The 70,019-nt window shown below is 47.2% G+C and overlaps 3 protein-coding genes across 8 annotated transcripts; 1 reads left to right on the top strand and 2 right to left on the bottom strand.

The window, feature by feature from the left end:
* Positions 1-11,164: 11,164 nt before the first annotated feature.
* LOC111161243 (protein SCO1 homolog, mitochondrial) lies at positions 11,165-26,906 on the bottom strand. Its single transcript, XM_022524840.1, has 6 exons — positions 26,620-26,906; positions 25,281-25,371; positions 22,336-22,533; positions 21,489-21,581; positions 17,048-17,163; positions 11,165-12,072 (listed from the first exon to the last, which is right to left on the bottom strand). Exons 1-6 carry the CDS (start codon positions 26,869-26,871, stop codon positions 11,938-11,940), a joined length of 885 nt encoding a protein of 294 aa, XP_022380548.1. The 5' UTR covers positions 26,872-26,906; the 3' UTR covers positions 11,165-11,937.
* Positions 26,907-27,032: 126 nt separating this feature from the next.
* LOC111161136 (ADP-ribose/CDP-alcohol diphosphatase, manganese dependent) lies at positions 27,033-36,886 on the top strand. Of its 6 annotated transcripts, none has more exons than XM_022524647.1 (5): positions 27,335-27,549; positions 27,722-27,997; positions 31,257-31,874; positions 32,760-32,876; positions 36,207-36,879. In XM_022524647.1, the coding sequence occupies exons 2-5, from the start codon at positions 27,886-27,888 to the stop codon at positions 36,509-36,511; spliced, it is 1,152 nt and encodes a 383-aa protein (XP_022380355.1). In that variant the 5' UTR covers positions 27,335-27,549; positions 27,722-27,885; the 3' UTR covers positions 36,512-36,879. The 6 variants fall into 6 exon arrangements, with proteins under 6 accessions (XP_022380360.1, XP_022380355.1, XP_022380356.1 ...); XM_022524648.1 differs by having other exon boundaries at positions 27,335-27,536; XM_022524652.1 differs by lacking the exons at positions 27,335-27,549; positions 27,722-27,997 and adding an exon at positions 27,033-27,079.
* Positions 36,887-39,696: 2,810 nt separating this feature from the next.
* On the bottom strand, positions 39,697-50,334 carry LOC111161138 (transmembrane protein 220). Its single transcript, XM_022524653.1, has 6 exons — positions 50,230-50,334; positions 49,571-49,600; positions 45,651-45,711; positions 43,627-43,750; positions 42,236-42,295; positions 39,697-40,472 (listed from the first exon to the last, which is right to left on the bottom strand). The coding sequence occupies exons 1-6, from the start codon at positions 50,320-50,322 to the stop codon at positions 40,337-40,339; spliced, it is 504 nt and encodes a 167-aa protein (XP_022380361.1). The 5' UTR covers positions 50,323-50,334; the 3' UTR covers positions 39,697-40,336.
* Positions 50,335-70,019: the final 19,685 nt, after the last annotated feature.

A 70,019-nucleotide genomic window follows, 5' to 3' on the forward strand; every position in this document is an offset into this window, starting at 1 on the left:
GATTGGACAGGAAATAATCCATGAGTGCTAAAGTAAGACAGGATGAAGGGTGGGCATATGGAAGAAGGGAAGCCTTTCCTCTTCTTCACAGAAGAATGCCACTAACAGACTGGACGGAATGAGGAGAAATAGCATCATTTTGCCACCTCCCTTAGAGCTGGTCCAAGCCAGGATCATTAATGCTGCTAAAACCACTGGGTGAAGGCGGGAGGGAGGGGGATCGTCACCACCCTAACCAGGCAATGAAACCTAGCACCACACACCACATCCTGTGGTAACGACCTGGCGTCCTAACGAGGGGACCCAGGACGCACTATAAATACCCTCCAGCACCCGAATCTAATCAAGCCTCTGGCCCCCACGTCATGCCTTCAGAAAGCAGAGGAGCAGATGAGTGAGGCCAGGAAGGAGAAACCATCGGTCCAATCCAGAATGAGGGGCATTACACAAGAAAAACAAAAACAAAAACTGGCCAAGATAGTTCAAAATGAGTCAATGTTATTTTCTTTCAAATCTGCTTTCGGTTAAAAGAGACTACAGAGACAGAACCAAGTGCAGTACCTGAACCTTGGTGAGATCTTAGATTGAAAGAAAGGAGAGGAGGTTTGGGAGAGAGGGAAGAAAGAACAATCTGGAGCCATCTGGAAAGGCATTTTGGGGACAAACTGAGGAAATCTGAGCATAACCTGGATATTTGATATTGGATACAAAATCTTTGTGAATTTCCTTAGGTGTGAAAATGCAACTGTCAGTACACAGGAGGGTCCAGCCAGAAACATGAGTCCTCTAGGCTGGGGACCATCTCTCTAGCAGAATAATTTGTTCTAGAAAAGCAGGTTCTAGGGTCCTCCGGAAACCTGGGAGTGACAATGACTGAAGAGTTCGTTTAGAAATGCGGTAGCAGCCAGACCTTGTGGGGAAAGCTCCCTTTGCCAAGACGGTTTTCTGAAAATAAAGTCAAGAGTCATAAACATTTAAATTTTAGAGGAGAAGATAATGAAGGTGAATTGTAGCTGAGACTAACAACCGCTAGGACGATATATTATTTCCAAATATTGTTATATGCCTGTGCACATTTGTCCTTTCAAAATAAACAGGGGAGACGTGTACCTATTTTTTTTTATTAAAGCAGCATACACTCCCTGTAAACGTCAAACAATACCATGCAACAATGTATTGGTAATCCACTTCAGTTTTACACGATGTTATTGTGGACATCCTTCTATATCAGGAACTTGAGATTTATGATTTATGTCCATTTGTAATGATGCCGTACAATTCCATTATGTAGACGTCCCATAATTAATTTATAAATCCCACTTTTGAAAATACTGTAGTGACGAACATCCTTGATCCCAAAGGATCAAATCTACTTACTCCCCACCCCCCACCCCACCTCCCCCACCGTGTCAAAGTTATTTCCCCACATCTTCACCGACCCTGGGTATCATGGCTCTAATTTGTGCCAGTTTTATAGGCGAAAAATATTACTTCCTGATGTCTTGGTGTGATTCTCTTTTATGCGTGAGGTTGGACCTCATAAGCTTCTGGTCATTTGTCGTTCTTCTGTAAATAGTCTTCACGTCCTTTGCCTTTTTCCTCTTGAGGGGTTACTATTCTTCTATTTTAAGAACTTTCATATGTCAAAGATTTTGGTAATCTCTTGTGTCTATCGCACATGTTTCCCCTCATTTGTTCCTGATCTCATCCGAGCCTCACAGCAGTGCCGGGGTTGGGGTTAGACGGAGCAGGTGGAGTTATCCTCACTTAATTGATGTGGAAACTATGACTCATTGGGGAATATTTGGCTTTCCTTGCTTGGAGTCTGGCGTGCCAAGCTATCCTACTGCTCCAGCAGGGTCCTAATGGCAGCCTTCACGGTTCTGGGAGGAATAACTTATCTCCTATACTAATCAGAACTTCTTAACTGTTTGCTCCTCGGTTTCCTCTTCTGTAGAAAGAAAAAAAAAAAATGGAGTCGGGTCAAATGAGCCTAACATTCTCTTTAGCTTCACTATCTTTTGCTTCTGTGATTTCAGGTGCCAGAGAGCTCCACATGGAAGAGGACATTGTCTGTATCCTCGGAGCACGTCCTGGCAGGAGGCCCCTGGGTTGTCTTTCGCCATGTAGGAAGTGCAGGGTGAGTGTCCCTGTGTGTTACCAAGAGCGTTTCCTTCCTAGACCTCCCTGGGCTGGAACTGGGAGCTCGACTCTGGCCCTGTCTCTCTCCAGTCAAGAGCAATCCAAGACACAAGGCCACATCGATGAACTCCAACATTTCTGTGTCACGGCTGGAGGGTCCTAGGTCAAGGTAGCTTACTTCCTCTTCCCACAGTCCCTGCAGACATCATTAGTGGATCGTAGCTCGCACCATCTGAGCCTGGCCACAGCTTCAGATCCTTGGAATTGTCTTCCAGGAGGCAATAACTGATCAAAACTGACACGGGGATAAGCTGTTTATCTTCTCGACACTAGGATACTTTACCTAAAGATCACTTTCTTATTACAAAATTAAAATACATTTGTTTGGGGGGGGTTGGAAATAGATCGTCAAAATTAAGAAAATGAAAATAATCTGTAAGACCATCATTGTTAATATCACTTTGGTATGTATTTTTGGGTTTATACAAAAAATGAGATCAAGGGGCGCCTGGATGGTCAGTGGGGTAAGCCTCTGCCTCTGGCTCAGGTCATGATCTCAGGGTCCTGGGATTGAGCCCTGCATTGGGCTCCCTGCTCAGCAGTGAGCCTGCTTCAACACCTCCCTCCCTTGCCGCCTGCCTCTCTGCCTACTTGTGAGCTCTGAATAAAATCTTAAAAAAAAAAAAAAAATGAGATCAAGCTTTTGCAACTTACTTATTCACTTACAGTACATATTGGATGTCTTTCCTGATCATTAAACATGAACCAGCTGCTCCCTCTTAATGGTCCGTGGTGCTTCCCTTCAGAATGGACCATGGTTTATTTATCCCCTGGAGCTGGGCACCTTCCAGATCCCCTAGAGTTGGTCACCTAGGCTGCTTTCTGTTACACCTTTCATCATCTACCATTACAAAAACGTTGCAGTGACCAAATCTCTGTGCGTCATCTACGGTTCTTTCCGTGGATCAATGCATATGTACGGACTAGCAGGCTTGCTGTACTACAACGACAAGTTCAGAGGACGTGTCACACTTTATATTCCCCCAGCTCTGTGGCAGGGTCCCTTTCTCCATACCCTCACACTCAGCGAGTAATGTTCTTCTCGGCGTTTTGTCATCCCGAGAGACAGAAATTCCACTCCTTAAATTTGCATCGTTTGATCACTAATGATGGTTTTTGTTTTTGTTTTCATTTTGGTATGGCGAGTCACTCTTTGATATTCCCCTTTCCTGAGCTACCCGTTTATATCCCTTGCTCAGCTTTCCCTTGGGGTGTTCCCTTCTATTTCCTTAGGGATCCGTAAACATTCTTTATACATCAGCGATGGTAACTCTTTGTTCCAGATGTTTCTGATGAGGTCTAACAGTGACTTACTCCGTGCTTGCTGCCCTTAGTTTACAAAAGCTTTTTCTACTATCTTAGTCAGCATCTTTATGCCTGCAAAAAAAACGGGCTCATTCAGAACCTCCGGAGAAAGGAGGTAGGATGTGGAGGGTGGGCATTGTAAGGACAGGTGGAGGTTTGACCTAAGACAGGAAGCCCCAGCCATTCTAAAGCGTTGGTCTCCAGGTCAGGAACACGGGCAGCGGCGGCACATGGGAAGATATTAGCCCCTCTACTTAGATACATAGATATACATTTTAAATTTTTATAGGAAAATAGAGCAAACATACATAAGATATACAGACGTGCACACGTGCAGTTTATAGACTAATAAATACTGATGTATAGATCACCAGGTCTAAAAATATCACTTATTTGCTATTTCAGCCTTTTTTTTTTTCTTTTTAATGTGCTACATCTGGCAACCACTTGTGAGGTGTACTTGTGCAATAGTATGTGTATATAATTTATAAATAATAAGTGTATATATTGGGAGGATGCCTGTCACCTTTTTTATCTTAAAAAAATGTTACTTGAAAAGGTTGGAGAATGCCACTCAAGGAAATCTTTCTTTTGGGGTTCCTGCCTGTCTTCCCCTGCCTGCCGGGAGGCTCCCTTTGCTCACCGCTGTGCACGCGTTACTTCCGTGTGCGCGTGGCTCAGCGGCTCAGGGCCCCCCACTTCTGGCCTGGCTGGAGGCCGGCTTCACCACAGCCATGTGGCAGCTCCTGAGGCCGACCAGCTCAGCCTTCCTCTGCTCTTGCTCCTGAGGGGAGGAGCTGAGTGGTCTGGCCCGTGAACTGGCCACTGACTCTGGGCCGCACGGGTGTGACCGTGTGGTACAGGACCTGGGCCACTGCTGCCATTAGGCACGTGTGGGCAGGACGCGTGCCGTGACACCTGGGACAACCCATGCCCAGTAGGGTAACCCTTCACACGTATTTCCTGCTAGTGCCTATACTATTTTTTATACCTAAATCCTTAATCTGCCTATGCCCATTTGAATGGAGGATACAGAACAGCCAGCTCCCTTTTCTCCTTTCATTAAGTTCACTGAGTCCCAGTACTAACTGGAAGCGACCTTCACCAATCCAATGTACCACCCTCGTTAGAGAGTTGTGCAAAACATGTCTGTTTCCATACTTCTGTCTGTGATTTGATCTGGTGAGGGCTGTACGTGCACTAACTACACTTCTTCAAAAATGACGGCTCAGTGATAATTTGACAGTAGTAAGGCAAGTCCTTGCCCTTATTTTCACTCCCTACTTGCATTTTTCCAGACTGATTGCTGAATCTTTCTGTTGAGCTCCCCAAAAAGGCCACTGCAATTTTTTAAAGTAAGGTTTATTGAGATACGTAGGTGAGATGCAGGTCACGTGTACACCCAAGTTACACACCAAACGCTAGACCCTGTTGAGACTGAAAGCCGCAGGCTCCGCGGCTGGCGGTCTTCTATAACTAAGAGTCCTACGGAGCCTGAGCTGGCCAGGACACGGGCACGTTCAGCTTCTCCCAGTCCCACTTAATTGCATTAGCCATTCTCATCAGCCCTGGGGCGGACTGCAGGGCAAACGGCCCTCAGTATTTTTCAATCCAGCTCCAAAAGGCCCAAATGGAAATAATGCATTTAACCCTCATACAGCCTCAGGTTAACCAAACAGCCCATCTCTCTGCTTTTTGCTGTAATTCTCTCCCCTGAGAAACCCTTGGCATCCCGCGCTGCAGAAGTTCTGACGGAGTGATCGATGTCTTTGATTAAATTTTGAAAAATGGAGCGATCAAACCATTACCAGGAAATGGAATCTGTTTGCTTGAGAGACAAACTTTCACGTTATGTGTTCCACGGAAGGAAAATTAATTAAAGAAAGAGCTTCCTGGCAGCGGCGGGGTGGGGGGGGTGAATTACTTTATTTTTTTACTTTCTCTCTTCCCTGTTGGGGAAAAGTTAGCCAGCTCTGAAGTCAATGTGCCACAGAGCGGTGGTTTTCATACCTTAACGTGTGTAGGAGTCACTTGGGGAGCTGGTTAAAATGCAGCTTCTGATTCGGGAAGGCTGAGACCCCGCGTTTCTAGAAAGCCCCAGGTGATGCGATGGTGCCGGCCCCCGGGGCCGTGGGAAGTGGGCTGGAGAGGAGGTTCCGGTATTGGTCTTGCTACAGACTGGCAGAGGGGTTCCAGTTGGGCCCTTCCTCCCCTCCATGACGGCGCGGGGGCAGAACAGCCTGAGACCTCGCCGCCCAAGCGGATCAGAGCCCAAGGCTCTTGGTGCGACTCCTGGAGACAGCAAGGCCCTCCCGGCGCACAGAGCTCAGCCTGGCCCCCCGCCCTGGCGCCATATTCAGTGGAAAACAGATAACGGGTGCCAACTGCAGACCTGCCCAAGAATACTTCAGATGGCTCAAGTATAAGGGCAGTGTCGCCGGGTTAGTCCCTAAAAAGGGATTTGACCGGCATGGGCATCATCAGAGTGGCCTCCAGGCTTGACTGACACGGGCCAGCTGCCGCTCCTGGAGACAGCCAGCGAGGAGCACGCCTGCTCCCTCCTTCTGCTTGCTCCCCCTGCATCCTGGGCCCAGAGAGCCTCCAGAAGGGTCTGAGTGGGATTCTCTGCCTCTCTGCCAGCTGGGGGGCGGGGAAGGGGCAGTCACCGGGCTCCTTCTGGTACCTTTGGTGGCAAGGAGAGGAGGGACACTGTGAGCGTGCGCAGCGCGGGGGCCCGGCCCTGCTGACGTCGCTCCTCTGGGTTTGCTGAAGCTCTGGGGGGCTTCGCCTTCCATACGGTCTCTGTGCAGTCCACCGCCCACCCGGCCGCCTGGCGCTGGCTGTCAGCTTGTGCCACCACTCCTGGGACCACGAGCTGCTTCTCCACATCACGGTTTTCTCTGGAGGCTGCCTTCATGGAAACTCGCTTTCCCTCCCTCCAATTAACCACTTACACCTTCAGTTTACAGCCTAATACATTTTAGATGCGAATGTCATCACCTGGACCGAGCTGTCCCCTCGAGCTTTGCAATCCATAACCGCCCAGCTCCCGGCGATGACTGCCCGCCAGTCTGCCCGGCTCTCCCAGCGCCTCCCCTCGTGCCCAGTTATTCCTGTCATACTAATAAAACTACTAAGATGGGGGGCAGGGGTCATTCTAATCCGGTCCAACCCAAATACTGCCGCTGCTAGGTGGGAACGGCGGGGAGGCTCGCAGGGGCCATGGCGTCAAAACCCCGTGTCCTCCTGACGCTGAGCGCAGGCATGGACGTGGAGTCCCACGTGCCACAGGGACAGAACACGCCTCCAGGACGAACAGTGTGGCTTCTTGCGACAGAGGATCCAGCGTGGACTTGAGCTTTCACCGACCGGTCCTGGCTGATAAAGCAAGAAACAAGACGCACAAGTTTGTTTCGGAGGTGACGATGGGACGGTGACTGTTTTGAGAAGACAGAGCTGGTACCTTTCAGAGGCGTACGCACGCACGTGGGATCGGGGTGGGTGGAGATGAAAGGTCGGCCACGCGGATCATTGGTGAAGCCTGGCGGTCAAGTTCACTGAACTAGTCTACGCTGTGATCATGTTTTAGCATTTCCACAATAAAAAGAGAAAACTCATTTTCTTTCGATTAAATAGCCAGCCATTTCTCCTGAAATAGTACTCAGGGTGTGTGACTTTTAAGACCCCCGTGAGGGGAGACATTAGCACCCCGACTCCTCCATGAACCAAAGCAGCAATCCCAGCGGGGCCCTGTGTGGGTGGGTCAGGCCAGGTTCTTGTTCTCGACCCTTCCAGAGCTCCCCGGGGCTCCCAGGCTCCCAGTAGAGCCAGAGTCCTGGCTGTGCACCAGGTGTGACCCCCAGCCCCTCCTCCAGCCTCTACCTCTCGTCCTCCCTGACTCAGCGAGCTGCTGTGGCTCCAGGTTCCTTGCCGCTCTTGCCTCCCAAGCACATTCTGGGGTCAGGGCCCTGGTCCTGGGAGCCCTCCCCACCCCCAAGATACTCACGTGGCTCACTGCCGGGTTTCAGATGGCCACCCCGCCCACCCCCCCAAAGATCCTCCCAGGACCAATTAATGCCCATCCTCCGCGTCAATCCCCAAACCTTTAGTTTCTGAGTTCACAACACTTACTACCACCTGACATCATTGATCATATTTGTTTATAGTCTGTCTGCCTCACTAAAGATAAGGGGGCTTCGTGGGCCTCTGTGCCTACCGGCCTTAGAGCAAGAACCCCATCGGGCTGCCTCCTCTTACATGATCGCACCCTGGTGTTCCTGTGTCAAGACCAAATGCCCCAGGTTTCTGGTTCGAACCTCACCATTGTTTCAAGAAACTGGTCTCTAAATTCAAATGCCATTTAAGGGGCGCCTGGGTGGCTCAGTGGGTTAAAGCCTCTGCCTTCGGCTCAGGTCATGATCTCAGGGTCCTGGGATCGAGCCCCACATCGGGCTCTCTGCTGGGCGGGGAGCCTGTTTCCTCCTCTCTCTCTCTCTCTCTGCCTGCCTCTCTGCCTGCTTGTGATTTCTCTCTCTGTGTGTCAAATAAATAAAAATCTTTAAAAAAAAAACAAACAAACAAAAAAAAAACAAATGCCATTTAAGCAAGCAGGTGTGAACGGATCATGAAAGTGCAGTGACCACAGTTCCAGGCTCAGGTGTGGGCTGGCGTGGGCGTGGGGGGCAGAACGGGCGGGCGCCTGTCAGAAACCAGCACCCCCACCCCAGGCAGGCTGAAGCGGAGCCGTGACCAAGGGAGGGCAGGAAGCACTTATAACCGAACCCACTTATCGACACCATCTGTCAAGCAAGTCCCCAAATTGGCACTGGCACCGGGACCAAAATTACCGCAGCCCTCACCGGCCAGGCATGTGCTGGTGTACTGCACGGCTTCGAGGATTTTATTTATGTGACAGAGAGAGAAAGCGTGCACACAAGCAAGGGGAACGGCAGGCAGAGGGGGAAGCAGGCCTCCCACTGAGCAGGGACCCGACGCGGGGCTCGATCCCAACACCCTGAGATCACGACCTGAGCTGAAGGCAGACGCTTTGCTGACTGAGACCCCCAGATGCCCCCTGCACCGTCAGTGTTGAAACCAGGTTTGGCTTCAGTGCAACGTGTTCCTGAGCAACAGGGCCGTGACTGAGCGCGCAGGCTGTGAGCACACCGCCCACCTGTGTGTGTGCACGTGTGTGTGTGCGTGTGAGTGAGAGAGAGATAGAGCGAGAGAGAGGGTCAGGGGAGCACTGAGAGGACAAGTGAAGATCACCCTGAAACTATTTTTCCTCTAGCTAATCCACCCCCTAACCTTGGCAGGCGTTCTGGGCTAATTTCAATATTTACCAAACTCAGTAATACAACAAATAGGCAATAACAGAACAAAAATATAACCATTATCAGTTATATAAAAACCGGGAACATCTGTGCCAGTCATGGTAGTAACACGTTTAGCTTCAGGCTCGCAACTTGAGCCCAAATGGAGCCCCGGGGCTCTGGGAAGACACCCGCCCAACGATAAGCCACAGGTGCCGGGATGGGGGGGTGGGGGGACACAGGGGGACAGGAAGTGGTGGGCAAGAGGGGCTCGAGCCTGCCACGTCCTGCCTCACTTTATAAAGGGATCCACTTGCGAATTTTTGGTCTAAGAAGAGATTCTAAAATGTTGATGATTCAAGGGAAATGGGGCCCAATACTGTTAGTTCCATTTTTCTGTATATTCCAAATTTTCTTTACTGAGGATGTAGTGAAACTGTGGAAGAACCAACGATGACCTCCTAAGTTCTAGAGGTGTTAAGAAATAGAGAGGTTTCTGCGGGTGACCGCTCTTGCAAAGGCAGCTCTCACACACAGAGATTTAAACTGAACTATACGGAAAAAATAGATGTTATCTGAGGGATCATGGATGATGTGAGACGTTTCAGTTTTTACTCATTTAAACACAATAAGAACTATTTTTAAATATTTCAGTGCAGGTGCGTTTGTGACTTTGAATCACTTTACTGGGTCCACACCAGCCTCCCAACTTGGGGGTGTTTTCCTGTGGACCAGATGGGTGGTTCGGTGCACCTCAGCCCCGGATCTCGGAGCCTCGTGGACAGGCGGGTCCATTAAATGCTTCCCAGCTTCCCAGCAGCCCCAGGTGTGGTTGGATTCCCGGGGTCACTGTAAGCCCCCCCATGGCAGGGGAACAGGCTGGGGCTTGACTGGACACCGGGACCTGAGTTCTAATCTAGCTTCAGAAGGGCTGCGACTGTCCCCTCACGAGTAAAAACTGATTTGGATGTCATCCCTGAGGCCCCTTTCCTTGCTGCTAATATCCGGATGCTAAGCCCTTAAACTTGACAATGGAATGAGGAGCAAATACGTTTCTTCAAAAGCTGCTGTTCCCTTTTGGGATCATGACAGCAGCTCCAACCTGCGACAGCTGAGAACGAGGGCTGTTTTATCCGGGAGCCAGCCTGTGGCAATGTGATCCACACAGATGCTCTGGGGCTTAAAACTGACCCTTTTCTGAGGTCCGGCATTTTAGATATTTAGTATCTTTTTTTTTTCTTTATAAAGTAAGCTCCACACCCAGGGTGGAGCCCAGCGCTGGGCTTGAACTCCCAATCCTGAGATCAAGAGTCACAGCACTGGATGGACAGAGCCCCCCATGCATCCCTATTTAGTATCTTTTTTGTCACATGAAACCAGTCCTTCTGAAGTCCCTCGCCTTCTTGACAAGGTTCCCAGCAAAGGCCTCCCAGCCTGGAGTTCCATAAACTCCATCTTGTGGCTGTTTCTTAGGGAGCCCACCCTGAGGGGTGAGAACAGCCGTGGGGGCAAAGCCCCACATGCGGAGGGCTTCAACAGACCCCCGTCTCCCCACGGCTGGGGCCTCTGAGCAGGAGAGCAAGGCGTCGGCGGAGGCAGAGGCGGCTTCTCATGGAGCTGGTGTCTCTTCTTCTCCAGGGACACCTGTCAAGACCAGGCGAGGGCCCACCCTCCCAGACTCATTTTCACTCAGTGACCCCTGTAAAGACCCTCTGTCCCAGCACCCTCACACTCTGAGGTACTGGGGGGCCGCACCTCACCAGACGGATCCTGGGGGGGGGGGGGGGGGACACAGTGCAGCCCACAGAGCTGCCGCAGGGCTCACGGCTTTTCTTTTCCACAGACAGACCAGCCTGTATTGTGTGCATGTGAAACCCAAGCGCCGTTTAAGAAAACTGTCGTCTGACTAGAAATGATACCTGCTGTTAGGATTTACGGAACCTTCCAGAGCTGCCCTGGGGAGCAGCTCCAGGTGGAAGAGAGGGACGGTCAGGCCCAGACACCCAGGGAAGCTGACTTCACAAACAGAAGATTCATCCCATGACTTGGCGGTCACTTTCCTGGATGGCTGTGTGCCCCGCACTCTGATGGTCCCACCAAAAGCTGGTCAGGTTTTCACCCGCCCAGATCAAACCCCTGCTTCCCCACACGTCTCTCCAGGCTTGGGCACCAGGCCGATGGCACCTGAGGCTCCTACAGGTGGCTTCCAAGTGCAGGGGTCTGCATCCCACTCCGGACCCTGCAGATTTAGCCCTGGCCAGGAACCTGGGCTTTAGCAAGCACCCAGGAGGCCCCCCGAGTCTGAGGGCTGTGCGCACCCAAGATAAAGGTCAGGCTTGCAAAACCGCACACACCTTTATTTCACACCCACTGCAACCCGGTGTCGGCAGACAAGTGCCCTGAGTCACAGTCGTGATCGAGATCCTCTTCTATCCACTTGGTAGGTCACTGAAAACCCAGCACGTTTCAATAAAAATCACATAAAAGATCCCTAGAGAAACTGATCTAGTGGTTTTCCCCCAAACAACAGATTTCCTCTTCATCAGTAAACTCAGCAGCTGACAGGGGAACACAATGCGGACATGACCGTGAGATCTGCCAGCACGCAGGACTGCACACACGTGCGCTTTCATGTCTGAAGACTCACTACGAATGTATTGAGTCAGAGCCTGATCTGACTGTTACCCGCCACCAAGAACTCGAAGAGGAAAAGCAAGGGCACTAAGGAAACGTCACCCTTTTTGGAATTCAGCCCTAGACCCCGGACGAGAAGGGCCCAGGGCACCGGAGAGGCAGCGACGCTGATCCGAGGGCCCTGCTGCCGCGGGGAAACGTACCTGCCCGGCCTCCCCCACTTCCCAGGGTCTGTTCCTCCAGCTTCACGCTGACCTGGTCCCCTGCGCTCAAGTGCCTGCCTGGCAGGAATCTTCACGGTTCCAAGAACTCTCCTGGCTGAACCCAAAGTGACATGCCCTGTCCCAGGGACAGGTGTTCTTGCAGTGCGAAGGCCGTTCTGTGGGTTGCAAATATGAGTGCGTGTGCATACACATGTGGCTCCTAAGGCAGACAAAGCTCTTCTCCTCTTTCGCAAGAGAACATGCAGCGGGCTGCGGCCGGGCTACCTCCTCTTCCTGTGTTCCCGCATGTGCGCGGCGACGGAACCGGCAATTTCCGCATTCTTCTTGTTCTGGCCGAAATAGTCTAGGAACTGACCATCTGGTCCAATCAAGTACATGATTATTGTATGATCCACCTGCAGAGAAAGGGGGAGAGAGCGGACACAAACATTACCAAAATACGCTTATTTTCCTGAGTGCTGCAGTAGAGAATTTCACGCCCATGCTTCAGTAGCCTATCTGTCCTCTGTAGAATGGCTCGAAGCCTGCTGTAATGAACTCGCGGTGACAAGTAACTAAAATCTTGTGGGTTCCAGAACTCCGCACTGACTACTGCTGTGAACAGCAGGGAGGGTTTGGAATTCTGCTTCTATCTGTACCATGCGTACGCACACAATCCCTGAGAATCTCCTTCCACGAGCCGGCTGGGGCTTTCGGAAGCACTGGTTAGGGCACTGCACCTCAATGCTGCCTACCACATTTTAGGAGAAGAATCCCCAGAAAACTCACCCCTACTGTGAGTTTATAATTTATAAATTCCAGCACAATATTTAGTGCTGATATTAGCGATGCAAATGGAAACGTGAAAACAAGGGTTTCCTCCCCTAGGAAATTTGTCTATACCATGCAGAATGATCCTATCAGAAGCAGATGACCTGGAAACTTCTCAGGAGCCATAAATGCTACGTCTCCGAGGGGTCATCTTCAATTTATTATCTCTTTCTCAGGCAAAGCTCTGAAAACATTCCCAGCTCTAAGTTAGTCTTAGACTAGTCCTCAGTGTTTTTATTTATAGGGTTCCACCAAATCCAAGTTTAAATGAGCAGAAGACGTGGTGCCTGGCGTCCTTGGAATTCACTGCAGGCTTGACTTGCTATTTGGCAAGACAAAAAGGAAGACCAAAATGTGATCACACGTACCATATGGGGGCCACCCCCAGAATGCACCCGCCGCGCAACACAGGTCTGCGAAATTATTACTTCTTTATACACACATGTTCGTAAAGACAGAGCGAATGGAAAGAGCCACCTGCCTGAGCACATAAGGAAGGAATGTAGGCCAAGGGCTCCAACAGCTGGTGATTCCACGCGTCTCGGAATAACCCGCTGCAGGAGCAGGACGGGGAGCAGGACGGGGAGCTGCGCCTCTCTGCACGTCAGCCAGAGGGCCAGCGGAGGCCCTGCTGGGCAAGTGTGACTCTGTGGCCTACATCCTTCTCCTGACTTCTTCCTTTTCCCCACTCTATGCTCCCCCTTCCCTAGAAGACTAGAACTCCAGTGGATTTCTTTGACGAGCGTTCTTAATGTGCTACTTTCTAATACACGACGGAAATATTGTTCTATCTGCATCTGCCAAACTCGTCGGTGGTTGTTAGCCTCGACGTCCAGTGACTCGTGGGCACAGCATATCGCTGTGTGTCTCTAACACAGAGGGTTTTAAGGTGGGAGTAAGTAGCTCCGAGGAGAGAAGGAAGCTGTGCTGAAGGACATACTCATTCTCACGTCGCCCTTGTCCCGGGAGTCTGGTACCCTACTCCTCTACAGACAACCCGAAGGGCTCGAGAGTAAGCCAAGTCATTAGTCAGCGCCAGAGCTAAGCTTAGGACCCGGGTCCGTCCGCTTTCACAGTCCACCCTCCTACCAACCAGCTCATGCTGGCGTCCTACTGAGGACCAGCAATGCGAATTTTCTAATGGGTGAGTCTTCTGGACACGTATACGTTCCCTATGTTTTGAAAAGGTAACGTGAGCACATAAAAATGAGCACAACAGTGAACTCACGCACTGGAGATCTGCCACTCGTTCCAGATGCCCAGAGGCCCTCCATTGTTCCCAGTGCCTTCTGGATGCTTCCAGAGAAACTGCCCGCGCCTGCCTCCTTCTTTCACCACCAGCACCATCCGTGCAGAAGTACCAGCACCGGGCAGGGCTTCCTCATTCTACGAGGAACCGCACACACTTCCTGGAGTGTGTACGCGGTGGCTTCCGGTTTTCAGTCTTCTCCAAGAACAGTGCTGTAGGGTACAGGTGTAGACAAATCCCCCAAAGTGGAATCTCTAAAGTAAAAGGTATTCCGCCTCCAATATGACGGACTGCCGCCTGAACAGGGTGTATCGCTTAAATTCCTACCATCCACGCAGGGTCCTGCCTGTTCTTCCAAATTCACTCTGACAGTGTATTCCCTTTTCCCACACTAGATTTCAACAGTACTTCAAACCTCTGACCTCTGCTGATCTAACAGGTGGAAAGTGGCATTACATCGTATAGTTCCCACTCTTTCATTTTGAGTGGAACGGAACATCTTTTCTGGGGTTCAAAAGCCAGTTGTAGTGTTTTTCTTTTTCTTTCTCTCTCTTTTTTTTAACAGAGAGAGTAAGGGGGAGGCGAGGGGCAGAGGCTTGCTCTCACGACCCTGAGATGATGACCTGAGCGAAATTCAAGAGTTGGATGCCTAACGGACTGAGCCACCCAGGCACCCCAAGTAGCAGTGTTTTTCAGAAACACTTGGTACGTAACGCAGACGGAGGGAACATCATATACATAACACGGCGACATATACGCTCAGCCTCCGAGGGCATCCTCAGTGTCTGGCATGCCCACCTGACACGTCCTATCTGTCCGAAGACTCCACGGGCCAGAAAGCTTCCCTTCTGCAGCTCCTGAGATTGAGAAAACCTCACTCGGTTACATCCCAGCTCTTAAGACACTCCCTCACTCCCCGCAGGCCCTTCATTAGGTCTTGACGGAAGCTTCCCATACTGTTTTGTGGAGCAAGATCCGTGACTTCAAGGCACAGAAGGCACAGCAGTGAGAAACCCAACAAGATGGAGAGCGCCTCCCCCTACTGGTTGGCTTAGCGAATGTGTACAATGACCTCACTGGTTCTTGCCGCCGTTACTGTAATTCCAGCGCAGTTAGTAACACGCAGGTTTCCATTAGCTTCAGGCGTCTAACTCACTGCGTCTGAGCAAAAGGTCAAATTCTTAGGGCAGTGGACTAGCAGGTCTCAGACAGGGTCCAGCATGTATTCCAGGGGCTTCAGCAACTCTCTATAAGACTCAAGTGTCTACAGGGGCGCCTGGGGGACTCAGTCCGTTAGGCCTTCAGCTTTGGTCACCATCTCCTGGGTCCTGGGATCCAGCCCCACATCAGGCTTTCTTGCTTCTCTCTCTCTCTCTCTCTCTCTGCCTCTCCCCAGTGCTCACATTCTCTCTCAAATAAAAAAAAAAAAAGACTTAAATATCTGCATTCTAATCTTTAAAATGCAAAAAGTGACCACTACCACTCTGGTTTCTGTGCTGCACCACCTTCCGACTGAGTACAAGCCTCAGCGCCCAAAGGCACGTTTACGACCCGCAGGGCACTAGGTGTCGCTGCTGGTTAAGGCAGACACCACGGAAATGTCGTGTTCCTGCTGAGCCAAGACCAACCAGTCAACGCAGACCACACAGCCCAACGTGCCCAGGAGTTTTGCAGGACACGCGAACAGCTTGGAACAGTTGGGCACCCGTCTGAGAGCAGGCCGACCCAAACCATGGTTTGTAGACAGACTCATGACTAGTCGCTTTGCCCAACCAACGTGACAGAGAAGCCAGAGCATGAGGGGAAAAACGGAACCACTCCTACAAGGTCAACTATTCCCCGGGCAGGAAGAAATGTCCAGTTTGAGAAGAAACTTGGGTAGGCGGGGCAGTGCTGACCAGCAGCAACAAGGAACACGCGCCATCCTCCCCGGGGCCCCTGGGGCGGCGCTGCTGAACACTGGCTCTGTCTGTCCTTCCTCGGCAGAAGGCAAATATAAACACAGAACAGTACAAGGCATACCAATCCTAGAAAAGCACACATTACAGGAAGTCTACCTTTTCACAGCTTTCAATCTTTTCTCTTGCTTTTCAGAACTCCGAGGCTTTCCAAAAATGCAGTTCGCAGGGCCCTCACACCGCTGCTTACGCCTCTTCCCTGGGGACACAGGGAGAACCTACACCACGGTTTTTTTGTTTTTGTTTTTTTTTTTTTTCCCTTAACATATAATGTATTATTAGCCCCAGAGGTACAAGTCTATGAATCGCCAGATTTACACACTTCACAGCACTCACCATAGCACATACCCTCCCCAATGTCCATCACCCAGCCACCCTCTCCCTACCAACCCCCCACCCCGGCAACCCTCAGTTTATTTTGTTAGATTACGAGTCTCTTATGGTTTGTCTCCCTCCTGATCCCATCTTGTTTCATTTGTTCTTTTCCTACCCCCCAAACCTCCCACGTTGCCTCTCCACTTCCTCATATCAGGGAGATCATATGATAATCGTCTTTCTCTGATTGACTTATTTTGCTCAGCATAATACTCTCTAGTTCCAACCACGTCGTCGCAAATGGCAAGATTTCATTTCTTTTGATGGCTGGATAGTATTCCATTGTAGATATGTACCACATCTTCTTTATCCATTCGTCTGTTGATGGACATCTAGGTTCTTTCCATAGTTTGGCTATTGTAGACATTGCTGCTATAAACATTCGGGTGCACGTGCCTTCGGATAAGTACATTTGTATCTTTAGGGTAAATACCCAGTAGTGCGATTGCTGGGTTGTAGGGTAGCTCTATTTTCAACTTTTTGAGGAACTGCATACTGTGTACCAGAGTGGCTGCACCAGCTTGCGTTCCCACCAGCAGTGTAGGAGGTTCCCCTTTCTCCGCACCCTCGCCAGCATCTGTCATTTCCTGACTTGTTAATTTTAGTCATTCTGACTGGCCTACACTATGTTTTGAACTCAAAGAACCATTGTCCCCAAACGATGGCTTCTCTTTATTTCCAACGTGGTATCCAAGCAGCAGGTTCTACTGAATCTAAAATATCACTTGCTGTGTACTTTCCCGTAATTTTATGGGCCACTAAGGAAGGTAATGGGCAATGAAGTTATGTGAACAGTGACTCTACATTAAACAAGCAGCTTTAAAAAGGCGCTACTTCTATTGTCCTTTCAAATATCCCCAATTCCTGAGGAATTCGTGCAGATCTCAGCCTCTTTTTCATTTCTGAAGCCAGTCACTTGAGCTGTACGACCGTGTGGGGCCTGAGAGCTGGCCGTGGACGACCCGAGCATTTACTTACTATGTAGTCCTCGTCCTCGTCCTTGGGGCCAGGGCTGTAATATACCCGGTATGCTCGGGCCACTTGATCAATCTCTTCTTTGCTGCCAGTCAGGCCAACCAGTTTGGGAGAAAATTCTGGGGCGGGGGGATGAGAAACACAGTGAAAGATGAGAAGCAAGCAAAATCCGCCTCCCCACCTCAACTTTAAAAACCAGTCTCAGTTCTAAAGCCACTTTCTTCTGTGGGTCCCTGACCACCTGCCCTCGCGAGTCACAGGAAAACAACAGATGCAAATTCTCCTCTGTGATAAAGATGTCACGTCTCCAAGACAGGCCACCTTCTGGGCCATCAAGTGCACCCCAGCAGATTTAAAAGAACAGAAACCGTATGACATGTGCTCGCAGACCCCAGTGGAGATAACAGAGAAGTCAGTAACAGAAAAGTAAGTGGAAAATCCCAAACCACACGGGGATGAAATGCTCTTCTGAATAATAATACAGATCAGAGAAGAGATCTCAAGAGAAACTGGAAAGTATTATGAACTAAGTGAAAATGAGAACCCGCGAGCAGAAATCAATGAAAACACAACTTATCAAAATGTGTGGGGCAGAGTCAGAGCAGGGCTCCAAGAGACACTTGTGACACTGAACTGGTACGCTGGAGAAGATGAGAGACCTAAAACCAGGGCTCTAAATATCCCCCACAGGAAGCCAGAAAAAGAAGAGCAAATTAGATCCGAAGCGAACAGAAGAAAAAATCAATGAAACTGAAAAGAGGAAATCAGTAGAGATAAAGCAACGAAACCCAAAGCTGGTTTTTTGTAACATGTAAGTCAAGATCCTTTCAAAACGATCTTGTAGAGACCGGGAGGGAATGGGTTTTAATTATTTAAATCACATTTTTAATGAACTTGGTTGTTTTTAAATACATAGATACACTTCCGAGACATGTGACGTTTACGGATATTGTCAAGAATCCCGCAGGACAGGTTTTCATCATATTCTGAAAAAAAGGTTTGCTCCACGACTCAGTCATCCCACGCCAACGGCTGTATCTCATTTTCCAGCCAACAATCTCATGGCATGCGCCTGTTGTTCGGTTTTTGGGATTCAGGGAGGTGAGCTGGCGGAAGTCACTTAAATACCTGGGTTCAATGGACTACAGAGATGACAGTCCAACACCTAACAGCGGGACCTTCTTCCAGAAGTGGAGGAAAGAAGCCTACTGTTATTTTTTAACTCATCCCGATTTGAAAAACTGCTCAGATACTGAAAATGCAAGATGGTTTGTTTTTCCTTCTCATTCTGAGTAGAGAGAAAAGTGAATGGTGTCTAAATTAGTTGCACGTTCAGACATTTTTAAGGAAAAATTGTTGAAACTGCAATAATTTTCTACATTTCCCCCTGGTTCCAACATACCTAGTAACGAATTTTTTTTTTTTTTAAGATTTTGTTTATTTATTTGACAGATAGACCACAAGTAGGCAGAGAGGTAGGCAGAGAGAGAGGGAGAAGCAGGCTCCCTGCCGAGCAGAGAGCCCGATGCGGGGCTCCATCCCAGGACCCTGAGATCATGACCTGAGCCAAAGGCAGAGGCTTAACCCACTGAGCCACCCAGGCGCCCCTACCTAGGAAAGAATTTTGAAAGAATGGAACTTTCAAAAACTCTAAGAGCTTAAACAGGCGTATGTTTGCACCGGTGAAGATTACTGTAAGGGTTTTGCAATTCCGTTACAAGAACGCAGCTCTCTCATCTGGGGACATTTAGGATTCGGGTAACCTGCAGTAACAAACCACTGCCACCATAACACACTTACAGTAGAGATCGTCTGTCACCCAAGAGCCAGACCTACTTCTTACTTATTTAGGAAATAATTACTGTCCTTGTTCACATTCCTGCTAAGCCTGCACACTGTGAATATGTATTTGCCTTAAATATCTAATAGAAACTCTAAACTTCAAGGGAAAATAAACCTAATCTCTGGCTGGGCAAAGATTTCTTGCAAATGAAACCAGAAGAATTATGTACAAAAGAATATACTAATAGACTGGACTTCATCAAAACTGAAAACCACTCTTCGAAGCACGTTGAGAGACTGAGATGACAAGCCACGGGCTGGGAGAAAATGACTGTGAATCACACACCCGGTAAAAGACCCGTAACGGGAACATGCGCGATAAATGCAAGTAAAACGAACAGCCCCAAAGAAACGAGTGAGAGCTGTGAAGACGCTTCACCAAAGACGACATACAGATCATAAATAAGAACATGAAAAGATGCTTAGTATTTTTTTCTGAACATTTATTTATTCGAGAGAGAGAATGAGCGAGTGGGGGGAGGGACGGGGCAGAGGGAGAGAGAATCCTAAGCAGACTCCCCGCTGAGTGTAGAGCCTGACAAGGGGTTCGATCTCATGACCCCAAGATCAGGCCTGGCGGAAACCAAGAGGCAGATACTCCAATCAACTGTGCAGCCATGCCACCCCGGTGCCCCAGGCACCCACTCCCAAGGGTCATTAGGGCAAAGCATATCAAATCCACGATGAGCAACCACCGAACTCCTAGTGAAATGGCTAAAATTAAAGGCTGACCGCATCAGGTGTGGGTGAGTGGGCAGGAGCTGGAGCTCTCACACACGGCTGGCGGGAGTGTGAAAATGCACAACCACTCTGGAACAGTGTTCATCAGTTTCTAAAAAAGATGAACGTGCACCCAGCATACGCTCCCACAACCTACTCGGATGCTTTTACTCCAGAGAAACGGAAAGTCTGTCTCCGTACAAAGACTTGGACTTGACTGCTCTGCAGCAGCCCCGAACTAGAAGTAACCCGTGTCCACCAACAGAACAAGGCTCAGCAACAGAAGGGTGAACACGGACACAGGCGAAAACGTGGACGAGTCCCAAAAGCCTCTTTATGGGGAAAGAACCCATTAAAAAAGAAAAAAAAAAAGAGTACAAAGTGTACAATTCTTTCACATAAACTTCTAGAAAATGCAAAGTAACCTACGTTGACAGAGAGCAGACCAGTGGGTGCCGGAGACTGGAGTGGGGGCAACAGGGAGGGAGGAGCAAGGGTGCAAGGAAACTGCTGGGGTGGACGGAAACGTCCAGTTTTCCACTGCGGTGATGGTCTCACAAGCACGGACACACGATGAAAGCTAACAGACCGCACACTTCATACATGTATGTGTTAGCATGTGTTTGTTGTAGCTCAATAAATATGTTACACGACAGAAAACACAGCAGGTCCTCCATGAAACACACTAAAATAACTTCAAAGCTTTAGACAGTATGTGTGATAATGTGTCATATGTAACATTAAATGTAAAACTATTCATTAGTCCTTTTGACCAGTAGCTTAACCAATTTCGCCATAATTAAAATTCCAATTCCTGGGCGCCTGGGTGGCTCAGTTGGTTAAGCAACTGCCTTCGGCTCAGGTCATGATCCTGGAGTTCGGGATCGAGTCCCGCATTGGGCTCCCAGCTCCATGGGGAGTCTGCTTCTCCCTCTGACCCTCTCCTCTCTCATGCTCTCACTGTCTCTTTCTCAAATAAATAAAGTAACATAACATAAAATAAAATTCCAATTCCTGATTTTTTAGCACCCATGTTGTCACTCCTATAACAAGACAGATTTACTGTCATTTTTAAGCTAAAGAAATTTGAATCCCAAGAAATTACGCAATTTGCCCAAGCTCAGAAGAACCTAGGTATTCATCCTTAATTCTGTCGTAACTTAGTCTGTAAAAGTGCCTTCTCATAGGTTTTGACCTACATGTGGAGACGTTTCAACTTTTCCATGGAAAGTTACATGTGTCTCTGTCATAATAAACATTCTGGATTTACAAACTACGTGTTAGGAACTCTAACTGTGTATAGCCTCTCATCTCCCAATCTGCATGCCCCCAGGACATACGTCTGTCCTAATTTTACAGAGAGAGAGATGCAGAGCTGGAACTAGATGCCATGTGTCCTCACTCTTTACTCAACACTGTCAGCTTTGTTGATATGTGAAGGCCAAGTTCAGTCTTTCCTGGGACGAAATAAAAAGAGCCGTGCATTAGGAATCGAGAAACTTCTTTATTTGCTTATCAGCCAAAGTCACAACGGAGCCTCATCTTTTCATCTGAATCTGTCATTTGCCCTCCCTATTCCACGAAGCATGTAAGATCAAATGAGGTGATCTTTCAGAAACTGTAAGAGCTTAAACAGATGTAAAGTCTTATTATTCTTTTAATATTTTTATTTTATTTACTTGAGAGAGAGAGAGAAAGCACATGTATGAGTAGGGTGGGGGAGCAGAGGGAGACTCTCCAGAAAATTCCTCACTGAGCAGACAGCCTGACGCTCAATCCCACGACCCTGATATCATGACCTGAGCTGAACTCAAGGGTTGGATGTTTAACTCATTTACCCACCCAGACGCCCCAAGATGTAAATATTATTAACAAGACATACCTTTCACATAATTTGCGATGGCTTCTTTTGTGTCCCTTTCTGGGTCAATAGTGATGAAAAGTGGAGTTAAATTTGGCAGAGTTGGAATATTATCTGAAAGAAAGTTCTGGTCGGTCAGTATTCACACTCTAGGGGAAAAGAGGACAGCAGCATGAACAGTGGAGAGAAGTGCTACAGCAAGGCGTTCAGGAAACAGACGGACACTGGACGTTCCAGTGGAGAGGCTGGGGCAGGGGATGGGACGGCCTGCGGGTGGAGGAGATGTCCACAGCCTCTGCAGCGGAACTAGGTCCTTATCCCACCTAACGCCTGCACCAGCGCGTGCACGTTACCCAGATCACATCGTGTGGCTATCTCGTGTCCTGATCCAATCTGATGTTCGCAGTCTGCTCCCCACACCGTATCTCAAGGGCAAAGTAGCCATCAACGAGGCCCAAATCCCCTGGCACAATCTATTTTAAGAAGGACGAAGACTGCGTCCTCACTGGTAATAACTACCACTGACTGCACATGACAGACCGTACCGGTGATTTCCGGGTCTGTGTGTCACGGGGACGAAGGCAGGGTCAGTGGCGGGAGTCCACAATCAGGGAAGGGACACACGCAGAGCTATGGGAAACCAGACCTCCCCGGCATCTTTAAGCAATCTGACGTTCAGTGTCAGAACAAGCTCCCTCTGGTAGAGAGTACGGCCACAGGATCAAAGCAGCGACCAACGCGATGCGGAGATTTTATGTTCTCACAAGGAGCCTGAATGGTCACGACACCCGACCCGACAGGAATGTAAGAGCATGAAAAGCGTGGTAACATTAAGCAAACGTACTCTTTACAGTTGGCGAGTGCTCACCTATCTCATCCACGACTTGAATCATTTTTTCTAGTTCTTCTGGGCAGACATCAGGGCAATGAGTGAAACCAAAATAAATCAACACCCACTGACCCACGTAGTCTTTGTCGGTTTTGGGCTCTCCAGTATGTGTCGTGAGGGAAAACGGGCCCCCGAGCAGAGGCTTTCCCAGGCTTCGCTGCCGTTCCTTCTCCAGCTCTGGAAGAGATACAGACACGCAGGTTACAGAAGTCAGTCTAGCCACAGGCACCGACATGCCTGAGGTACAGTCAGTTCTATACTCGTGACTGTGGCGGCACAGACGGTTTCCAAGCAGCTTAAAAAGTCTCTTTAGAAAATAAGATCCAGCAATGAACAAAATCAAATCAAATGCTATGGTGTGTAGTAAGGGCGGTAAGAAAACCAAGTGGTAAAGATATTGCTTCCTCTTCTGGAACAATTCAATCCAGTCGTTAGGGCCAGGCGGGGTCGGGGCTGCTATGGCCCAGAGCGGACTGTCTGAGCCCAAGTGTGGCAGGCTGGGTGGCCTCGCATCTGCAGTGTTAGCCTGAGTGTCCTGAGGAGGACATGTGAGTGGGGTGGGGACAGTGGCAATGGGACCTGAATTACACGCAGGGATGAGTCATAAATAAGCATATTAAAGGTAAGAGTCACAATGGCAGAAGAGGTAGAAAGATGGACAGAGACAATCAGAACGTGCCCCATAGCATGGAGCAGAGACTGCGGGTGCCGGTGTGAACTCAGGGCTGAGACACATACAGTTAGAGAAGGAAACAGACATGTAAGTACATACGTCTAGTTTCTAGCTCAGTCCCCAGAGAGGACCCTGGAGCAGACACAGCCCAGCAGCGATGAGCCCATCCTGACTTCTATCATCCTCCACCAAAAGGAAACAGGGTTTTGTGGAGAAATGGCTGGTATCGGGGCCACAGCAGAGGACGAACAAAATGAGCCAGATTTTAGGAATAACTCAACGTTGGAGGCAGGTGAAAAGGGACAGGAAATTGCTCAGACTCCCAAGGACCAATATGGGACAATCTGAGCATCAAAATAAAGAGAATACGGATTATAATTCTCGGGATATGTAGGAAAGCAGGCGTCTGGGCACACGTACACAGAGTTTGGTGCGGGCTACAGTATTTACGTGTGTAAACACACCAGAAAATCCACGTTAACTGGATTTTCGGTAGAGAAGCCTGACAGACACACGATCAACCTGAGCAGTATCAGTAATGGGACAGAATGAAATTGCATGGCGCCGGACTAGAAGCAGTGGGAACACAGCATCACTTTGGGGACATTCCTGCTGAAAAGATATGACCCAATCTAAATTGTGAGGAAATCAGACAAACCCAAACTAGGGAACATTTTACAAAATATCTCAAGGTCATGGAAGTCACATGAAGACTGAGAGACTGTGACAGGTGGAAGGGGACTGCAGAGACATGCAGGAGCGGGAATGGTTCTGACCCCACCCTTCTGTGACACAGAACATCAGGGAGCAGCACTTGAATGAGGTCTGAAGGCTGAACGGCAGTTAACACGTCAATGTTAATTTTCTGATCGTATGGCGGCATTATGACTATGTCGGGAGAATGTACTCGTTTGTTAAAAGTACACAATGAGGTATTTGATGAGGCATCACGTCGGCAAATACTCTCAGATAATTTAAAAATACTTTCAATAGTTTTTTTTTTTTTTTTTTAAATAAAACAACTACTATTGCAGGTGAAATTCCAAACTAAAGCCAAGGGCTTGCATATCCTAGAACTGTCTCTGCCACTACTTCCCCAGCTTCTCAGATTTGTTTCTTTGTGAAACTAAAGGAACTTAACTTCTCATTAGACCATGACGATCACATACATATATGATACAAATGAAACACATCTACGTGTTGATACGGATCTTATATTGCTAAGATGTAAAGCCTATGAATGCTTGCAGATTTAAGCACATCCTTTCTATCATGGCATCAAAAGAGACTCTAAAGAACCAAAACAGATTTAAGTGATATTTTAAAGGTTTACTGGAAACTTCTAACCCCAAACTTAAAAGCCTGGAACATGGGGCACCTGGGTGGCTCAATGGGTAAAGCCTCTGCCTTCAGCTCAGGTCATGATCCCGGGGTTCTGGGATCGAGCCCCGCATCGGGCTCTCTGCTCAGCAAGGAGCCTGCTTCCTCCCACTCTCTCTGCCTACTTTTCTGCCTACTTGTGATCTCTGTCAAATAAATAAATAAAATCTTAAAAAAAAAAAAAACAGAAACCCTGGAACATTCACTAAAATATAAAGTTCTTGCAAACAATTTCTAAGCATTTCCTGTGCTAATCCAGACCCGTTCCTGGCACTAGCTGAACAGGTTCTCCCAATCTCTGTCCATCATCTGTGGTCAGCATCTGTCCGGCCTCTCCCTCTGCTGATACTCAAAGTGGTTAGGGGTTGGCCCTTCTTTGGCCCTCAGAGCGCCCTGGCCTTCCCCCTGGCCTAGCAGAACCTCAGCTAGTGAAATACTTTACTTCCGTGTCTGCTTCCCTGTCCTGTGCACCCCAATGGCTGGACTACATCTTAGTCCTCTCTGTACCCTCTGGGCTTCATACCACCCTCCTCCAATTCAGTCCACATTAAGTCTTTTTAGATTGTTAGACACTGGTACCTTGGACTGGATCCTGGACCAGATAAGAGACAATGAAAAAACTGGTGAATTCCAATTCAAGCGAATAGTACTGCACCAACTTTAATTTCTTAGTTCTGATAAATGAGCCATGGTTATATAATTTGTTAACACAGCGGAAACCAGGTGAAAGGTACATAGATAGGAACTCTCTATGCCAACTTTGTAACTATTCTGTTCATCTAAAATTATTTCAAGAGAAGCAGTTTAAAAAGAAAAGAAAAGATGTTAGAAAAGGATTTTACTTTGAGCTGCCCAGAGAAGACCTACTTACTCTGTGTCTTTTCTTTCTTGAAGTACTTCATTCCAGCCAATAAAGCTCCACCGATTGCAAATGTGAATGCCAAAGACTTCCAGGAAACAGGCTACTGGGGCAGAGGTTTCAGATAAAAATACTAGTAAGATGCAAACATTTTACCATACTAAATTTACTATCATGGCGTTTAATGTACATAAATACAGGTCTTGATCCCGTTAAATATGTAGAACATTCCTGTGACTCTGGGGTGAGAAATTACTGACAGTGGGTGGTTATATCTGGGCTGTGATAACGACAGAGCCATTCATTTCCAAAGGGAAAGTGATTAAGTGCAGGACGCCTGAGTGGCTCAGTTGGTTAAGTGTCTGCCTTCAGCTCAGATCAGGATCCTGGGGTCCTGGGATCGACCCCACATCGGGCTACCTGCTCAGCAGGGAGCCTGGTTCTCCCCCTGCCTGCTGCTCCCCCTGCCTGTGCCCTCTCCCTCTGACAAATAAACAAAATCTTAAAAAAAAAAAAAAAAAAAAAAGTCGTTAAGTGCATTTCATGTGAAAGACGACCCAAAGCTCAAGTCCCATTACTGTTACTAAGGGTCACCCTGACACCAAATGCTGATTTCAAAACCGGTTAATGATGTGATTGTGCTGATACTGGGAACATAAATGAACCAAAAGAAATTCGGGACGTTGACCTAACTCTGGCTTCCAAAGTAACTAAGCGAAAGCAGAAATGAGCTTCTTGCAAATTATTTCTTTGCGATCTTCTTCAAGTCCCAAGGTAAGATGTCGAGTACCTCGGCCTCATTCATTAACCTACCTCCCCCAGCTTCTAGACCCCATTTCTCTTACCCAACACTAGTGGGTAGTGGCTCTCAGGTTCTCCTGGGGTCAGAACTAGAACCTAAGAGAAACCAAGGAAAAAGGCATACCCTGCACGCAACTACGACTCCCATTTTGCTCAATTTCAACACATACGCCAAACCTCTAAAGGGGGTTCAAGTGACGGAAGCAAACATGCTCTGGATCCTCAATCCTGGCCAACGTAAGGCTGATACCCCCCCCCCCCCGCCGCGAGGAGAACCCGAGCCCTATTTCGGGATTATTTTGGGAGGAGGGGGCGCAAAAATAAAACCAAGCCCGAGAATCCAGCCGCGTGGGGAAGACGTCGGTTCTCACGTTCTCCCTTTCTGGCTGGACTTCGAGGCGAAGCAAAGGAAAGGCGGGAGGGGAGTCTGTGACCCGGGTAAGGCTGAGCCGGAGGCCACTTCCGAGGTCACCACCAAACGGGGCGGGGAGGCCGCGGGGCAAGTGTGCAGGCGCGACGAGTAAAGGGAGGGCTGCGGGTCTGCACTCACCCCGGGCTTGGAGGGGCGCGTGGGGTCTCTGCCGCCCTTGGGCTCCGGGCCGGACGACCCCGGCGGTGGCGGCACCCCGGTGCTCCAGGACCGGCTTCCCCAGCCGTAGCGGGCGAGTTGCGAGGTCAGCCTCGCCTCCTCTCGCCGCGCGCCGAGTTGCCTCAGCCACACTCCGGCGGCCCCCTCCGCCGACCCCCAGACCCTGAGCCCGTAAGGCAGGAGCCGCCAAAGCCGGCCCCCCGGAAGCAGCATGCTGGGGCCGGGGACCACCCAAAACTCTGCCAAGCACTCGGACAAACCGCGCCTCCTGGGCCCGCCCCCCCGGGCCCGCCCCCCGACTTCCGGCGCCGTTCCCACTTCCTCCGGAAGTCGCCGGGGACCGCTCTCTGCACTCCACTCGTTGGTGGAGAGGTCGCCCAGCCGGTAGCCAGCGAGCCCAGGGCTGTGGAGCCGACGCGCGGTAGGTGGTTCCTCGCGGCTGGAGGCGGGCCCAGTCAGGGCTGGGCGGGGGCTTCGCGGCGCCGGCTGGCAGGCGGGCGGCGCGGGTGGGCGCGGGAGGCACCCGCGGGAGAGCCGCCCTCCCCCACCCCGCTCCCAGTCCCCACCCGCGTCGCCCCGCGGTCCGCCCGGAGCCGCAGGGCGCGAACCCCGCTGCCTCCCTCCCGGGGTGCAGACGGGCCCGTTGCAATTGACGCAGTCTCGGGCCGTTCGGGACTCGCTCGCCGGGTTCATTAGAGGGGCTGGGGCGGTGAGCGCCGGGCCCTTCCAGCCGTTCCCGCGTCGCGCTGTCACCTCGCCGGGAGCAGCAGCGCCCACGAACTTGCCGGTCCTGCGCCGTGTCCCCTCCCCAAGTCTCTCGGCTGGGCTGCCGCGTCCTAGGACGCTCTTGCTGGCTCCCCTCCGCGCTGCGGTTTCAGGTGTGGGGATGAGGTACAGTTTGCACGCGCATCCTCTATGCCTGTGTTTTCCTCCCCGTCTCTGCACCCTAAACGTCTCCCCTGCCCACCTCCGCGCTGTACTGGCAAGCAGCAGAAAAAGGGCGATGGCGGGGCGGGGGGGGTGGGGAGGAGAAGAGCCTTCAAATTCTCTTCCTTAACTTCAGATTCCGCTCCTGCGTGGCTCGGTAGGATCAGGGAGCTTCCCGTGAGCAGAAGCAGCTCGCGTCCCGGTGCTTGTGGGACTGGATCCCGTTGTGCTGTGACTTGACATAACTGGCCAGGGAAGTGTGCCCCTGCCCAACAGTCGAGCTGGACTCTGCTGATACCCATGTTTCTTCCTTCTCGAGTTGAGCTGGAATTTTCTGGAAGTTCTGCTCCAAGTACATGGTGCACTTCACATCGTTCTCAAACGAATTTTTCTGTCCTGAGGTTACCCGTGGGTGAGATTTTTTTTTTTTTTTTAATAGTATCTGTGTATTTCTTTGCCCTGGGAGAAGATTTCCCTCAAATTGCCAGAAAGACGCAAAAAATGCCTTACCCGTTCAGGCAATGGGCATATGCAGTTTTTGACCACCTTTGTCAGTGCTCCGCTGGATGTTAATGATGCCAGTCATATAAATTAAATACGGTGTTGTTTTTAGCTGGTCTGTTAAGTTTCATTTGCCAAAGTGATTCTTTTACCGGCTTTTACCAGCTTTATCCTTCATTTGTTTACCTCATCCTTGCTTCCTATCTTTCTCTTAACAGTTGGCAGTATCAGTTTGCACTTCTATATTAAAAAATAATTTCTTTATTTCATAAAACTGTATATTCCCTGTCCTTAGCCTTATTTTTAAAAGCCATATGTCTTTGACATTACAGATCTATTTTCTACCCCAAAACACATTACTGTTTTGAAGTGTACGGCCTTTGCTGCTTCTCGGCACATTGCTTAATTTTCTTTAAAAGGTCGGCATGTCTTCATTTACCCCTGAGTTTCTCTAAATTGAACAGTGTTCCAGTGGAAAGTGTATCTGATGAGACTTCTTGCATAACACAACAGGAATCTTAGAGCCAATTCAGTTTGGCTTGACTCAGAAGAGAGTGAGTTTATTTATTGATTGATTTATGATTTTACTTATTTGAGAGAGGGAGAGCGTGTAGGAGCACGAGGTGGGGTGGTCAGGGAGAGAGGGAGAGAGAATCCCAAGCAGACTCTGCTGAGCGCTGAGCCCAATTCGAGGCTCGATCTCATGACCCTGAGATGATGAGTTGAACAGAAACCAAGAGTGGGATGCCTAACCGACTGAGCCACCCGGCGCCCCAGAGGAGAATTTAATGGCCGATAGAACCGAATGACTGAGAGCAGTTCTAGCAGAGACAGATGGATGGATCCAGGTGTTCAAGTCATGTTTCCAGGACCTGACTTCTTTGCATCATTCAAATATGCTTCCTTCCAGGTTGGGTTTCTTCTCAGGTGACCTTCCCCAGCGGCTCTGGCCTTTGTCTTCAGCATCGCACGAGTCGTTGCAGCAAAAGTCCCTGAGCTGTTGCTCACTGTCTCCGGTGTGGGTCCTATGCTTACCCCCAACTGACCAGAGAGAAACTGGGTGCTTATGGGCCCGGCTTGGCTCACATGTGTGCCCTTTTGGCAGCCAGGGGGTGAAGGTCACAGCAGATACACTGAGATGTGCAGATGCCTGGAGAGGCCAGAGGTGCTGTTACCAGAAGAACAGGAAATGAATACTGGCTAGGCAGGCACAAATAATAGCTTCTCCTAGAAGATTAAATTAATTGGGACTAAAAGCTCCCCTTAGGAGATCCACAGTATGGATTATCACCTTAAAGCCATGAGTTCACAGACGAAAGCAAGCTCATTTGGCAAAGGATAAAAGCCTCCCCAGAAACTGTTTTCTCTTAAGCTTGGTAATAATGTTCCAGTGATACATGTACCCGATTATCTTCTGGTTGGACTCTCCTATTAATTGTACTTTGAATCACAAACTTTTGAAACCTAGTAAGACTACAAGTTTTCATCTAACTTAGATGAGTCTTAGGTTTACTGAATCTTGAGTTCTCCACGTTTCGGATCAGATGATCTCAGCCACTCTGCAGACATATTAGCTGGCATGATAGATACTGGGTTTTCAGACGGGCACTGCAGGATGAAACGAGCAAATGGGGAAAAAAAAAGTGTCAGAACACCAAGCCATTTTTCAGGATTTCCAGCCTTTTTCTAATGCTGCTTTATTCCTGTGCTAGGGCTAGTAATACCCAACCTGGTTAAGGAAGAAAGGAAAGTCGCCGAAGCTCCTAGTTGGGTGGATCCCTGGTGACAACCGTTTCGGAATGAAAAGAAGCCTCTCGTTCTCAAGGAGGTCATACTGCCATCTGGCCCTCTTGCCGGCTGTGGAGTTGTCACCTCTGCCTAGGACAGTGATGCTCTGTCAGCAGGCATTTCACGTATCTGTGGATGATTGAAGAGAACTCGGGAGCTGTAGTGGGCTACTGGAGACCAGGAGTTCAGGAAGTAATTTTAGAAATGCCACATGAAGCTGTTTCAGAAACAGCAAGGGTTTAATATGCTTCCATCCCACAACACAGTGTAGTACTCTAGATTTTGTAAGAATAGTTGATCGTTTAGGATCATGGTTTTTAGTTTATTTTTAAATATTTTATTTGAGAGAGAGAACAAGCAGGGGAAGGGGCAGAGGGAGAGGGAGAAGCAGACTCCCTGCTGAGCAGGGAGCCTGGCATGGGACTTGATCCCAGGACCCTGGGATCATGATGTGAGCGAAAGGCAGACGCTTAACCAACTGAGCCACCCAGGCGCCCCGGTTTTTATTTTTAGTCTTTAGTGTTCTTAGCTCTTTTGAGGCATTAGAAATGATTATAAATTTAGATTGTAAACAGTCTAGTAAAATAATAGCTTTTCAGGTCCAAATCCCTTGTTCTTGGCTAGTGTGGCAGATCACGGGGGAGAAGAAAAGATGATGTATTTTCCATTTTGGTTGTGGGGACAGGGTAGTTAACATTCAGGTTAAAAAATGCTGGTTCAGGTGGGAATCTAACAACCGAAGAGCCAGGAACTATTTGTCAGAAATGAAGATAGTCATGTCAATATTTTAGTTTTTGTTTGTTTAAAATTATTCCCCTCCTTTTTCATTTCCTCCCCCTGTTATCCCAGATATAAAATATAAGCAAGTTCTTTCAAGTGACCTACTTACCAAAGAAAACAAAAGATCCAGCCTGAAATAATCTGTAGCAGGAATCTAATGTATAAAGTACAGTGAATGAGTATAATACATAACTTTCTATAAAAAGAATCCTGAAGTTTTGATAGAATTGTTTTGGTATTTGTGGAAGAAAGTACTCTGTGTGTGTGTGTATGTGTAAAAAACTCGTGCATATTTTTTGAATATTACAAGTTCTACCAGATGTGAATTTGGCTTCCCTGGATTTAGAATGCCTGTTCATTAACAGGATAATACCCTTTTGTAAATTAGTCTTCTGAAGAATAGAGGTTATTTCACAGAAGAGAAAATGAACGTTTTCAAAGACTTGGGACTTTGGCCATAGGGCAATTAGATTTTAAGGCCCATGTGCTCTTCTCTCAACCACGCTACCTGGTGGATTAACTGTTAATACTTTACCATCCTCTTCAGCCCATTTAGAAAAGTAAGATGTTTATAGTGTAATTATGTTCTCTATTTTGTTTAGAAACCCGTTTGGAGGTTATGGACGATAAGCCCAAGCCTGGAACCCTGAGTGAGAATTCGGAAGTTCTCTTCTCCTTTGGAGTGATAGCAGATATCCAATACGCTGATTTAGAAGATGGCTATAACTTCCAAGGAAACAGACGGAGATACTACAGACACAGTCTGCTTCACCTACGGGGTGCTATCGAACACTGGAATACGGAGGGCCGCCCGCCCCGCTGTGTGCTTCAGCTGGGAGATATCATTGACGGATATAACGCGCAATACAAAGTGTCCGAAAAGTCGCTCGAACTTGTTATGAACACCTTCCAGATGCTCAAAGTCCCCGTTCATCACACGTGGGGGAACCACGAATTCTATAACTTCAGCAGAAACTACCTAACAAATTCTAAACTTAACACAAAGTTTCTGGAAGACCAGATTGTGCATGATCCCAAGACTGTGCCTTCGGAGGATTACTATGCTTATCACTTCGTCCCGTTCCCCCAGTTCCGGTTCATTTTACTGGATGCTTACGACCTGAGCGTCTTAGGCGTGGATCAGTCCTCTCCAAAATACCAGCAGTGTCTGAAGATACTGAGGGAGCACAATCCAAACTCGGAGTTGAATAGTCCGCAAGGTGAATTATTCCTTTGAGCTGAGAGTCTAATACATTGTCTTTCCATTCTTCAGCTACTTTTTATTCAGCAGGAAGATGGATGATTAAGGTAAAAGCATATTGTCGCTGTTGTTCAGGGTCAGGATTTCTCACAGGCCTCATGGCACATGGATTGGTTGCCGTCAGTTCAAGATCCATTTATTTAACGGGCATCTGAATGCCTCTTTTGGGCAGGCCCTTTACAAAGGGGCTGGCTCTCCAGAGCCAGAGCAAGGCTGACAGCGTCACCTTTGTTTTTCTTTTAATGGAAGGAGCAGGGAAAGCAAGAGAAGTAGGCAGGCAAGACAGACCGTAAATGAAACCAATAGAATTACGTCCACAGTAATCAATGCTACCAGGAAAATGATGTGTAACGTTAAAGTAAAAGACTCAGGGTAGTGTTTTAGCTTAGCTGGTCAGAGGTGGCCTCCCCCAGGGAGAAAAACATTTAAGCAGAAACCTAAATGATTAGGAGGAGTCATCCTTGGGATGTACGGGGCGGATGGAATGTTCAGGACAGAGGTGGGGCAGATGGAAAGGTGCTGAGTAGAGTGACACGTCAGCATCATGAAAGGGCTCAGGAAAAGGCCAGCGAGGCGCAGGGTGACTTGTGAGGCCCTGTGGACACAGCCAGGAAGCCTGCGTTTTGTTCTCAGTGTAACGCGGAGCTAGTGGGGTAAGCAGGGGAGTGGGATAGGGCCATTTATCTGTCTGTTGCTCTGAATTCTTGTGGTTTCCTATTTTAAGTCAAGTGCTGCCACACATTCCTACAGGAAAGTGCAGGTGTGCCCCTGTTAGCCAAGTGTGCGTGCCCAGAGGAGGAAAAAGTGGACATCTGCTGGGTCTGACGTGCTGCATTCATTTCAGGACTTTCTGAGCCCCAGTTTGTCCAGTTTAATGGAGGATTCAGCCAAGACCAGCTGAACTGGTTGAATGAAGTTCTCACATTCTCTGACACAAACCAGGAAAAGGTGGTGATTGTGAGTAAGTATTTGAATTACTTGATCATGCCAGCCTTTTAGAGAACGGAAAAGTGAGGTCCGAAAGTTTACTAATGATACTTATGTCGTGATGTCCTTCTGCTGTCAAATGAATGCTTACCTTTCTTTACTGAGAACCTGAGTATAAGAGTGACATTTACAGCTGAGTCAGGAAAGAACCGTAAAATAGAAAAAAAGCATCTTGCCATGTATTAGTGCCTGTGCATTGGCCTTTTAGGTTTCTGAGTAGAATTTCAGCATATGGAATCGTTTCATGTCATACAGTTGACCCTGGAACAGTGGGGGAGGTTAGGGGTGCTCCCCCCCCGACCCCCACACAGTCGAAAATCCACGTACAACTTTTGACTCTCTAGTAACTTAACTCCAAATGGTATACTGCTACCTTACGGATAACAGTTGATTGATGCATATTTTGATGTTATGTGTATTATATGCTGTCTTCTTACAATAAATAAGCTCAAGCAAAGAAAATGTCTTAAGAAAATCATAAGGAAGAGAAAACACATTCACCGTATTTTCTGTGTTTTCTATAAAAATGTGTGGATAAGTGGACCCACATGACTCCAACCTCGTTCATGGGTCAGGTGTGATACATGAGTGAGCAGTTCAGGCCAGACCCCATACCCGGCCTCAGCCTCAGGAGACATGCTGTTCAGTGTGGTGGCCGCCAGCTGGGGGCCTCTGCTGTCTAGTTAGAAGCGACGCTGGTCACGGGACCCGTGTTAGAGACTCACCTGGCAGTGAGAACTTCAGTTCTAGACTCTCTGCCACGTGTTTGCGAGGAAATGAGATTGCTGTTATTTCCACCTAGAATCGTCTTTTGCAGATGCGCCGTCATCACAGGTCGTTAGGACTCTGGAGGTGCTTAACATTCACTCAGCTGCAGGTGTGCATGCACACGTGTGTGCGTGTGTGCACGCACATGGGGCACTGAATTTGGATTTGCAGCGTAGCTGGTGTACTCACTTTGGGCACTGAGTGTAGAGCCTTGCTTTAGAACTGATGTGGCTGAACAGCACAGAAGACCGTGCTCAGGGTCCCGAGGATGGGAGGCCCTCCTGTGCACACTTGTTTCTGTGAGCTGGGTGAGCCTGGGCAAATGTGGAGCCTACAAACCGTGGTTTTTCTCTGGATGGCTCAAATGGAATTACGAACGTGAAAATCCCTTGAAAATGACAAGCTCTTCTGATAGTTGATCTAAAAGTATGCTTCCATAAATCCTTGTGAGTCTTTCCCTGACGTGAGGCAAACAGGTAGATGGGAGTAGGAGTGTGTGTGCTGCCGTGGGACTTTGAAGTGTCCTCCCAGGCTTGGAGAGTACGGGACGCCCAGCAGGTGTTGGTGCGATGTGACCCTCTTGCAGTCTACCGTAGGTGGTCTGAAACCAGGACACTTCTCGACCTGTCTCTGCTGTTTGGCTTCCCGCTGCCAGGCTGTGCCTGTCACCTCAGAGGATGCTAGAGCTGAGAGGGACTACAGGTCATACCATCAACCCATTCAGTTCAGAGATCGGGAGACTGAGAAATTAAACGACCTAGTAGTGTCACAGCGCATGGTTTTGGCTGAGACTTGAGTCCCTCCCATCTCATTTCCTACCCTGTCCTATATTCCCCCGTCTCCTCTTCCATCTGCGCCCCTGTCTACATTAGCCACCACTTAAATTCCTCTTTCACTATAAGCTCAGAACCTGGATGAACAAATCTTTGACAACTGGGTGCGTCATGTTATCTGTAGCAAAGTTTTAAATGTCTGATAGCAATTTTCTTTCATTTTACTTTGCTCTTTGACTTTGCATTTTGGCGACTGAGAGGTCATTTTGCCCTCACCTCTGGGGTTTTGGCCATGCAGTTGGAAGGCTTGCACGCTCTTCGCTGACATACGGGGTGCTGCCTCAGGAGCGGGTGCGCGGTGGGGAGTTCAGGGGTTTGGCCATGGAAAGGTTAAGTTTCAGACGCCTGTCAGGCATCCGTGCAGATGCTGAGAAAGCAGTTTGGATGTTGGGTCTGAAATTGAGTGGGAGTCTGGGCTGGGTATAAACATGTGGGAGTGGGAAGAATCCTGGAGACATTCGAGACTTCACTAGATCACCAATCACTTTACTAGATTTGAGAAATTACTAGATCACCAGGCCTTTAGGGGTTAGTAGGGAAGCGGAGCCCAAGGTCCAAGCATTCAGGCACTTCCAGTAGGAAGTGGAGAGACATAGAGACCATGGAGGGGAATGAGAACTCATGGCCATTGAGGCTGGAGGAAGACGTGGGCGACTAGTGGTGTCCCGGCAGCCCAGTGTTTCAAGGAGTGGGGGCGGGAGGGAGCAGTCACTGTGTCAGAGGAGTCCAGTGTGACCTTTTGATCTGGAGAGTCACGGGCCCTTTTGAACTCTGAGCCATCATCACGGCTTCAAGAGTGGTCGTGGTGTGCGTGTGTGTGTGCGTGCGTGCTTGTGCATACTAGTAAGTTCTTCTGATGCCTTTGACTCTTTAGGGATCTGCTAACACCCTCCTTTGTAACTTGTATTACAAACTGATACAAAACAGTAAAAATACTCATAAGTAAAATTCAGAATAAACTTCGGTAACAAATAAATAGTACCAAAATAGGAAAGTGATTTCAGGGCAAGAAGCAAAGCTGAGGGAGGGAGCTTTGTGCCTGCGCTCCACAGTGAGACGTGATGTGACCTCCTGTGTGTCTTGGCGTCAGGAATTCGAAATCCTCTTCGTTCTACTTCCACATATGTCCTGTGGGACTGAGTATAAAACCTCCCTGCTCTACCTCGTTGTTCTCATCGTTCTCATCTGTAAAATGGCTCCGGCTCCTGAGACCTCATGGAGGTGTTTGAATCCGTTTTAAAGCACTGAGGGTCTAAATGACCTATAACCCATGACCCACCTCCAAACTGTTCTTAAATTTAGGGGTATCTCTTTCTGCGTACCTAGCACTCATGTTTAAGAGACTCATGTTAAGAGACTCCAGCATGGTATCTGCCTGGCTCCTGGCCGCCCTTGCTCGCCATTGTGCACAGGATGCCCTCAGTTTTTCTCGATGTTTGTGACTCTTCGGATGTTTTAGGCCGTAGGGATCTCAGGGATTCTGCCTGGACAGTGGCCTCTCCCCATGGACGTGGACTGCCTCCCTCTTCCGTTTGCTGCAGAGATGTGGCTGGAGATGATCTAGTTCTTCTCTCTGATCTATTTGAAATAAGTAGCAATATCCCCCTTTTTTTTTTTCCCTAAGTACTAGTTTTTAGCCATTGATTTTGATGAAAGAGACATTTCCTCATTGGCTCATAACTCTTCTTCTCTTTAACTAACAGGCCATCTTCCCATTTACCCAGAGGCCTCCGACAGTGTGTGCCTGGCCTGGAATTACAGAGACGCCCTGGCGGTCATTTGGTCTCACAAGTGTGTGGTGTGTTTCTTCGCCGGTCACACTCACGACGGTGGCTACTCTGAGGACCCCTTCGGTGTGCACCACATCAATCTAGAAGGGGTTATTGAAACGGCTCCGGACAGCCAGGCTTTCGGCACTGTTTATGTCTATCCTGACAAAATGGTGCTGAAAGGTAGAGGCAGAGTTCCAGACAGAATTATGAATTATAAGCGGGAAATCCAGCTTTAGTCTGATTTATCTTGTTCACGGCTGTAGAGGGAGAGTGGTGGCTGAGCGCTGTGTTTTTGTCTCTCCTTCCCCTCCCGAGGTCCTCAGGCTGATTGTGTAGTGTTCTATTTGCATAACAAAATGTATTTATGGCCTCAGTGTGTGCTAGCTCCTGAGATATTCTGAAATGTCACTTCTGGGTAATCTATCCAGCACCGAGGATTGGAAACAGAATGAATGAAAGCCGCCTGAGTCATCCAGGGAGGAGAGGGGGGTGGCGTACTTCTCAAAACTGACTTCATTTAGCCTTATCTGAAATTTTTTTACTTTTTACAAGGAGGATGTATCCATGTATTAACATGTAACTTAAAATTCGTAATAAAAAAATAAAACCAGCTCAGGTAAGCTTTCTCTATGTATCCTGCCGTGTGAATGAACTTTGGACGTTTTTTGCTCCGAATACCTGTCATGTTTGTTTGTACATTTGTCGGCTTATATCCTGTTGTGTAAACCACAGAGAAGTTCTTTCACAGGTGAACGTGTGGTCTCCCGCGTGAGGCCATGAGAAGGGCCTCCCGAGAAGTCACGTGGTGGCCTTGTGATTCTAAGCAAAGCAGGACCAAGGGCCGGTGCGGCTGTGTGCCTGCCGGTGTGTGGTCCGTTTGGGCAGCAGCTAGAGACAACAGGGGTAAATGAATTTACTCTTGACTCCCTTTTTAAACAAATGGGGCACGTTAACTGGGTAGTCCTATGTGCTAAGGCTTATCTGTGGCAACACTTACTAGATAGCAAAGGGACTTTTGGAATGTAGAGAAGGTTTGATTCAGGGCCTAAAAACATCAGGAGAGGTGAAAGCAGTACTAGTCAGCGTCCGGTGCCTGCCGAGTGCCCAGGCCCTGGGGGAACAGAGGTGTGTTCGTGTTCTCTGGCTGCTGTGGCAAATGACCACCACTTTGGTATTTTCAGACAGCCCGTACATGCTCTCTTACAATTCTGGAAGCCAGAAGTCTGAACGGTTTTCCCTGGGCTGAGCTCAAGGTGTGGTCCCCCCTTCAGGGCCTCCATGGCAGAATCTGCTTCCTAGCCGGCTTCCTGCATTCCATTCCTGGCCCAAGGGCCCTTCCTCCATCTTCAGACCAGCAAGGCAGCCTCTTTAAACTTCCGTCTGTGTCCGCCTGCGTTTTATCAGAACAGTTGTGATTACCTCCAGGCTCATCTCCCCATCTCAAGATCTTTAACTTTATTGTATCTGCAAAGTCTGTTTTGTGATGCAAGTAACGGTCCTGGTTCTGGGGACCAGGGCCTGGATATCCTTGAGGGTCGTGATTCCGCCCACCAGAGAGGCGACTGTCACGTGCTCCCTGCAGTCACCGACCTTACTATCCATAGATCCCAAATGTGTAAAGAAGGGTCTGGAATGTGGAGGGGGTGGTGGGGGAGTTTAAGTTTAACGGGATTGATCATGACTTGAAGGAGGAGGAAAATGGTTTCGTCAGGTGGGCAGAATAGTGTGAGCGGAGGTTAAAGGGCATGTGAATTTAGGGGTGACAGCTAACTCTGAAGAATCACGGAAAGGGGCCTGCGGTTGTGGCGAGAAGCAGGCCTGTGTGGTAAAGAGCCTTGAATGATGAGCCCACAGTTAGGACTGGGCTTGTCAGACAGCAAGGAGCCATCGTTTCTGCGGGCGAAGCTGTGATTAGATCTGTGTCGCAGGCCCAGCAGCCGATAAGGAGAGGCTGACGGAGAGGAGTGCCAGAGGGAAGAAGAGAGACTGGTGGCAAGGCAGAGGCGTGGATAAATAACAGAGACCTCGAGGTTACCAGAATTCAGTTGGGAGCTGGAGTGTGCAACAATCTGTGCAACAGAGACCCCTTTCAGGAGGCAGTGCTTGCGACGTAGCAAAGGGATTGTGTAGAATAGAATCACAGAATTCATAGTGTGATTCCAGAGGTGCAGATGAAAGTATATTTTGAACATCCCTTTTTTCCTTTTTTTAAAATTGGAACATTTCTGTCTTTTAAGCACAGAATCACGCATTCCTTGGAGGATAGGTAGATCCTAGTAGAATTTGCAAGTGAATCCGTTTTTTTTCACGGGTGATTTTAGTAGTTACATTAAAATAGATGTACAAACCGTATCATGGAAGCTAAATGTTCCCTGGAACACAGGGTCTTTTATCTGTACTTGACTGACCCTTAAAATAAATTTCACATTACTTGCTTTAATATCCACTAAATTTTTCTTTCCTTTTCCCTCATCTAAACCTTAATAGAGAACTTTGCCTGTCCAGTGGCTATTGTGTAAAACAAATAAAAACCATACATACCTCCTTTAGCAAATGTTTATAGAATACTTAATATCGTATTAAAGGCTATAAAAATAGACAAATGGCCTAACTTATTTCCACTCTCCCGATATATGGTTGGTAGTCATAGTTTTTGAGTGAAATATTTCCTAAATCTCATGGGATGGAATCTTGACTCCAGACGTGGATGCTAGCAGACATAAAACAATCACCGTCCAACAAAAATATGACATGAGCCGCAGAAGTAATTTAAAAGCAGTCACATTTTATAAAGTAAATAGAAACATAATAATTTTAATGATATATTTTATATTAAAGTCAAATATATGAAAATACCATTTCAGCATATAATCAACATCAGAATATTTTACATTATTTTTGTACAATGTTGTTAAAATGCAGGATCTATTTTATACTTAATAAGCCATCCACTGATACTACATTCTCATTGGAAATACTTGATCTATACTGAGGTATAAAACTTGCAGTTAAAGAAGTAGATTCGCATGTCCAGTTCCAAACACACTTCAGTGTTCCAAACACATTTATAAGTTTTCTAATAATTGAATTGACATGTTTTAAAATTAAAATGAAAAAAGGAAGATTTTACTTCCTTAATCTGGCCACATTTCAGGTGCTCAGTGCAACATGTTACGGTGATGTTATCACGTAATGTTCTCATGTCATATGTAAGCACCATAGTGATGTTCCCATGTTGTGTGTGTGTGTGTGTGTGTGTGTGTGTGTGCGCGTGCATCATGGTTGTGGTCCTGCCGTTTACGACTTTGGAGAGTACAGCTCCAACATGGTCTTCTCCCCTGGGTTACCTTTGGCACTCATTTCAAAAAAAATGTATAGATTTCGGTCTTATTTTTCATTTACAATGTAGTTTATATTCCCTCTTTCCTTTTGGTCCCAAATTCCTTTATTCTACCTACCCCCTCCTTTCTTTCTAAGACACGCTCGTTCATTTCACATCCTCATTTAGTTTGTGGCATGGCGCTGGTCCCATATAGTGAGTTCAGTGCAGGGGTATAGCCCTTTCTTGAACCTCTGTGTCTATCCTATCACCTAAACCCCACTTTGCTCTGTTTTAATCAGTGGTTGCCCCTTATAAGCACTTGGTATTTTGGGAGTGCTCTCATATTCTCCAGTTTAATCCTTGCAACTGCACAAGTGAGTAGGAGATCTGGCATTAATCCTGTCTTACAGACAAAGACATCCACCAGGAGGTTCCCATATTTGCCCAGGTCATTTAGATAGTGATAAGCTGAGTTAGAATTTTTATTTCTGAAACTTTGTTCTGCCTTTTCTGCTATACTGACATGACTGAATGTCAGACCCCGTCTCTTCCCAGTCCCATGCAATCCCCGTGCTGTGTCGCAGGCATCCTTGAAAAGTTCTTGGGAATTTTTTTTAATCCCTTCTAATATTCACTCAAATTACCTGAAATAAACTCCTAGGAAATTGGTCCTTTACAACCATGTCTATAAACAATTGATTAACAATACTCATTTGAAGAGGAGAATTCTTGACTTCATTTAAATTACTGTCTTGCAGTGAACTGGCCAGGAGGACCTCATCTCCTTGTTTATGTAGATGTAGATCCAAGAGATGAATGGGAGGAGAGCGATTACCATGGCAGTAGCTAACTGAATTCTTCCACCAACCGGATTCCTATAAAGACACACAGGAATTATTATCAATAAAAATCCATCGACGGAGCCACCCAGGCACCCTCAGGAGATCTTCATTCTTAGTGCAAATCTTTGTTGTTTGGAGGTGTTGTAAATAGCTTTTCCCACTCGCATAATGATGTCTTTTGAGGAACTGAAGTCACTGATTGATTGGCCAGTGTTAAAATTGATCTTTTCCTCGGGGCGCCTGGGTGGCTCAGTGGGTTGGGCCGCTGCCTTCGGCTCGGGTCGTGATCCCGGGGTCCTGGGATCGAGCCCCGCGTTGGGCTCTCTGCTCGGCGGGGAGCCTGCTTCCTCCTCTCTCTCCGCCTGCCTCTCTGCCTGCTTGTGATCTCTGTCTGTCAAATAAATAACTGGAATCTTTAAAAAAAAAAAAAAAATTGATCTTTTCCTAATGATTTCTGTTTCGTGTTTAAGAAAGCTTTTCCTGCCCAAGGTCTTGGAGATTTGGGGTTATCTTCTCTAAAAGCCTTCCCATTCTGCATCTCACTTTAGAGTTCCTGGAACTGACGTTTATGAAAGTGAGCTAGGGAAGTTCGTCTGTGTGGGCTTCCATCGATCCAGCACGGTGTTCGGAGGTCTGCCTTTCTTTGCTGTACCTGCCCTGTTTCCTCTGTCCTGAGTCAAGGGTCTGCTTGTGTGTGGACCTGTTCCTAGAGTCTAGTCTTTTATTAGTTTATCCTTTTACCGGTTTATTTTTAAACCTTTTACAGGTTTATCCTTTCACTTACTCAGATCTTCTTTAATTTCTCCCACAATGTCTTGCAGTCTTATTTATAGAGATTTTACCCATTGCTAAGTTTACTTCTAGGGAGTTGATTTCTTGATGTTATTATTTCTGGTTAACTTTTTGTTTTTATCCTTTTGTTACTTGTTGATAAAAATGCGGCTGGTTTCGGTACATTCACCCGGTGTGTGGCAATCATGCTAAATTCACTCGCTCTGTAACTTTTTAGACCCTGTTTGATTTTTTGGCATATGCAATCATGTCAGCCGTGGATAATGAACATGTTTCTTTTCCCATTGTTGTGCCTCTTATTTCTTTTTTTTTGCCTTATTGGACTGGCTACGATCCTAGCTAGAGCACTGTTGAGCAGAAGTGGCAGTGGGGGCTAACCCTTTCCTGATCCTGATCTCAGAAGGAAAGTTTTCAGCTGCTCACCACTGAGTCTCAAGCTTTGGTGCTGACACCATGTCCCAGGTTCAGTTCCTTTCTACACCTGCTAACAGCTCTTATGAACAGATAATGAATCTTACCAAATGCTCTTTCTGAATAGATTGAGAAGATAATTTATTTTTTCCTGTTAGTTTATTCCTGATAGTTTATTATTTTCTGTTAATATGGTAGAAAACACTGGTTGGTTTTTGAATGTTAAACTGTGTTCCTAGAATAAACCCCAACTTGGTGGTTGGGTTATATATTGCTGGATTTGATTCCCTAATGCTTTGTTTAGGATTTTTCAATCTGTAGTCATAAGTGAGACTGCCTCATAATTTCTTTGCTTTCCCTCCCCCTTTTAAAATGTTCCTGTCAAGTCTTGGTATCAAGATTATTCTGTTTTTATAACATGAGTTATAAAGTGTTTCTTCTTTTTCTGTTCTCTGGAGGTGTTTGTTAAAGGCTGGCATTATTCTTCCCTTAAATATTAGGTATAATTCTCCAGTTAGGCTATCTTTGACTTGCCTGTCTGATCTGACCAACCTTGAAGACATCTGATTTTAGCTAATAAGTTGAAAGCTTACTTTGATGAACTGTGACACAGGCCCATCCATACTGTGATAATCAGCAGACCAAACAGCTCCCTGTAAAATAGCACACATTTCAGATTTTTGAAGTAGCTATGAGTGAGATGCCTATCCTCCCATTCTCTCCATGACCACTAGCTTCTGCTGATTATTGGAAGACTTCCCTCAAGATACACAGTATCTACAGAATATTCTCAAGTCTGGCTATGACTCAAAAATTACCTTTTTTTTTTCAGATACTTTAAAGGCTTATATGAAAATAAGTTTCATCTTATGAGACAGATGTGAACGCCATCCTTTTCCCCCAACTTCTAAGTGAACAACAACAAAAAACCAACAAAATGAAAACACAAATAAATCACTTATTTCAGGTCACTGGGAGGAGTATAATACAACCAAGAAAACTATCCCAGATTTATCAGGCATCAATTTTACATTGTTTTAGAGTGTTCTCTGTTGGTCAGGATGAGCTCAGATCCATAAATAATGGAACGCCTGCTGCAAAAGACGGGGTCACATCTTAGGGGAGAGGAATGATTTGTAAGATGAGTCAGGCTAATAATTTTGGGGTAGGTCTATGCTTCTAGGAGTGTGTGTTAAAAGCACACACCTTTTACACAGAGTAGAAAAGTCCTGTTTGGCCCTGGTACCATTTTAACTTGTGGGCCTCAAGGTGGTAGAGGTAATTTAGCCCATTGGGTTGACGGTCCCATGGGCAGACCCAACCTGATTTGCTCTCCAGTTTCCCAAGGATTAGGGCCTGTAACAAAGTAACACTTCACCAGGGCTGATTACCTTCCACGTCTCTAGATCTCAGTGTTAGCAGTAGGATGGGCAGGAAGGACAAGGGGCTATGCGTGAGGCCAGGGAGTCAAAGATGGCAGGGAGCAAAGGAAGAGGTGATGAAATAGAAACACATGGCCTTGACAAAGGGAGGAGATGACGTGGGACATAGCAGGGCAAGGCTGACAGAGGTGGACTTAACATACTGACCTCTGATTTGGCTGATCACACTTGTAGAGATTTTGGCCGGAACCACAACTAAATCAGAGTGCTGACAGAGCTTTCACCTCATGAGACTGGACGGAGTATTACTGTATGGTGTCCTTGCTCGTTCATTGTTAAGGGAGTGAAGGTCAATTGCCAGACAGTAATGTAACGTGCATGCTGACTGCCTCTGACTGTGGTTGCGGAATGTGGTACACGGTGCTGGGTGTGAATCCTGGTTCACTTCCTGCTTCTTCAGCTTATCAAGGAGGTAATACCTCCCCTGCTCCTCATGGTGTAGTTGGGGGAGCTGAGTCATCGTGGTGCAGATAAGGGGTTACAGAGGAATGGATTTCTCCCTTCTACCCCACCCCTTCCAAGGAGCAAAAGTCACGGCTCACCTGCCTTCTTCCTCATGCAAGATGCTCTGTTGGGAGTGAAGCCAGAGGTAGCCCGCCAAGCCGACAGCCCACGCGATACAAAAGAATATGTGTATTGTGGAGACACTCTTCCAAATAAAATTGCCTAAAAACAGAGATTCTGGAGCTGTTAATCCTGGAATCACATTCCAGAGAAAAACGATCTCTTTGTACCTGCTCTGCCATAGTCTGCTTTCAGGTAAACCTTCAGAAAAAGCTGGGGTGGCGTCTGGCTGGCTCAGCAGAGCATGTGACTCTTGATCTCTGGGTCATGAGTTCAAGCCCTATGCTGGGTGTGGAGCGTCCTTAAAAAAAAGCTAGGTTTCTTTAAGTTTTGTGTTGAGGGACATCACAGAGGTTAAAGCAGTAGCAATAAACCTAGGTGAATGTTTAGTGTTTTGGTTGCCCAACGTGTCCCCTCTCTGTGACGACTACCTTTTATTTTCTTTGGGGATCCACCCTTCCCACACACCCAGGCCACATGTCCCAGACCTTTGAACCTTAGCTTGATCAGCCAATGCATTTCATTCCTGTAGCAAGCGTGATCTGGCTCCGAATGAGCAGATGAAAATCAGGGCCCACAGCTCAGTTCTGAGACGTTTGCTTAGCCATCTAGGGAGCAGGTTCTATCTTCTGTTGGATGGAGTGTCACAAAGAAGTGAACTTGGAGCTGCCGGGCTACCATCTAGGGGCCCGGGGCTGAAGTCAGAGCGGCACATGGCGGGGCTGCGAGGTGCAGGGAAGTTCAAGTTCTGAGCCACCAGCCGCGTGTGAAGCCAGCACCGCTGACTTTCTCCCTCAAGTGTCCCAGTACATCTCCTTTGTAGCTCACAGCCCGTTTGAGTTTTTTCCTTGCCTGCAACTGACGAAGCCCGAACTAAGCTCGTGCATCCGGGGGACAGGAGTTTTCCCCACACAGCTGGGAACCACCGGTCTTTCCTCTAAGGCCCTGAGAACTCTGACAGCCCCACTGGCCAGGGTGCTCTTTTCCTGACAGCGGAGAGTAACCCGTCAGGACTGACAGTCCCTAGTAATAAGAAAATATTAGCACACAATGTAAAATGTACTTTTTTTGGTTATAAGATACCATTTTATGGTATAAAACTGTCCAACTTAAGGTTTGTTGAGAGTTTCTAGGGCTGTTAAAATCAAAGCCACTATGTTTCGCCTTGTGTTGAGGTAGGCAGCCTGTAGGTAGTACAAACCAGCTATTTTAAGCAATTTTTTTTTTTTAACCTGTATACCCACCTGGGATGGATGGATGGATGGAGATATATATATTTATTCCAAGGAGCAGGAAAATATGTGATAAAGCCTCTTATAGCCGTTCATTTACGTTCAACAAGCATTAAGTACCTACCATCTTCCTGGCTGTATTTCAGCGAGGCTTGGGCAAAGATGGGCTAGACATGGACCCCCTTTTAAGAGGCTTACAGCCTCGCAGGGGAAACACACGCAAAAGCATGCAGTAAATCACTGTATATACTATGACGGTACAGAGGGAGGTTAGGAGAGCAAAAGGGACGAATGAAAAACCTAGACATTTGTATGGACATTATAAACCGCTTCCCTAAGTAAATAGCAGGCCATATATGAACGTATTGAATGGATTCAGAATAAGAAGGTAGTCCCTGGGAGTGGTACTGGACACTGATGGCCACTGACTAGAGAGACACACGGTCTGCGCTCTGCTGCTGATTTTCCCTTAGCGTGAGAGATCAGTGTGGTGATTGGAGCCCTTCTCTCTCATGGGCTACACTGCAGAACCCCTGCTCCACTCCAGCACAAGTGATCTTGGGTTCTGAGCTGCTAAAAAGGCTGTCTTGGTGTGACAGGTCCTTGTGAAGTTTGCCTGAAGATGGGTGAGGGTGATCTAAATATAGAATTAGTCCTTATTGGTATCAGCAATGAGGAGACCTGGAGGGCCCTGTTTTTCTCCCGGGACTCTGTCCTTATTGTCAGAAATCGGATTTGCTCGGTGTCCGTGCAGAATCCAGGGTCCATACCCGTGACAAGAGGATTAAGTCCCACAAGCAGGCTCAGCAGCGCGGGTATCATGTACACCACCTATTAGCAAAGAGGGAGATGACAGGGGTTAGAAGTATGCCTGATCTGGGGGGTGTGCAGAGGGATCTAGGAAGCACAGAAAGATGGTGAGACCCCAGACTCACTGAACGACAGTGTCTGCATTAGGCTAGATTGGGCTCTTCATTCTGGAACTGCCAACAAGCTGTTTTGGAGTTGGGAAGACGGGCCCTGTGGAGGCCATTTTCAAGCCTCATGCTCGGCAGATGGGCTCCAGCCAGATCTGCTATGGCGAGCGTGTTGTGGGTCGAGAGCAAACAGAGTAGGAGACGTGGTGGGTTTCCAAGAAATGCAGCCGCTTCACTGTATCCACAGTGACACGCACATCTGACGTCTTCCCTTATTTGGGAATTGTCAGAGCTGCACACGTTAAGTGATTGGTTTTCACCCCAGCAACATGTCTGTCTGGATCCCGGGGAGAGAGGGCTTCTGGATTACAGACACTGTGTCCATCTTTCCTGCTCCAGCCCTAATGAGGGCCAGGACTGACATTTGCTAAGTCTGGTCATCTCTCACAGGAAGGCGTTCATGCTACTGAGGGGTAAGACAAGGGCTTCCCAAAGTTCAGTGTGTATATGAATCGCCTGGAAACCTTGTTAAAATGTAGATCTGCAGTCAAATGCTCTTCCACTGAGCTATACCCGCACAATGTAGATCTGATTCTAGAGGTCTGGGGTATGGCCCAAATTCTGCTTTTCTAACAAGCTCCCAGGGGGCGCTGCTGTGGTTGTTCTGAGGGCCACAGCTGGAGCAGGAAGGGGGTAGTTTTCTCCTAATGAAAACCTACATGACTAGCCACTGAGAAAGAGGAGGGAGAGAGAGAAAGAGAGAGAGAGAGAGAGAGAAGTTACACACACACCATACAACATTTAACTGTGCTCTCTATAAGAAAGGTTTGGCAGAGATTTTTAAAAGTGTGTACTCAAATGTATCAGATATCTGTCATTAACAGATTAAGGGATCTGAGACTTTCTTATATCTTTTGTTATAACCACATGAACAAAATAACCCTTTGAACTAAACAGTGGTTTCTCACGGGAGTTGTGCCATGTTAATCCCTAAATGCTTTTCTCTATCTCAAATAAGATAAATTTTTTTTGAGGACCAAGAGACTGAAAATAATGGTTTCTAGTATATAAAGTAAAATAATACACAGCATACTCAATAATGAACTCAGTAGAACCCACTTATAATGATCTTTTATTTTTATGTTGGTGTATTTTTTTTAAACCCAGAGTATCATTTTACAATATTTCATTCACTATATAGTTCTTGAGTACAATGGCATTTGTTTTGCTGTTGTTGTTTTATTTGTAAAAATTTTGTTTTAATTTTTAAGATTTTATTTGTGAGAGAGAGCGCAAGTGTGAGAGAAGGTATGCACAAGCAGGGGGAATGACAGGCAGTGTGGACAAGGGACAAGCAGGTTCCCTGCTGAGCAAGGAGCCTGATGGGGGGATCGATCCCAGGATCCTGGGTTCATGATTTGGGGGCCTAAGGCAGACGCTTAACTGACTAAGCCACCAGGCATCCCAAGACTTTATTAAGTCATCTCTACACCCAACCTGGGGCTCAGACTCACACCCTGAGATCAAGAGTCACAGGCTCTACCCACTGAGGCAGGCAGGCACCCCCGCCATGGCATTCATTCTTAATGTCTCTCTCCTTTGTCCACCTGCCATTATAAAACTGAAAAAGCCAATATTTTTTCCCAGTGTCTTCAGCTAGGGGTGATCATGCTCCAGCCATGAAATGTAATAAGTCTTACAGGGGCAAGGCTGATACTCAGAACATTTTAACAGCCAATATGCAGACACTGACCAAGCAGGATGGGTCCTAGACCATAAACCATATTGGTATGCACACACTGTCTGAAGGGCTTTTTGGGTAACATTTCCTCCCTGATAAAAGGGGGAGAAAGCTCAGGAGGAAAAACTGTTTTGCTCCTGTCTTGTTCCTTCCTACTTGGGATGCTCTTGTCTGGGCATGATGTATGGAGCTGCAGCAGCCATTCTGTAGACATGAGGGGATATATCACTCACACACTGGAGGTGGCAGAGAAGAAACCCAGGAAGCCCAAGTCTTTGATGATGTCGTCAGCATTAAGCAGCTGTCTCTGGACTTCTTGTTAAGTGAGATACTCTGTTCTAACCTGATGCTAGTCATATTTTCTGTTATTTGCTCCCATATGCATCCTGATACAGGCATCCTTCATGAGCAAGATGGAAGTAGGGGACATGAAAATGAGCCAGGCATGGCTCAAGTCCCCAAGCCCCGTTACATTCTACTGGCTCATCTGTGCATGCTTTCATTCAAGAGTCAATACAGAAGGGCTGTCCTAGGGAGGCTCAATGTTAGGTTGCCTGAGGACCACCAAGAAGAAGTGGTCCCTGTTCTCCCAGGAGCTGGTGTGTGCAGAACCAAATCGAATACACAGCAGAATGTGTTAGCATTAAAAAGTTCAAAGGAAGGACGGTTGGAACCTATGGTACAGAGGTAGAGGGATTTTTTTGAGGGACAGAGCATTTGAGACAGACTTCAAAGTGTGGGTATGACATACAGGAATTCTAGGGGCAAGACACAGTATTATAGGTAGATTGGGCTTCCAAGACCATTCTGGAAAGAGGCAGCTCCAAGAATTAGGAAGCTACTACAGGAGTCCATGTGGGAGGTGACAGAGGGTTAAACTGGCGAGGAGGGAGGATGTCTGTGGGGACACAGTGTCTATTATTATTCGTGCTGTGACACCTGAGCATGGAGTGGGAGGTCAAATACACGCAAACCTCACAGATAAGTAGCTAGACCTAGACTGGGTTTTGCTGGATTGCTTTGTTCTTCATTTTATTCTTTAAAAGGATCTCTAAGGTGGTGATAAGAAACTGAGAGATGTTAGAGATGCTTGTGGTCTGGAGTGAGGATGACCCTGGGGATGATTCTGCTGTTGACAGAAATGACTGAGTCAGGAGGAGGTGGCGGTTTAGGAGGGAAAGATGCTGTAGGACCTTGGCGTGTTCGAGAAGTCAGTGTTGGAAATTCAACATTAAGCTGGGTATTGGAGACTTGTCTGCAGTGAAATAATATTTGGAACTCAGGATATAGACCAGAGTGCTGAGGAATAGGCAATTTGATTCAGTGCAAGGGCATGTGAGTCCGGACAAGAAGCAATGTCACAATGAGTTCTACTGCACCAAAAACACTGACCAGAACTTTACATTACAGATCCAAATGCTTTCATTTGTTGCTAATCTGTATAGTCAATATTATTCCAAAGCCGAAAATCATCTCATTGGTGATACTGCAGTCTTATGTATCTGTTTTGAAAGAAACCAGACAAAATCCACACATTTCAGAAAATGTGTGGAATGATCTCCCTCTTTTCCAAATAGCTCAACCAAGAACATTGGTTAAATGTAATCTGTAGATTTTATGGGCTTTAATTACTTTTTATAAACATAACTCACTGAATTACAAGAACCGCACACCCTAAGCCTGCCATTTTTATGGTCGAACGTTTGTTGGAGTTTCTGGGTAGAAACTCATGAGGAAGGGCTCAGTTGACCTTGGGAGGTCTACTGTGTGTCTTCAGAAAAGTGTCCTTGGTTGGCCCATTTTTATTCAAAGGGAGTACTGCTGAAAGGCCCCTAATGTCTCTGGAAAGTTCTGAATGCTCACACTCCTTACCTTACCCACCACTCTGATTCCTCTCCCCTGATATTTTAGGGAAATGACCTGGTTTCTAAGTTTTTATGTACATAAGGCAGGGAGGCGGAACAAATAGAGAAAACCGTGTTTTGTGTCATTGCGCATTTCCTGGAAACGTTGGAAAGCAGCTTATACTCACCATCCACAGTTCTGCATCGGGATCATTGACCTGGAATGCCAAAACATGCGGCATTAGCAGTCATTCTGTGGTGCTCCTGCCCTCCCTTTGGCCTGCTCTGGGAACCACCGCAGTGATGTGTTTTGTGCCAGACGCTGCACTAGGCAGCGAGGGTACAAAATGGGACTAAGACCTAGTCTGGCAGGTCGCAGCGGTTGAGGGGGCTCTGGCTGAGCGCACACACGACCGTGCACAGAACCGCACAGGCTGACTGGAGTACAGTAAGGGCCTCCAGTCTTAAGGAACAAGGACAGCTCCTACGAAGGGGGTCCCAGAGCAGACCGGAGAGGGTCCGGGCGCCACAGCGGGTTCTTTCTGCTTCTTGCCTTCGCCGGGAACCACGCCGGGTCCCCATCCCAGGCTCCTCTGGCTCCCAGCACGTGGCATGGCAGAGGGGTCAGGCTGTCACGTGGACATGCCTGCCTCTCGGCGGGGGGGGGGGACTGGGTGGGGGTCCCGGGGCGTAACCCCCAATCTCCGTCCTCGGTGTACACGGCCCGCCCCGTTAGTCTACACCGCGCACCAGGCCGGGGGCGGAGCTCTTAGTCCGGCGTCCTGCAGAGCCCGCGGAGCCGCTCGCCCGCCTCCCGCCTCCCGCCTCCCGGGGCTGGGGCGCTGACCTGCACCAAGGCCGCCAGCGCAAAGAACACGGCCATGAGCCAGTTGCAGGCCCGCCACAGGACCGGGACCCAGCGGCCAGTCGTAGGCGCCATGGGCTCCGCCAGCTCGGGGTGGGACTTGGCGCAGGGTGTGGCGTCGGCGCAAAGCCGGGCGTGGGGGCGGGGACAGGGCGTGGCGATGGCTTGGAGGCGGGTGGATTGGGCGGGACAAGGCGCTGAGCGGGGCGTGGCCTAGGGGCGGGTGCCTGGGCGGGGACTGGGCCCACCCGCAGAGCTCTTTGCTTCCCCTGGGACCTACCTGTCCTGCGCCGGTTTCTCTGGTCCCTAGGTGCTGAGTGGCCGCTGGCTGCCGCTCGCCGGGTAAGGAGGTGGCACTACTAGAGCCTTACTAGTTCTACCATTAGGTTCTCCCCAAAACGTGAGGAAGGAAGGCGTGGTGTCCCCATTTCACAGATGAGGGAAGCAGGTCCCAGAGGGGTTGGATGACTTGGCCAAGATCGCAGTGCCGCAGAGGCGCAGAGCACCTGGCTCCGCGGGCCCCAAACAGACCAGATCTGGTCACTGCTCCACTGTCAAACTCTGAAGGCAGGGAGAGGAGTGGTGGGGAAACAAAAAAGGAATTTATTTCAGGGAGGTGGACACCATGGAAGACCGCAGACGGCTGCTCAAAGACTGTCTCCAGAGCGCTGAAAATACTTCCAGATTTACATGAGGAAAATGAGGGACAGGGATGCGTGTGTGAGCTCTGCTGGCGGTGCAGGTGGGCGTGCAGGTCGGGTGGGTCATTATCTTGGGGTCAGTCATGGGCGGGGTCTTGCACGCTGCGGGAAATCCTTACTGTTGGAAGTGGAGGTCCGGTTCCCATCAGGAGTGCTTTGCCCGCAGGGTCTTTTGCCCCAGTTGAGAGATAAGCTGGAAAAGAGAACACAGTCAGAAAGTTTGAGGTCGTCTTGGAGGTGGTTAGGGTCCACTTTCAGTGCAGGTCATGGGTGGCGGAAGGAGGTCATACTTGAACCCTATAGGTCCATCTCTGCTGCCTCGTCACCAAAGCTGCCTTCCTCACTTGGGAAAAAAAAAAAAAAAAGAGATGGAGAGCGGGAGCGGGGTGGAGAAAGAAAGAGGCGCTGGATCTGTGCACATTTTCTGATTAGTGTTTATGCATATCTTTCCAGAGCGGGAAGAACTTTCAGTGCCCGGTAAGCATTATGGTAATTTCTTAGCGATGACGGTTAATTCTGGCATCTTACACAGCTCACAGCTTTTCCGCAGACAGCCTCATTTATCTTCATGGGCTTTTATTATAAAAGGTATTTACATATTATACATATTTACAATTCTTTCTCACTACCAAAAGCAACAAAATTTCCACACATATTGCTCATGAATTTCTTATGAACTAAAAGACGCTGAAATATTCACTGTTCTCCCTGGTACTTGTTTTACGGTCTTTTTTTGTTTTGTTTTGTTTTGTAATTTATCCTCTGATTAGTCTTCCCCAGGCTCATTTACACATCCATAGGCCTCATCATTTTTGCTGTTCTAAGGAGTCTTTATCACTTCAAATCATGAGCACGTGCTCCTGTCCTCCTCTCCTTTTAGCTAAATCTCCTAAAATGCTTTAAGGATTTTTTTTTTTTTTCCTGTTTCAGTCCTCCTAAGGAATGCTTATTTCAAGAACATCACCTGCTGGGCGCCTGGCCCTGTGCTGAGTGCCAAGCCCAGGAGGGTGGATTTGCCCAGTGTTTTTCTGGGAGGGATCAAGCAGCCGGTGGAGGACTGGCTACATGTTGGGGAAAAAGGCCAGTCAGAAGACATGGCTCCTTAGTGAGTTCCACTGCTCAGTCAGCCCTGGAACTGGGGACAAGTCGTGACCACCCTCACTGCCCTATTCCTTACGTGGAAAAAATAATAATAAATGAAGGAGAAGGTAGCATCCCCATGCCAATTCCCATGTTGAAGTCTTGACCCTAATTGCAATTTGGGGGGCACAGGTTTGGGTAGCAGCCCAAATTGTGTCCCACGAGAGAACAGGAGTTGGGTTCCTAAAGACAAAGGGGAATGCCTGCATAGGTCATTTACAAAGAATTCGGATTGGCGTTGGTGGCGGAAAGCAAATGTTGGCGAGATGTAATTGGTTGCCAAGGCTATCACTAAGCAAAAGTCTGTTACTGTAGCCCGCTGCAGGTGTTCACGCAGAGTCCTTGGGATATCTGTGGTCTGGCCCAGTGCCAAAGTTCTACCCAGTGAGGATGAGTGTAAGGCCCACCTCCTTAATGGTCTCCTGGCTCCCTTTATAAAACCCCTTGACATAAGTGACTCCATTTTATTTGATCTTTCACTGGGAGCGAGGGTCTTCAAAGAAGTAATTAAGTTAAAATGAGGCCATTAGGGTGGGTCCTAATCTGATATGACCCGCGTCCTTCTAAGAAGTGGAGATTAGGACAGACACACAACACACACAGCAGAAGGACCACGTGAAGACACGGAGAGAAGATGGCCATCCGCAAGGCCAAGAGGGAGGCCTTGGAAGAAACCCGCCCTGTTGACACCTTGACCGTGGACTTTCCGCCTCCAGAATTATAGTCTGAAGATAGCTGTCTGTTGTTTAGGCTCACCAGTCTGTGGTGCATTGTCACGGCAGCTGTAGCAAACTCATGCAGGGAGGGATTCTAATACCTGCTCGGCCAACCAGACAGGAGTGTGCGTGGCAAGGAAGGAATGGTGTGAAAATGGTGTGCCATAAAGCCACTGTGGAGTTTTTTACTTTTCACTGTTGTCTGGGACCTTCCGGATCACTGTGTGGACATGGGTTCTTTTCACTTGTACCGGCTTCATTCCCCTTCTTCTAGGGTTGGCATCCCAGTTATTTGGGAAGGGACCCACCTCTTGCTATTGGGGCGTGGATACTCAGAGGACTGACTATGCTGCCCCCTTTCGAAAGATAAGGAGGTGACCCTGGTCTGCTGCTTGGCGTAACCCATCCTCCTGACCACAGTGACTGGGGTCTGGGATGGTATGTGGTTCCAACTGGCCAGGTGGTTCAAACAGGTCCTGGGACCTGTGCTGGACTGAGGTTGCCAGACAAAGTACAGAATTTGCATTTTGGATCAACAGGGAATACTTTTTTAGTGTAAGCCTGTTCCCAGTTTTTGCAAAGACTGGTAACCCTAGCTAGACTATTAGTGAAGGGCTTTCTTTTTCTGCTGATTATGATGGGCTAATGGCTTATGGGCTGACGCTACCAGGAGCAAGCCTTTCATGAGGGTACACTGACATAGAAGAATCTGAGCTCCGAGATGAAGGCGGCGGGTGGGTACCTGATGCCATCCCTTGAGGTTCCAGAACCATCCTCGTGGGTTGCTGCGAACGGCCTCTCCACCTTTCAGTTTTGTCAGCCAATGAAGTCCTGCTTTTACGTATAAACCTGTGTGAGTTGGGTTTTTGTCCCCCGTGACACCAAACAACGACTTGCAAAATCATGATTCAGTAGTTAAGCTGATGCTTGAAATCCTTTAGTCCAATTTTGCAAAGATAGGAAGAGAAGGCCTGGTCTGAAAAGTAATGAGAAACAAGTCTAAATGAATGCGATCTCCCAGAGAGCTCTCCCATGAGCAAGTTACTTCATCTTCCTTTTAAATTGCCATGTAACACCTCTGCAGGGGCCTATTCCGCTGGCTTCTGCGGAAGGGGCTCCAAAGGCCTTCATCTTGCTGGGCTGGCCCCCAGCTACCAGGTCAGTGACAGCATCGTGAGATCAGCGAGAGCCCCCAGTGTCTAGTGAAGGGTACTGGGCAGCAGACAGGGATCTGTCCTCAGAGGACTTGCAAATAGAGGGGCTTGCTTGTTCTCTGCAAGTGAGGTTATAAATTCACCGCTAAGGGACCAAGCAGACACTGGTAAACCCACTTCCAGGGCCACGGGAGCGAGGGAGAGCTGGGGAGGGCTAGAACAAATCTAAAAGAAGAGTATCAGCAGAGGGGAATTGGCAGCTGTGGAAATCCACAGAGTCCTGTCCGCCGGGGGGCAAGGGCAGGCACAGCCCATCCCAGCCTAGGCCAGAGAGGTGGTTTGCTCCCCTGGCCGTGGACGCTCACACTTCCCTGTCAAGCCATCCTTGTGGGGGCTGGTGTGGACTGAGAGGCGATTCACAAGCTCCGTTCCTCCCCTTGCTGTGGTTCTAGAGCTCTAGATCCAGAGAGAACGGCCTCACACCCACCCGGCCTACAGAGTAGAGAAGGAGATGACGTGCGGCGCCAACCATCGGTTGGTTTCTGAGTGCTCAGGTGTGATCCCGACAGTGCCGTTCTCTTGTCTAGACTCGCTGACCTTGTAGCCGTCCCCCTCATCAGTCCTGCCAGCGGGGTCAGCCACTCTGGAGTGGGATGGAGTGGGAGAGACAGGGTCTGCGGCCGGATCCTCATCAGTGAGGGGACCCTCGCTCTGCAGAGTGTTCTAAATGTGGGTGTTGGTGATGCTCCCTGGATGACGTGTTTGGGGACTGAGATGACAGGGAACAGGAGCCCTGTCCTGTGCCAGAGACTGTCCCATCCACCCTTCTCTATCCACCACGCTGGATGTCCACCCTTGCCTCCAGTCTGCCGAGTCTGTGTCAGGAATCTGCTGTTGTTGGCAGGGGGTGGGGTTAGAATAGGACAAGGGAAGGATCCTATTCCCAGCTATAAAGACTGCTCCCTCCCAGGCTCTCTGAAATCAGACATGCATCTCACTGTGATGAGGACTGATTTGCTTTTGCAAAACCCATCTGGTCTCCATAAAGGACTTGGTTTCTAGTGCTAGCAAAACTCAGACCATGTTGTGAAAGCCTTAAGGCTTATTCGTCCTGATTGACAATGAAAGATGCTAGGCTCAAATAGTGTTCCTCGAAATCCTGGATGTCTCCTTATACCTCCAGAGGGGAAATACGTACAGCTCAGTGTACCCTCCACATGTATTTCTGTGCATCACTCTGCTCCCCATCCCAGTCACTAAATATTTATTCAAGACTTCCTACGTGTCAGACACTGCTGATAACCAAGGTTGTGACTATGCACAGGACAGACATGGTCCTTGCCCTGTGGCATGGGAAGACCTAACAGTAATCACATACACAGGCATGTGACCCCAGCAGGGAACTGTGGGTAAATGTGGACCACCATGGGGATGTCTGCAACAAGGGGGATCAGGTTTTATCCAAGGGCTTCGAGAAACTTCCTGGAGGGGGAAGGGTGAGTGCCGGTGGAGAAGGCATGGGACAGTGCCTCTTCAGGTGGAACCCGGCTTCTCCTGCTTCTCCTTACACTTTACTCTTGTTGCTTTAAAGCATGACTTAGTTTTGACCTTGTAGCCATCATCCAGGAAGTTGCCGGAAGATTGGGTTTGGGGTGTGTGTGTGTGTGTGTGTGTGGACGGTGATAGTTAACATGTACTGAGCCTGCAGGGTTAGGCAATATTCTAAGCACGTGTGTAGTAGAGGAACTCATTTCACACCAACAACACATCAATCAGGCAAGTATGTTATGATCCCCATTTAATGGATGAAGACAGTGAGACACGCGCTAGCTCTTAAGTACAGTCCTTGAGAAAGACCCCAGCTTGTCTGACCTGTGACTCAGAATCGGACTTCTCCAGGGCCATAAGGAGGCCTCCTGTAGGTTTGTGAAAGCGGAGAGGTGAGTAGGCCCATCACTTTCTCTCTACCACCAAACAGCCGCTACTGCCCCATTAACTGGAGAGCCGGGGGCCTAAAGGAGAGCCTGCAGACCCACCAGATGCCAAAGGGACAGTCCTTCATGGCTTGCTTCGATGCCGTTGTGCTTGCATCTTAGCTCTTTTAAAGACCAGAAAGATGGTTCCACCCAAACCCTTGGCCTTTGGAGCCTGGTTCCATGAAGCTGTACTTGGAGGTGAGAAAAGTGTAGGGACTTTGGAGCCCCCTTCTCTCTCATCCTGACCTGATTTAGGACCAGGCTGTTAGGACGGTGGGTGTCCACAAGATGGCGGACTCCTGCTACCAATGGAGTCCACAGGGCTTGGCGGCTGCTCTGTGGGAGGAAGAAGGGGAGGAGGGCTGGGCAGGCCGGCTGTTTCCATTGGCTCCGCCTGCCTGGTTGTGCCCTAGACTTTCTTGGGGGGTGCGGAGCTGGGCTCAGCCCAAGGCAAAGAGGTACAAACAGAACTTTATACCCGGAAATATTGGTGTCCAAAGGGGAGTGTTGCGGGGGAAGACCCGAGCTCCGCCGTGTCCTGGCAGAAACTCAGATTGTTTGCCACTCCGAGATTCCGGGCAGATCAGATATGTCCAAGGGGAGAAATCACTTCTTCGAACACCAGGGCACAGTGAAAGTAGATAATAATGATACTAGCGGTGAGATGTTGAGAATTCACAATGAGCCCGGCTCCTGCCCTTGGATGTCCTTCACACCCTATAGTCACCACAGAGCAACCGTTTCCACATCTAAACCCTTCCTCCCATCCTATAGGCCCCACTCTCCCAGGTGATCTCTTCACCCGAGACTCAGTTACTCTTTAGGATTAGCTGCCAAGGGTTGCCTTAGTGGTTAACACCAAACTGGAGAATACAGAAATGTATTCTCCCACCGTCTGGAGACCAGAAGTCCAAAATTAAGGTGACAGCAGGGATGCACTCCCCTCTGAAGGCTCTGGGGAGACTCCTTTCTTGCCTCTTTCAGCTTTTGGGGGGGGGGGGGGGCTCCTTGTGGTCACATGACTGTCTGTCCCTTCACAGCGCCTTCTTTGGTCCCTGTCTTCATTCTTCTTTCCCTTATATAGAGACAGATGGACTGGCTTGTTGGATGTATGGCCCCCCCCTGGGTAATCTGGGATGATCTCACCTGGAGATCTGGAAAGACCCTTTTTCTAAATAAGGTCACATTCATAGTTTCCAGGGGTTAGGACAGGGACAGATCTTTTCGGGGGCCACCATTCAATTCACTAACACTCACTGCAGAAACCTCCGTGTTCTCCTGGACACTTCCAACTCCTCCCTCCCTGTGAAAGTCCACCACCGATGCTGGCAGACTTTTCGGCTCAATGCCAATACCTAACCCCAGCCATCAGCATTTCTTCCCTAACCTCCTACCCGGTTTCCCTGCGATGATCCTGTTGTGGATCCAACTGTGGCCCCACCCCCGAACTCCTGTATCTTAGCTCTGACCCCAGAGGTGATTGCTTTGGGAGACCAGGGACTCTCTTGAGATAAAGTTAGGTGAAGTCACAAGGGTGGGGCGCTAATCTGATAGGACTAACATCCTTGTAAGAACAGATACAGAGATCTCTCTGGGCAGGAACGGTGGAAAGCCGTGTAAGGACACTGAGAGGCTGGCCACCTACAAGCCAGGAGGAGAGATCTCTCCAGAAAGCCACCCTGATGGTACCCTGCTCTCAGACTTCCCATCTACAGACGTGTGAGAAAATACATTTCTGTGGCTACAGCCATCCAGCCCGTGCTCTTTTGTTAATGGCCCGCCAGCAAATGCATGCACATTGCCAGCTTCCTACCACTTAGTCTCTGCACTGCAGCCAGCGACCTGTGTCAGACACAAATCCCAAACCTTGGCTTCAAATCAAGCCTCCCACTCTCCCTCCCTCCCTCCCTTCCCCAAATCCATCCAGACATTGTTGTGAGCACTGGGGCTATAACAGTGAACAAAGCAGACAGCGCCCAGCTAACAGTCTCATGTGAAGGATCCAGTCCAGCCTGTCCTCACTGCCTAGGGCTCTGAGCTCTGAACACTGTCTACAAAACCCAGTCTGGCCAGCCTCCCCTCATCCCTGGCCCTTCTGGCTTCTCCTCCACCTCCCATACCTGCCTGTGCTCTCCTCTGACACAGCCTTCTCCAGTTCTCCCAATATGCGCTGCTCCATCCCTCCAAAGAGCCTGCAGCTCTGTGGCTCCTTCTGCCTGGAAGGCTTCCCCTTCCTTTGCCTACTTAGCCCTGGCTCCCCTTTCTACCCTCGGGTAACCCTGTTACAGGCTCCCCCCAGCTGCCTCTTCTCCCCTTGCAGCGCTGGTAAGAATGACAATTAAATCATTAACTGTGCAGCTAGCTGTCTGGTGTCTGTGTAACCCATGGTGTGAAAGCCTCCTGAAGACCTGCCTCCTTTTGTTTCCTGCTGGCTTAGCAGAGTCAGAACAGAGCAGGCACCTGTTACTTATTGTTACATTGTTACAAGGAATGAACTAGCTACTCTCATCCAGATAAGCTCTCACATCCTTTAGATATTTTCATGCCCAGCATTGGGAAAAACAAGGCACAGTGTGGGTGGCAAGGTGACTGGCGAGAGATCACCTTGTTAGTAAATCGGAACCCACAGCCTTCTGATGTCAGAGACAGGGCTCCTAAAAGCATGACTCAGACCCAGATTGCTTTAAATGATGAGAGAATTCTTAACAGAAAAGCAGAAGCATCCCAATTAGAAAATCATTAAAGAATCCTTTCCTTTATCAAAATATTCATTGCAGTGAACAGGAGAATGGATAAACAGCTTGTGATAATATGCACATAATGGAATGTTACTAGCAAAAAAACAAGAAATGAACTACTAATAACACACTATAGCGTTAGTGAATTGCAGAAGCGTTGTGCTGAGCCAAGGAAGCCAAGCACAGAAGAGCGCATGCTGGAGGATTCCATTTACGGGAAATTCTGGAATAGACAAAATCATCTATGGTGAAAAACATTAGATCAGCGGTTGTCTGTGGGGTGAAGGGGACAAAGGGCATGAGGGAACTTTCTGGGGGTGATGACAATGCTCTGTATCTTGAAGAGGTTTCAGTTCCCTGGTGTGTATGTATTTGTTCAAACTCAGCATACATAAGCTTGAGATTTGTTAATTTCTCTGTTTGCAAACTTTATCTCAAAAAAGGAAAGCAGTAAGCAAATATTAAACTCTAGTTAATGATACACACACTGAAGTGTTTACAGGTGAAGGGTCCTAATGTCTGCATCTTACTTGAAACTCATCAAAAAAATGACAGATTGGGGTGCTTGGGTAATATTGATTACTGATTGAACTTCCTTACTGGTAATTAGTCTGTTTAGATCTTCTCTTTCTTCATGATTCAGTCTTGGAAGATTGTATATTTCTGGGAGTTTATCATATATTCTATATTATCTAGTTGTTGGTATGTAATTGTCCATATTAGTCTCTTACGATCTTTCCTTCATATTTCTGTGGTATCTGTTGTAATTTCTCCTCTTTCACTTCATTGTATTTATTTGAGCCTTCTCTCTTTTTTTCTTGGTGAGTCTAACTAAAAGATTGTCTGCTTTGTTTATCTTTTCAAAGAACCAGGTCTTAGTTTCATTGATCCTTTCTATTGTTTTTTTTTTTCCTAAGTCTCTATTTCATTTATTTTTGCTCTGCTCTTTATGATTTCCTTCCCTCTACTAACTTTGGGTTTAGTTTGTTCTTCTTTTTTTAGTTCCTTTAGGTATAAATCTAGATTGTTTGAGTTTTTCTTGTTTCAGGAGGTAGGTCTGTATGGCTATAAATTTCCTTGTTAGAACTGCTCTTGCCGCATCCCATCAATTTTGGATTATTTCCATTTCCATCTGTCTCAGGTATTTTCTTTGAATTTTCCTTGTGGTTTCTTCATTGACTCATTAGTTTTTCAGTAGCATGTTGTTTAGCCCCTACATATCTGTGATTTCTTCAGTTTTCATGTAATTGACTTCTCATTTATACCATTGTAGTTGGAAAAGATGCTTCATATGATTTCAGTTTTCTTCAATTTATGGACATTTGTTCATGGTCTAACATGTGCTCTATCCTAGGGAATGTTCCATGTGCACTTGAGATGAATGTATATTTTACTGCTTTTGGATGGAATGTTCTATATAAGACTATTAAGTCCATCTAGTATAGTGTTTCCCTGTTGATTTTCTCTTTGGATGATCTATTCATTGATGTAAGTGGAGTATTAAAGTCCCCTACATTATTGTATTGCTGTGAATTTCTCCCTTTAGGTCTGTTAATATTTGCTTTATATATTTAGGTCCTCCTGTATTAGATGTATCAATGTTTACAACTAAATCCCCTCATTGGATTGACCTTTTTATCATTATGGGATGCCCTTGTCTCTTATCACAGTCTTTGTTTTAAAGTCTATTTTGTCTGACACAGGTAAAGCTGCACAAGCTTTCTCTACCTTTCTATTTCAGGGAATATCTTTTTCTGTCCCTTCACTTTTGGTCTATGTGCGTCCTTAGATCTGAAGTGAGTCTCTTATAGGCAATATGTAGATGAGTCTTTTTTGTTTGTTTTGTTTTGTTTTTGCTCTGTGTCATTTGATTGGAGATTCTAGTCCATTTACATTTATTTATAGTTCCTCTCTCTTCCTTCCTTCTTTTGCTGTTCTCTTCCTTTGTGGTTTGATGACTTTTTTTTTTTGTATTATGCTTATTATATTCCTTTCTGATGATCTTTTGTGTAGGTTTTCGCTTTGTGAGGTTTTTTGTTTTGTTTTGTTTGTTTTTTAAACATGAAGTTCACAAAGAGCAGCCTATGTGTAATAAGTTGGTATTACATATCATTTATTTATATGCTATCTTAAGTTAATTGCAGCTTGAATATGAATACATTTTAAAACCTCTACATTTTTACTTCCCCTCACATATTTTATGTTTTTGATGTTGTATTTTACATCTTTTTATTTTGTGTAACCCTTGACTAATTATTATAGCTATGTTAATTTTTACTACTTTTTTCTTTCAACCCTAATTCTGTCTTTATATGTGGTTCATACCTTTACTTTATATTCACCTTTACCAGTGACATTTTTATTTTAATATGTTTTCTTGTCAATGTCTTCTTTTCTGCTTAAAAAAAGTCTCTTTAGCATTTCTTATAAGACCAGTGTGGTGGTGATGAGCTTCTTTAGGTTTTGCTTGTCTGAAAAACTCTTTATCTCTCCTTCAATTCTAAATGATAGTCTTGATGGTTAGGATATTCTTGGTTGAAAGTCTTTTACTTTTAGCCCTTTGACTATATCATGCCAATTTCTTCTGGCCTGCATAGTTTCTACTGAAAAATTAGTTGTTAGTTTTATGGTGACCCCTTTGTATATAACAAGTTGTTTTTCTCTTGCAGCTTTCAAGATTCTTTAATTTTTGACATTTTAATTATAATGTGTTTTGGTGTGGACATCTTTTAGCTCATCTTATCTGGAACTCTCTTTGCTTCCTGAATATGGATGTCTCTTTCCTTCCCTGAGACTTTCCTTCCCCAGATGAGGGAAGTTTTCAGCCATTATTTCTCCTAGTAAGTTTTCTGTCCCTTTCTCTTCTCCTTCTGGGACATTTATCATGTGAATGTTATTCTGCTTAATGGTGTCTCTTAAGATATCTTCACTTTTTTTTTTTTTTAAAGATTTTATTTATTATTCTCTTAAGGTAGCTTTACTTTTTAAAAAAAATTGTTTATTTATTAGAGAGATAGAGAGAACAGTTGGGGGGGAGCAGTAGACAGAGGGAGAAGCAGAATTTCTGCTGAGCAGAGAGCCTGATTGGGGGCTTGATCCCAGGATCCTGAGACCATGACCTGAGCCGGAGGCCTACACTTAACCTACTAAGCCACCCAGGCACCCCAAGATATCTTCACTTTTCAAAAAGCTTTTTTTTTTGCAGCTCTATTTGGGGAGGTCCATTGCCCTGTCCTCCAGGTTGTTCATTTTTTCTTCTGTTTTGTCTTCTGTTGAACCCCTCTAGTTTATTTTTCATTTCAGTTATTATATTCTTTAGCTCTGTGACTTCTGTTTGGTACTTTCTTATATCTTCTGTCTCTTTGTTGAAATTCTCACTGTGTGCATCCACCCTTCTGAGTTTAGCGAGCTTCTATTACTTTGACCTCTTTATCAGACAGATTACTTATCTCTGTTTTATTAAAGGTTTGTGTTTTTTTTTTTTTCTTTTCCCCTGAGATTTTGTCTTGTTCTTTTACTTGGAACATATTCCTTTGTTTTCTAATTTTGCTCAACTCTCTGTTTGTTTCTGTGTATTATGCAAAACAGCTGCCTCTCCCAGTCTTGAAGGGGAGGCTTGTGTAGGAAGGGAAACTTATCTTTCAACCTTGCCCTAGTTCTTAGTTGTCTCTTGTACCTTCATTATGGTCAGAGTAGTCTTATTTATTCTTGATCAGCTTTGGTAGCTTCTAATTGTTGAGGGGGTGCCAAGTGTTTTCCAGAGGGAGTGATCTCAGTAAGCACATAGCTTCAGGCTGATTTGAAACCAGGTCCTCAGGCAGCCACTTTTAACATATGTAGGCATACGCAGTCCTGTGGAACTGCAGTTGTTGACCTCTGGAAGTCTGGAGGTATCCGCTGGATGACAGTTGAAAGAATCAGGACTTCAGACAAATACATAAGCTCTTTTCTGGGAGGGACCAGCAAGCTGGCAAGGCCACGGGAGACTGTAAAAATGATGTCTTTCTGCCTACATTCCCTGGGAGTGCCTTTGTAACCTCTATATATGTGGCAAACCTAAAGCCTATCCACAAAGAAATGGGCCTTTTTCACAGGCAGAATGGGTGTATGTTTCAGTCTCTGTGTGTGAGTGCTCTGAGTGTGCTCTAAACTGTCTTTCTGATTGTACAAGCCCCCTCTGGCCACCAAAGACAGACAAGCACTTGGTGTTTCCTGAATGAATGCAGTTTCCCACCAGCTTTAGCAAGGTTCTGGGAGAGTGTTGAGGGTGGGACATGCCCACAGCTTTATTTTTATTTATTTATTTAGATTTTATTTATTTATTTGACAGAGAGAGACACAGCGTGAGAGGGAACACAAGCAGGGGGAGTGGGAGAGGGAGAAGCAGACTCCCCTGATGAGCAGGGAACCCTATGTAGTGCTTGATCCCAGGTCCCTTGGATCATGACCTGAGCTGATGGCAGACACTCAACTAGTGAGCCACCCAGGTGCCCCTGTCCACAGTTTTATTGATGCAAGGTGTGAGTGCTGGGACAATGCACACTCTTGGCTTTAATAAGGCCAGGAAAGAGCACTGGGGATGGGGCCCACCTGTGGTAAAGCCAAATATTTTATCCCTCCCCACCAGCTCCCCCTTCACATCTTCATTTTGTAAATGGCACCATCAGTTCTCCCATTTGCTCAAGCCAAAATCCTTAAAATCATTTTTGACCTATTTTTCTCTTCCACAGTTAATTCAGCAACAAATCTGTTGCTGCTACTTTTGAAATATGTTCACAGTGAGGCCACTCTTCTCCACCCTTGTGGTTAGCACAGAAGTCTCTTACCTGGAATGTTCCATCTGTTGTCTAAATGACTTCTCATCTTCCACCATTGTCCTCCTAAATTCTGTTTTCCTCCTAGCAACCAGAACTATTGTACAGAAAAAAAAAAATAATCAAGATTCTCTGTTGGTGCCAAAATAAAGTCCCATGTCTGTATCCTTCCTACAAGGTTCACAACCTCTCCGATTTCATGTCCTACCTCTCTCTCCTTTGCTCATTCTATACCATACCTACTGACTTCCCAGCTGTTCTTCCAACATACCAAACGTGCCTACTGTAGCGTTTCCCAGTGGTATTTCTTCTACTTGGATACTCTCTCTCTCTGTTACTTGATGTCTCACTTCCTTTAGGTTACTCTCAGATGATACCTTATCCTGAAGACTATACCTTGCTATCTGACATAGTACCCCTCTTCACTTTCTACCCCTTTAGTCTGCTTTATTTTTCTCCTAAGCACTTCTCATTGCTTAACATTGTATATTTATTTGCTCTCTCTTTTAAAAAAATTTTTTTATTAAGTAGATTCCATGCCCAGTGTGGAGCCCAACCCAGGGCTTGAACCCACAACCCTGAGATCAAGACCTAAGCTGAGATCAAGAATCAGATGCCTAACCAACTGAGCCACCCAGGCACCCCTTTATTTGCTCATTTAAAAAAAAAACTCTTCCCACTTGAATGTGAACCCCATGAGAAGATAGACTTTCTGTTTTCTACCCATCCCTGTATCCCCAACACCCCAAATAGAGCCTGGCACACAGTAGGCTTGACAGTAAAGATTTGTAAGATGGATGAATGAGTGAACAAACACCTAACTCAGTGTTGGCCTAGAAAACGCTTTCAGAAAATAATTTTCATTACAGCCCTTTATGAGGCCCTTTATGATTATGGCCCTTTATGGAGAAAAAGCACAGAATTAATGGGGGAAGACCTGATTCTGGTCCCAAATGAGACCTGAGTGGAAAAAACCTGAATCCCTTGGGCAGTTTCATTGTCGGTGTGAGTCACAAGTTGCTTTGTTGACCTGGAGGCTGGTGTGTCACATGACCCAGAAATTACTGCCACCCCCTTCCTGGTAAATAGTTATGTCCTCCTACCTAAGCCCCTTCCTCATTTAGCTCCCCAAACCCTGTTTCTGCCTGGGGAGCATTTCTTTGAAATGACCCTAACATACCACCACTCAGTAATTACACCCCAGAGCATACGGCTTTCTTGTGTCTGCAAGACAGTGCAATTGCACATTTCAACAGAGTCTCTTAAAAAGCATTTATCACTGATCTGCTGGGCCTGCTCTGAAATTAGTTCAGCTTGGATGTTGGCCCTTCTTATCTCTGCAAATAGATACAGGCCTGCATACAACCTGCAGGAAGTGGGGCCTTTGATGTCTGTGGGGAAACCTGCTTTATAGCTCCTTTAAAAATTGAATTATGTTCTGTGTAAATGTGTTTTTAAGACATCATAGTCTATGGAAAGAAGCAGGATTCATTTATCAGAAAGGACATTTTAAGTTCTACAATCAAATAGTTACTGAGTGCTTTCCTGGTTGATAATGTAGTACTTGCGTTTGATTAAAGTCCAAATGCCTGATAGAAAGCCAGGAAACGAAGAGGGGAGGTTGAGAAACACACAGACGGGGGGCTAGGTGGGCCAAGGGGAAGGGAGGGAGTTAACCCCTCCCATTTGAGAAGGAGTAATCCCGAAGTTTCAAGTTGATGACTAATACGGGAGGTCTAGTTCCTTCTGCATCTGGTTGGTGAGCTGAGAGTTAAGGGCAGAGTAAGCCTTGCCCTTTCCTTCCTTCATTTTCTTTTCTTTGGCTTCCAGCTGGTCTGGGAAGAACATAATTTGCTAGAGAGGCTTTGGCAGCAGCCTGGCCCGACTATCAAGCAGCAGCTCGGGATGGGCAGAAAGTCAGGTCCCCTTGTGAGTTACAGGTGTGACCCTGAAATGTGACTTGTCCGGTCACGGAGTGTGTTGGGGGCAGAGCCCCCCTGGAAGCCTAGGTCCCAGATGCTTGGCTTCCCCCGCACTACCCCCCCCCCCGCCCCGAAACGAGCACACTGGAGATTTTCAAACCGTACTTGATGTTGGGGAGGAGGGAGGTGGTGATTCTTCAGGGACCACTGTGAAAGGGTGGGGACGCGGCAGGGGGTCAGGTGGCTGTGATTCCAGCTGCCTCACCCCATCTGTAATCAGAGCAGCTCCACCCAGTTTTGTTCTCTATACTGTGGAATATATGGAGAGAAAAGAGGTTTAAAACAACTGCTGGTGTAGGGTACATTAGAAAGGGTCGTGTGCACTGATAGACTGAAAACTAGAAGACCTCAGAACACAGATTCTGGAGCTGGGCTACGTGGGTTCAAATCCCAGCTCTACCTCCTACCAGTTTATGTCCTTGTCTGTAAAAGGGCTATATGGAAGCAGTAGGACCCCATAGCGTGTTAAACAAATTGGAATATGTAAAGCACACAGAAAAGGCACATTCCGTGGCAGACTCCCGATAAATGATAGTTGTTTTTAACTCTGAGATGGGGAACCCATATTAGATTAAGGAGCTGTTGCTAACTGCTCATCATTCAGGAAGTCAGAATTCCCTTCAATGACTAGTTCTCCCAACCTAACCACTTCATCCTTTAATACTGATGCTTGGTCAAATTAATGAAGACATTGGATTGAATGAGCTCTTTCTGTTGGAAGAGAGACAAAACACTATGGCTAGTTCAAGAAATAAGAAGAATGGGATGGGGTGGAGTGGTTATTTTAAGAATGGCACAGGCAAAAAGAGAAAAACAGATCCCAGAATGGGATCAGAGTGGGTTCTTGAACCTGGACGCGGTCACTATGGTATGATTCCCAAAGCCTGGAGGTGGAACTTGGGTCTGGATCCACATCCACTTCAGGGTTGGGTTTTGCAGTAATGGCCCATCCTTAATAGGGCTCAGCTACTTTGCTGTCCATTCGTTCTCATGCCCCTGCTGGCTTACTCACTCAGCCACTCTGTTTCTTCTCTGCTATATCATTCTGCCCATCTCCCGACCCCACAACCCCCACTCTCCTTTTTTTTCCCCCTCTTTTCCCATAGCTAACAGCATCATCACCCCCATCACATTACTAAGAGAGCACACCTGACTGGTCCAGCTCCTTTTGCCGTCCCAGGCCACACCATAGGTAGCTTGCCTGCCCAGGATCGGCTGTTCATGGGTCATCTGACCACCATTGTCCAATCAGCTTTGGCAGAGCTGGGATGTTGCCGGGTGTGGGGAAGGGAGGATGGAAGCCACCTGGAACCAAACCTGCAGGCATAGCAATCAGCCAGAGCTGTGGGTGGGGCACTTGTCCTTACACCATCTGCAGGGTAGCCACGCCCCCCGCCCCTGTGACTGACTTCCGTAATGCAAAATTGCCTTTATTATTAAGGGTAATGAAGTGGGAAGGTCTATAGGTCTCCTTCTAGGGACAGATTCCTGTTCGAATGTCTTGCTGCCTCCAAGGCACCTCCCCTCGATGAGCAACCTCATGACTTCACTTCAAGCCAAGCCAAGTGCTCTGGTGGAAATGAAATGGCCCTGAGTGCGAGTTTTGAAAACCCAGACCTTTGATGGCTCAGTGAGGCAGCCTTCCACTTTCTTTCTTGACATCGAAGGAAACCAGTTACCCAAGACAGATCTCTGAGGAAACAAAATCCCCAAGTTCTTGCACCAGCTAAATTTTTTTCTATTCATTCCTGCATGCCTCCATTTTCATAGTATGGTAAAAGAATGAAATAAATGAACTAAAAAGTTTGTTTGACCTCAGCATACACAAAATTGCATGAATTAATTCTATAAATAATGAGATCACCCAGGCAAGCTTTTTGTATCCACTTTTTGCATTTCCACTTTGCCTCCTCCTGCTCCCTGCTTGGAAATACCAACCTCGGACTGCTGCACACATGCAAAGGCTCCACTACCTGCCTCCCACTCCAAAAGAAGGGTTGGAGAGGAGGGTGCACTTAACAGATGGCAGCAAACAGTTTTTGAGCATCTTCTGGGCATCAGGACTGGAGGTAGACTAGCGTCGTGAACAAAACAGAGAAAAGACTCAGCCCTCATGGAGGGTGCGCATGCCGGTGGGGAAACAGACAATAAACTCGATAAGTAAGAAACACAGATGGTTTCCATACCTCATTGCAAGGACTTTGGCTTGACTCTGAGTGGATGGGAAGCCACGGGAGGGTCTGGGGCAAAGGACTGATGTGGTTGGACTTCCCTTTTAAGAGTCACTCACTCTGCTGTGTTGAGAATGGACTGTCCCATCCTTATTTGCCTGGAACCCTCCAGAGGCTTCCCACTGCACTCAGAGTCAGCCAAAGTCCTCAGTTTCAGATACAAATCACCAAAGTTCCAGAGAACTCTGGGGTAGAGGGCCCAAGCACACTTTTTCTGCATCTACAGGTTCCCCTTGTGTTACTCAGGTTTCTTGGCGATTAGTGATGGTCAGGGTCCTTCCACTCAGCTAACCCTCACTCTTTCCCAGGGGTTGGCTGACCCCGGGGTGGGGTGCTGAGGCCAGCTAACTTTTCAGGGTGATGTCTGAAACAATTCAACTATAGGATTTTAAAACTGGAAGAGATAAAACCTAGCCCCTCCCCAAACCCCAGTTCATTTACAAATGGAGAAACCAAGACCTAAAAGGAGGAAATGCCTGACAAGTCATTGTGTGATTGAATGACAGCTGGACTGCTTCTGGACATGATAGCCCAGCTCTGTGCTAACATCTTCATGCAATGGGGCAGGAACCTGCCTTCCCCATGATCTCTACCTGCCTCACAAACTGCCTTCACTGAGTGGGAACCATAATGCTCCTCTCAGTAGCTGATTCATTCTTATACCTGCTTACGTGTCCATCCATCTATCCATCATTCATTTCTAGTGGGTATATGTGTTTTCCTTTCTCTTCCCGTTCAATACTGAGATTTTCCTTTGTCAAATTAATTTATTCTCTCTTCTCCCCCATGGGGATTGGGTGATAAGAGATACCACCCTGAGCTCTAGTCATTCCCTTGACCACAGGAGTGAGTTCAGAGAAAGGTGTGTGCCCTGATATGGGCTAATGGGAGTGAGAACATATGCTACCATTATTGGAAGTAATTTTCTTTCTCCTGGACCATGTGGTGTGAGGACATGGCATGCTGTCTAGCCAGAGTTTCTGGACCACCATTAGGAAACTAAAGATGACACTAATCCCACACAAGACAGGAGAGAGAGACAGAGTGACTGAGATTGATTAGGTCTTTGATGTGTTACCTGATCAAGTCTCATTTAAGGTTAGAATTCTTTCTGAACATCCAAGATTTTTTTTAGCTAAAATGTTTTTTTTTTTTTTTTGCTTTAGTCAGTTTTAATTGGTTGCTTAATTAGGTACTTTAATTGGGTTGCTTGCAACCCAGAGATTCCTGATTGACACACCACTTCACCAGTTAGCATTTATGGAGTGACTGCAATGTGCTAGGTTCTCTTCCCAGTAAACACAAGTGAACTTGGTGGAGTTGGGTATGAAGAGGAGCAAAACTTGCTTCCCCAAAATGTATCTTTTTGGCATGCAAATTTTTTTAGTCTATTTTGAAAACACAGAAGACTGTTTTCCCCCCTCCCCTTAACTGCCTAAAAGAATTTGGATAGAAGACCTGCTCAGGGAAGGGAGTTATCACCATAGAATACTTTAGAGTAATATGGATGTAGGTATGGTAGACTGGGAGGAACCAGCAAAGCTCGTGTGATCAAAATCCTATGTTTCAGTGGCCCAGCAAACATTTGTTTACCAAACATTCACCTTTTCCATTCTTCCTGTGAATAGCTTTTCTTCCCTTTGTAGCCCCAGACCCCTACCCCCGCTCCTTATTCCAGAATGACATATATACCCCATTTTGCCTGTCTTTGGAACCTAATGTTTACGTGGAGTCCCTGTATGTACATAATTAAATTTTATTTTCTTTGGTTAATCTGTCCTTATGTCAATTTAATTCTTAGATCAACCGGAGGAATCTTGAGTGACAGAGGAAAATTTTTTCCTCCCCAGTAGGTGCTGTCCACATTGCCCCAAAAACTTACTGAAAAGGCAAGGAGATTATGTAAGCAATTACAATAAAGTATGGTCATCCTGTTGTTAAAAGACAGGGTGGATGGTATGATTAGCCCTATTTTTTTTTTAAATGGTATTTTCAGATCTTTATGTGTGCCTATGCATAGAAAATGTATTAGAGAGAGGTGTAATCTTTGAGTGCTGTGGTAATAGAATTTGTTTCCTCCTTTACAGTTTGCTTTTTTTCCCCTCCCCAGCCAACCTTAATTACTCTAATAATCAAGATGGGAAAGGCTATTAAAATCAAAATGCTAAGCATGATAAGTATTACACTGGGAGAGGTGCTGGATGCTATTAGAGCACTTAGCAGGGGCTTGCCTTCAACAGTGGTGCAACTGTGCAGGGAGCCCCAGAGAAGGCTCAGGGAGGCTTTTTTGTGCACAGAGACCTGCCTGCCTCTGCCTATA

This window comes from Enhydra lutris, unplaced genomic scaffold, assembly GCF_002288905.1.
Source record: "Enhydra lutris kenyoni isolate GAN:26980312 unplaced genomic scaffold, ASM228890v2 scaffoldscaffold82, whole genome shotgun sequence".
Taxonomy (NCBI): domain Eukaryota; kingdom Metazoa; phylum Chordata; class Mammalia; order Carnivora; family Mustelidae; genus Enhydra; species Enhydra lutris.

Bases quoted from the DNA above. Each gene is read 5' to 3' on its own strand.
- LOC111161138 (XM_022524653.1), bottom strand. From the start codon at position 50,322: ATGGCGCCTACGACTGGCCGCTGGGTCCCGGTCCTGTGGCGGGCCTGC. The intron at 45,712-49,570 runs GTGAGTATAAGC...CTTTGCTAATAG, and splicing joins CCGATGCAGAACTGTGGATG to GTGGTGTACATGATACCCGC. The intron at 40,473-42,235 runs GTAAGCTTTCAA...GTGTCTTTATAG, and splicing joins CTGTGTCACAGTTCATCAAA to GAATCCGGTTGGTGGAAGAA.
- LOC111161136 (XM_022524647.1), top strand. From the start codon at position 27,886: ATGTTTCTTCCTTCTCGAGTTGAGCTGGAATTTTCTGGAAGTTCTGCT. The intron at 27,998-31,256 runs GTGAGATTTTTT...TATTTTGTTTAG, and splicing joins TGTCCTGAGGTTACCCGTGG to AAACCCGTTTGGAGGTTATG. The intron at 32,877-36,206 runs GTAAGTATTTGA...TTTAACTAACAG, and splicing joins GGAAAAGGTGGTGATTGTGA to GCCATCTTCCCATTTACCCA.
- LOC111161243 (XM_022524840.1), bottom strand. From the start codon at position 26,871: ATGCTGCTTCCGGGGGGCCGGCTTTGGCGGCTCCTGCCTTACGGGCTC. The intron at 25,372-26,619 runs GTGAGTGCAGAC...CTGCCCCAGTAG, and splicing joins CGCGCCCCTCCAAGCCCGGG to CCTGTTTCCTGGAAGTCTTT. The intron at 22,534-25,280 runs GTAAGTAGGTCT...TATCTCTTCCAG, and splicing joins CAAGAAAGAAAAGACACAGA to AGCTGGAGAAGGAACGGCAG.